At 37.5% G+C, this 63,889-nt stretch overlaps 4 protein-coding genes across 5 annotated transcripts in view; 1 reads left to right on the top strand and 3 right to left on the bottom strand.

Annotated features, from left to right (window-relative positions):
* Positions 1–4,840: 4,840 nt before the first annotated feature.
* Positions 4,841–20,866, bottom strand: LOC139724717 (BTB/POZ domain-containing protein KCTD5-like). The gene is made up of 6 exons (XM_071635839.1): positions 20,627–20,866; positions 10,173–10,281; positions 9,628–9,719; positions 8,810–8,905; positions 5,897–6,022; positions 4,841–4,897 (listed from the first exon to the last, which is right to left on the bottom strand). The coding sequence occupies exons 1-6, from the start codon at positions 20,864–20,866 to the stop codon at positions 4,853–4,855; spliced, it is 708 nt and encodes a 235-aa protein (XP_071491940.1). The 3' UTR covers positions 4,841–4,852.
* Positions 20,867–24,284: 3,418 nt separating this feature from the next.
* LOC139724716 (N-acetylglucosamine-1-phosphotransferase subunit gamma-like) lies at positions 24,285–38,612 on the top strand. 2 transcript variants are annotated; one of them, XM_071635837.1, is made up of 11 exons: positions 24,285–24,369; positions 26,946–27,003; positions 27,744–27,814; positions 28,143–28,197; positions 28,720–28,803; positions 29,570–29,663; positions 30,358–30,472; positions 31,203–31,285; positions 32,101–32,235; positions 32,983–33,052; positions 38,481–38,612. In XM_071635837.1, the coding sequence occupies exons 1-11, from the start codon at positions 24,306–24,308 to the stop codon at positions 38,534–38,536; spliced, it is 885 nt and encodes a 294-aa protein (XP_071491938.1). In that variant the 5' UTR covers positions 24,285–24,305; the 3' UTR covers positions 38,537–38,612. The 2 variants fall into 2 exon arrangements, with proteins under 2 accessions (XP_071491938.1, XP_071491939.1); XM_071635838.1 differs by lacking the exon at positions 38,481–38,612 and adding an exon at positions 35,423–35,633.
* A 5,859-nt stretch (positions 38,613–44,471) lies between these two features.
* On the bottom strand, positions 44,472–52,089 carry LOC139724715 (uncharacterized). Its single transcript, XM_071635836.1, has 6 exons — positions 51,979–52,089; positions 50,805–50,909; positions 48,552–48,587; positions 47,693–47,833; positions 45,622–45,764; positions 44,472–44,770 (listed from the first exon to the last, which is right to left on the bottom strand). Exons 1-6 carry the CDS (start codon positions 52,028–52,030, stop codon positions 44,522–44,524), a joined length of 726 nt encoding a protein of 241 aa, XP_071491937.1. The 5' UTR covers positions 52,031–52,089; the 3' UTR covers positions 44,472–44,521.
* Positions 52,090–56,542: 4,453 nt separating this feature from the next.
* LOC139724746 (ER lumen protein-retaining receptor 2) overlaps positions 56,543–63,889 on the bottom strand; it is a 9,969-nt gene continuing 2,622 nt past the window's right edge. The window contains exons 2-4 of the mRNA XM_071635869.1: positions 62,178–62,437; positions 61,101–61,353; positions 56,543–60,019 (exon numbers count right to left, since the gene is read on the bottom strand). Coding sequence (XP_071491970.1) covers positions 59,985–60,019; positions 61,101–61,353; positions 62,178–62,437 — 548 coding nt within the window. The 3' untranslated portion in view covers positions 56,543–59,984. The remainder of the gene's footprint in view (positions 60,020–61,100; positions 61,354–62,177; positions 62,438–63,889) is intronic.

Genomic DNA, 63,889 nt, shown 5'->3' with positions numbered 1-63,889 from the left:
CAAAAACTTGGGGTCAGAGCCTGCTAATTGTCTATATTTTCCCCACACAAAGCATCTTTACTTAATCATTGTGATTTTAAAGTCGTCCGAAAGTATCTCTCTCTATAATCTACTGAATCAAAGCATGTACTTTATGGACTATTAATAAAATACAGCAACAGCCTGCAATTCCATCCATTGAAAAGTAACCCCCCCCCCCCCAAAAAAAAAAAAAAAAAAGATAGAAAAGAAAAGAAAAAAAAAGAATTTAAGAAATCCAAAAAAAAAATCACAAAAGAACATAATAAAAGGCAATAAAAATGTGAAATATTTTTTATGCAAATCTAACAAAATATCCATTTGTGTGCTTTCATCAAAGTAGGGCCTACCAGTGATCATTATGTGATTAGTTTGTATTCTCAGTATAATAGGTCTTGGCTCATATAGTGAGAGATTATGTGATATCATAGAATAAGGGGAGGTAGCTTTCAGCATTTGACAGGAGCTAGCAAATTTTGACACATTGTGCTGTGTATTACTACATGAGCTCAACTTTATGTTAGACACTAAATGACAAGGTTTACATGCACCTTGCTAATATCTGCTTTCACTGTGCCAGTACAACATGAAGGTAGCTTAAAAACACATGTTAGCTGCAACAAGATTCAAGTACAAATTAATGGCACTTCTTTATGACACTGAAGTTGATGAGACAGATATACTTACTTATTGAAGTATTTAAAAAATGTACAAAAATCCGATCAAACATGAAAGTTTACATGTACACAATTCACACAGAAAAGAAAAGGATCGATTTCCCTCGAAATTGGATGCATAATAAGATGAGACAGTGTGAATAATGAAAGTAGTAAAAGCTACACATTGGAATTACTGTTTGCTTGTGAGAAGATAATGATGTCCAGGACGCGTTGACAAGCTATCACCTAGCACTGTCTCTGTTACAGTGTATATTTTCAAGTTTACAGGTGGATTATTCATGATTGATTCCTATGTAAGATAAGAGGTGTGGTGCTACTATCCACCATTTGTTCAATGATTTTCTAAAATGCTGTGAGATATATCCAAAATTCAAACAGGGGTGGGGCCACCTGCTTCAGACTTGCAAATGACACATAGCTTGTAAGAGAAACTACGGGGTGGGGTGGGGTGGGGGAGAAGACTCTGACTCATAATGAACTCATAATAAAGCCATGCAGTCTCATAAGCAAATCTCCGATTCCACACCTTCATGTGACACCATGATAATTCTCCCTTTCTCATATCAATCTTCTTCTTCTTCTTTTTTTTTTTTTGGGGGGGGGGGGATTTTCCAGGCAAAGCAGCGATTGTGTTAATGCAAAATATCCCCACTATCCGCAGCTTATAGGGTGAATCACAATGTTTCAAAACTTTTTAAAAATGGCTAGATGATCAAATCATACACTTAAGCTTGTTCCCCTACAAAATCTGTTTCTGTGGTGACTGTGCAGTGCAATCCTGTTTCAAAAACCTTACTTTACAATACATAATACACCTTATTGCTTTTTTGACCACAAAAGAGAGAAATATCTATAACGAGAATCAAAATATAACTGCCCATTCAAAGCACATCATATTTTTTTTTTAATGCTGCAATCGGTAAAACTGGGAAATGCTGAGACCTGTAAATATGAGTTACTAGAAAGTCTTTCGAGGTTCTTAAAGAGAAGCCTTTCTCGATCAAATCAAGCTTAATTCACGCATCAAATTGGTCAAATTTGAATAAAACGGGTGGTGCAGGTGGGCAAGTCACATGCAAAAATTCTGACACCTACAGAGGGCAGTAGACTTGGTTTGAAATGAGCCCAGAGACCACTCACAAATCAGCCAGATGTCCCTTATTTCCTCTGGGCCTTAACGTACCAATCTCTGGGTAGAAGTCATTTTCAAAGTTGGTGAGAATCTTTACAATCTGTTTTATCTTACTATGCAGCTGACGTCCGCAACTGGGTTTGCCAAATCCTTTCCTGAGTTAGTGTCATTAGACACAAATATCATTATTGTGTCGATAAATGGAGTATAAGCGCTATCCTAGCACTGAGGTCACATGAAGTGTAGCAATAAGGACTGGTGATTTTGCACACCACTACATGCTGACCTTGTAAACTCAAGACTTTCGCTGCAAGGGAATGATAGTTCAAAAATTTGTATATATTATTTCTTTTTCTTTATCCTCAATCCTACTACTGCTGTTGCTGCTCTCTTTCTTGACTTATTCACAAGCAGTTCGGCAAAATGACTGTCAGAGTACAGAAGGCAGGAGAAACAGGTGATAAAGAGTCGGTATTAGGCATCATACAATGTACGCACTCAATATGGAGGGGGGGGGGGGGGAAGAAGACACAAAACACTACAGAACAAAACTACTTTACCCCTCCCAAGTACACTGACTATGTACTACTTCTCTAATATTTGTCTTCAAAATCATGCAGAAAAATAGTGTTCACAGAGATGTAGCTTTTGAGTCTAGTTGGCATGATATACAATTAAAGATTGGAAAAAAAAAAACAGGTGCAGGACTAATCAAATTCACCATTCAAAAGTTATAAATACAAAAAGCTCATGCATAGAAAGTTTTTTTCTTGAAAATGCACTAATGAACATTAGTAAATCAATCATGAAATGAGAAATATACAGTGGACTGAAAATGACTTCCCTATGATGGAAGTCTAAAGCTAAAAACAGACCAAAAAAAAAATGTACTATAACTCCACTGACTTTTCTAACTGGTAGTGCACTGCTAACTCATTACAGCAAATAAAAGACCTAGCTATAGCACGCAAGCATATAATCGTATATTCAAAACTACTGATTAAAAGAACATAAGGAACCTGAAAATCATGTAATAAAATTCCAACTAATATACTACTTTGGCAGATAGATTATAGAAAATTGGCAGCATTTTTTTTTTCCATCTGTTTAGTGTGTTTCATTTATGAAGTTACAGGATAATGAAAATGAGTACTAGGTGAAATATTAACGGAAATACAAAGAAGAAATATACAAGTTGATGTAAAGTCTTTAAAACATATCTTCTTTTTCTGTCACAAACGTGATCCATTCGAAACACTACAAGTCAGAGATGGGTACCCAATGATCTTGAACTGTACATGCTACTTGCACGACAGCCCAGCAATTCAAACACTTTTTCACACATTCACGAACAGAGAAGAAGGGGAGCTTGGCATTGCATAACAATGCAAAGTTTACATATACTCTTCTCTGTAGCAGTGGTGTGAAAACAAACGTTACGAAATACTAAATTCACCACTTCGATAGTTCTATAAACTCATCATGTCAACAACGGGGACAAAACATGAAATTAGAAAGTAGATATTGGTCATGTAACATTGGCAAATTGAAAATGGTCCAAATCAAGGCACACTTGCCATTGACACAGTTGTTCCCAATATCGTGAATTAAAACAGTGACCGAGTTCACACACCAAATTGTGCATATGACAAGAGTCATGAATATTTGTCGTGCACACTGAACTAGATAAAATCAACAAAATGATTAATGGCAGGAAGTAGGGGAAAAAACATTTGACATACAGAAAAACCTCTTTCTTTTTTTGTCTTAAATTTACCTGAATTTCAGGTTCTCAAGCATTTGTTTTTAGGCTTGCTATGAGTCCCGCTTGATGTGTGTGTGTAATAGTCTTGTTTTTATGACTCTTCTTTTTAATTCACATCTCTATACTGGAAATGCTGATTTTAACAACTCATGCAAATCAGCGCAGTAGTCCGCAGAAATTATTAACACAAGCTATAAACTTCAAAAAAAAAAAAAAAAAAAAAAAAAGGTTGAACCCATCCGAGGCAAAGTTACGTGCCTTTTGGTCTACCAGGGTACTGTAAAATCAGAAATTTTTGTGAACATTTTAATTTTGCAACTCTCTTGACAGCCAAGATTCGCATAAATCACAATGCATGCGAAAGTTCTTACCTACACTTCATGAATTGAATGCCAGTGGCAATTCACGAAAATTTCATGCCGAAAATTTCTGGTTTTACAGTATTTCAAATCACAGAGCAAACATAATTCGACACCAATGCAACACAATGTTGTGTTGATTAGTTATAGCAAATGATGGCATCTTGTACCATTTAGCGTACACGCATCATTTGTTATTTTGAAGTTTATGAAGTGTTTGATATATCCAACCTGATCCTCGGGAGTACGGGAAAAATGTCATGTTCTTTGGGTATCACCACGCTGATGGATATGGGTAGTAACTGCATGAGCCTCTACTCATCACAGCAACTAAAATGCTGTGTTGGGGATGTCATTACCACTACTGACATTGTCATCACTACAAAGAGTCCCAGCATGGGCAATTCACAAAGTATAAATCGAAGCAGATTAAAAATGAAATCATGTGATGCCACTCATACACATCGTAAAACTCTGCATTCCGAACCAGAGGACGTATCATAAAATCAAAGATTGCACCAAACAGAGGAACGAACGACGGCAACGAAAATCCGAGCATGATGCTCAAGTTCATGCAACATCTCTAGCTACACTAAAAAAAAAAAGCTCTTCAACAATAACACAACTGCCCCCCCCCCCCAAACACACACACACACAAAATAAAAAATAAAAAGTTCATTTAAATAAAAGTCAAGAAATCATAATGAGACATAAGGAGAAACACGTTAGCGATTCCTCTGGCTCTCCTGAGCAGTGGGTTCCGTAGATAGTTGCCGAAGCTGCCTCTAAGCCCGACGGGGTGGGATCACATCCCACCGGTTTAACACCGGCCGAAGCGAGAAGAAATGACACGAGAGATGGGGATGAAGAAGTAGAGATAGAGAATAGACTCTTCCCCCTATGTCCTGTGCTCGCGCAATCTCGATGCTCTCTCCTGAAGAATCTGCAAAGGGGGCAGACACACAAAAAAGAGAATAAATCATGATATGAGATAGGTACTACCAAACTGTCAGGCCAGTATTCATAAGGAAGGGGGTTTAACCCTAACTAGGCCAGGGGGGGGGCCTCCGAGGCCCCCCCCCCCCATGACGTTCCGCGCTATGTATCGCAATCGCAAAAAGCTATCGCCGCGACGTTTCATGACTTTTTTCTTTCAAGTCTCCCGCATCTTTTGACACCAAATTTGCGACGCCCGGGTGCACGGTTCCGAAGTTACGCATAAATATGTACATGCCTAGTTAGGTTAAATCTAGTCTGTGATTTATGCAAATTTCTTGTGTGTGCAAACGCATGTGACAGATTGCATATGGCAACGGCGTTTCAGGGCAATTACCCCCCACCGATTAGGGTAAGGGTTAGGTTTAGGATTAGTTCCAGGACTAGGATTAGGGTGAGGGGCGGGGGAAGGATCTGGGGGTAATTGCCCTAGACCCAGAAACAGACAAAAGGAAGGATCCTTGTCCCAACAAAACTGTTATATCTCAGGTATACATGTGTGTAAAGAACAGGTGATGTTCGTTATTCCAAAGGTATATGTTTTTCCCAAAACACACAAATTCCACATACCTACATGTTTGTTAATCAGAACATGACAAAGGGTTCATTATGCGAAAACTTGTAGCATTATTCGGAAGATTCGTTACTGCATAGCTTCGTGATCCAAAAATGAAAAAGGTCCGTTATTCCAAAGATTTGTTAATCCAGACATGATAAGGTTCCCTATTCCAAAAATTTATCAGAAAATGTGAAAATGTTCATCAATCCAAAAATGAAAAGAAAGTGCATACTAATGAACTTCATTTCAGTTTTGGATGAATGAACCTTCAGAATAATGAATTTTTTTCCTTTCTTTTTTTCTGCACAGATTGGCCAAACCCTGCCCTCATCTTTAGTTTGATTATCTTTTAAAACCGACATGAACTACAGGGGGCGCTTTACTCACCTTGGCCCTATCTGAATTCTCCGCTGCCGATGCACCATTGGTGTTACTCAGCTCCTTGGAGACCACACATAGAAACTCGGACTGGTCCTCGTTGCCATAGTTATAGGATGAACCAATGTTTACCAGCTGGTGGGGGAAAATAAGACGAAAAGCTTGCTAAGATTCCATTGTACATATGAGATTTGGATGGATCCCTACCTCTTCATACGATTTGTAAAAGCATGCTTCATGTTTATGTTTTTTGTTTTTTACTTGAAATGTGTTTAAACAGCTCAAACTCTATTATTCACTCAATCCAACATTTTCATTTGTTCCAAACTCTTTCTTCGTTATAAATATCTGATCAACGATGTTCCAAATCAAGGAGATGCATTCCAGAGCTCCAAACATGATTTCACTTCAGACAAATAGAACTGAAAATTTTGTCAATGATCAGTGCCTAAAGGAGAGAGATGTTAAGGGGTTAGTCTGCACTGTATTATTCAGATACTTTACTTTCTCCCAGAACTCTATTTCTGCAACAAATGTGCAGCTTTACCGATGAGTGACCTCAGGGTGACCTTTAGCTCAAAACCAAGGCAGTTAGCACTCCACTAGAGAACTTCAAATGGGGTGGGGGGGGGGGGGGTATGGGGAGAGATAAACTGTAAAGCACACATTAGCAATAATAGCTGGCAAAATGACTAAACCACCTGGCTACCAGCCAGGGATTGTGATTGTTCTAGCAGATTCTTGGCTGGGTTCTGTCTTCCTGCATTGGGCCACAGATGAAACAATGCATGGGGTGTCCTGACTGACATGACATGCTATTGATTTTGATTGTTTAGTTTCAGGGTTTTTATAAATCAATTCTGGGCTGTTGTTGTTGTTTTTTCAGTAAACTCCCTCTTCTACTTTTTCCAGGTATAATAAAAAAAAAAAAACCCAAACATCATAACCTTGCTCAATTCAAGTCTGAAAAAACATTACAGCTTTAAGTACTGTGTTCATAGTACATGTTGCCCTTCCCGGGGAAAAATGTGTGTGTGTGTGTGGGTGGTGGGTGGGGCGGGGGATGCATGGTTTTAAGAAATGGTTCGATGTTTCATATAACCTGTGAATTCTTCATTTTCCATGATCTTTTGCTCTCTTTCAAGTTCCTATTTTCACATGAAGATATATGTAGAATACCCTGAATGATATTGAAGTTTCGGACAGCTCTCAAAAAAAGAAAAAGAAAAAAGAAGACACATGGATTTAGATTTCTAGCTTTAGTAATTGCATGCATCATTGAAACGACAAATTTGATTCAGCACTACTGAGGTACTTTTGTTGGGGGGGGGGTGGGGTTGGTGAATGTATGCATTCTGATAGTAAATTGTAGAACAATCAGCTGTGGCTAAGATATCTATTGAATCAAACTGAGCGGAACTGAACTGATCTGAATTTCCAACAAACAAACACGAATGACATTTCATGTTATTCCAAACCCACATCGCTACTGGTTGTAGATAGAATGAAAGGTGTTTGGCACATTTTCCACACTATCTACATTACTTTTTGCTAATCTGCATACATTGAAGGCCAAAGGAAGTTTTAACAGGTAATTTGCAATGTCCATCATTCAGGGTGGCTTTAAAGCAATACATCACAAACTTCTCTTTCATGACCAGAACTTCTTGCAAGAATACGCCTCATCAAAGACAGAGCATGAGGAAATAACATCATTTGAAAAAGGAAATCAATCAGTTGATTGTTCTGATTATAATTCTCCTACAAAAACAGGAGGTTGGTATCTTGGGAGGTAATATCTTTCACCAGTGTTTCTTCATGTCTGAGTTCCTCGGCACAGAACTCCTCATATAGCAGACAGAGTGTCTGCTACAAAGTTTCCCAGTAAATAGAAAAGTGTGGGTTTCAGTGCCGGCGCTATTCCCACAGATGCACTCCCAAACATATGGAAATCCTTTTCTATTGTGCTGCAGACATCTAAGTTACAAAATCCCTGCACACAAGCATCAACTTTCACCACATGGAAGTGGACTACGATACTCAGGTTGCAACGAGAATCCAGTTCAGTTCAATGAAATTCTGTGTAATACTTCCCGATAGGAGATAAAGAAGTATTAAATAACCAAATGTAGTTCATATAGAAACTAAAACTCTACAGTCGATTTAGGATAGTTTGTGCATAGGACCAATCTGCAAAAAGCAGTCTGCGGAATTTAAAGGGGTGGTTCAATTTTGGTTGAGATATGGGGCCTCAGGTTTCCAACTTGTTTTTGAGATGATGAGAAACCTCTTCTGAAATAAGAAAGAGCATACAAAAGATGATTTCAAAATTTAATTGCTGAAAATCGGTTTTGAAATGGCCGAGATATCCAAAACAAAGAGGTTCTAAAAAGGTGGGACCCACCTTTTATTAGGACCACTTTGTTTTAATACTTTCTTTTTTAATATACATTGTAAAGTCATTTCACAATGGCTGAGATGAGTGCCATACAGAAAGAGAGTCTGGCCAACTGCTAAATTGGACACCATGTCGTTACTCAGCATATTACGTGTTACTAGAGGGTTTCATAGCGTGTACGTTCAGACGTCATAAGCAAAGCAAGCTATGTATAGTGAATTTAACAATGGGCGCTGCGTACTGTATGTGCTCTGTTCTGTAACAACATGGCTCCATGTAGGTCGCTAGACCAGCCATTGACCAATCGTAGGCTTCAAAGCTCATTAAAAGCCAAACTCTCTTTATATACGGCACTGGCTCAGACTACTTCAGATCCAAGCACAGTCAAATGTCCCCAAGAGTTAAGTTTGATCTGGGTATTTTGTGTGTTTTGTGTTTTTTGTTTTAATGCTCTGCACAAGCAACAAGTGCGCACTATTGCCACAAGGAAGTGCAGAGGATTTAGATGGGGGAAACCAAGTTACCTGCTCAAACCGCCAACCGTCTGACATTGTTGACACCACATGCGTTATCTCTTCCTCCTGGCACTGTAATACCCGATACACGTGTTTCCTTGAACCCTGTCAACACAAGAGGATACAGACAGAGATAGAGACAGGTACAAACATACTAACAGATACACAGAGGGAAAGAGATTGATCAATTATCAACTTTCTACGTAAGGAACTGTATCTCAGGAAGTTGTTCCAGAACATGATATTTCAATGTAAGCTTAATACATGTATCAGTTCAAGGTACATGTATATCTTTTAAAAGATGTATTACATTTTGTAGGTCATCATGAAATATTCCATGAGGGGGGGGGGGGGGGGGGGGGGAATACACAAAGCCTGCAAAAACATTTTAAAAATTCATGGATATATCAACTGATGTCTGAAAAATTCACCAAAAGCAAAATCCAAAATGTCTGTTCGCACCATGGAGGAATATTCCTTGAGTTGGGCAGCTTCTTCTACACTCAAAATAAGCAATGATAAACACAAGTGTGAAGGCAGAGAAACAGTTGCCTTGGCAACAAAATGTTTTGAAAACAATGCACATAGCAGTTCATCTTGTAAGTGCCAATTTCTTTCTTCCTCAACATGTAAACTGCGCTTTGAGCATCCTAGTATGATTTCTCCTTGGAATCAGTATCAGGCCTGTTTTCTTTCTACCCATTTCAAGAACAAGCATTGATGCGACAAAGAAATTCCAGACTGCCACTTCTGCAAGTCCTTTTGTTTCGTTTTCTTTCAGTCCCCCCTACACTTTTCCGCATGCTACGCGCGTCAGCACGCCATACCTGAGAATTTCTTGTGTCCCGTTCCTTCATTCGTTCCTTGACAAGTTTTATGAGAGATGTGATGTTGTAGAATTCAGCTTCCTCTAGTATACCTGCAAAAGAGGAGATAATGAACATGATCAAATAATTGACAACACACACTTCATTGAATTTTCTCTTCTTTTCATCTTTTTTTTTTCTATTCTCTCATTTCAAGTATTTAGAGACCTTGCCAAAGGTGTATTGCCCTCAAAAAAGTGGTTTTATTATGACCAGCATCATTAGTATTTTGTCTGCTTTTTGTCAGCACACTTTGTAAGCAAGCAAGCAATGATGACAAGCTCATGGCCATTCCTTACATGAGCACCTACATTGTACATGTTTGAAGTAATATTGTAATTTGCCTTCTGAGAACAAGAAGGACATTCATTCTATGCAATACATACAAAGGAATGTGCATATAAGCATCCTTCTAGTTCTAAACTGACACTAATCTCACCAAAGCCAACATCCTCTCATTCTGTACGGAACGTGTCTGGTTCTTTTCCTTTTAGGTTCTTACTCACCTTCCTCTGCTAAATCTTTATTGATAACTAGCTTTCCGTGCCTCAGGTAATTTAAGACTGGTCCAAAGTACATGGGATCACGATCAATCAGGTAGGCACCAGTGTCATCCTGAAATGAAAATGGGCATAAAAGAAAAGAGTAAATGTCGAGTTTGAATTTTTCAAAATGTGGTCTGTTGAATTCAGGGCCAATGACATGACTGACGATGACTGAGTGAAATTCTCAACGAAATTCTAACATCACCATTACATGCAACATTTTGTACAAACTGACTCACCATCAAATCATTCACATTGGCGTTGCATGACGAAGTTTCGTGGCAGACATTGTTCTTCCCTGTGAGCTGCTCGATATCTTTTTATGATAAAATTAATAATGGTTTTTCAATCAATTATTACAATTCATGTAAAAACACAAATTTATGTGTGCATGTAAAAAATATGGTTAATTCTTGCATTATGCATCTTGATGCAAAATTGGTCAAGTATGATTTTTTGTTTTCTTTTTGGAGAAGTCTGGCAATAATTTGCCTGCACGACATATTTGAACAGCACGTGAAGAAACCATTTATAGATGAATTTTATCCCACAATGCAACTCCCCACAGTGGCCCACACTAGGTTCGAACACTCAGCGGCTTGGGGTCACACGTTCCTATCATTTGTTTTTCTTTTCTTTTCTTTTAGGCATGCACAGTCTGGAGATTTTAAGTGCTTCATTTTGCAGCCAAGTGATTTTTCATCTTTTCCTCTCTTTTTTTTTTTGGGCAGACAAAATTGATTTTTGCATTGCGAGGGAAAAACTGATAACTCTTTAAATGTATTTATGTGAATATGGCTACAGAAACTTATTCTCGAGTCCACTTTACGTGCATCCATTGTTTCTCTGTCAGCCAAGTCTTTGTTATAACAGGGCTCATTAAACTTTAGCGCTTCTGAAACCCAGTCTTTATTGACATGGCTTCTACAAATGAGGGTTGTTAGTGAGTGCCTTTAACAGCCTTATGCGACTGACTCCCCAGGGGCCATGTCACACCAATATCTCTGGTCTGACTCAAGGCCGGATACAGTACCTGGTGCCTGCTGCCAGAACCTCTCCAGGGGTTTAACATCCAACTCAGACAGCACATCATTGGTACACTCCCTAATGTGCACATTGTTTGCAGATGCACTACAAATGGCATTTGTAGTGACAAGACAAAAGTCATGTACAGTAAAGAGTTTACCATTATACAAATCACAGGGATACTATCCTCTGACACAGCAATGTAGTATTCTGAGGGTTAAAAAGGCATATTTTTGGTGGGAAAGCAGCATTTTTACCTTTCCTGCAATACGAATGTGCAGCACTGGTAATATAATTTGGAAAAAACAGTATTTTCCATAAAACAGTATTTTTGGTAAATAACTGTATAAAATAATGCAAAAAAGTAAGTTTTATTAATAGTATCTTTGCATACTGTACATGAGGTAACTGTAAAAACTCTGCAATAACATTTTTTTTCTTATTACTATCTACATGTACAATGCCAAAGATACTTTGACATGCATATTTCTTTACAACAACAACAACAACAAAAGAATTTAAAAAAAAATCTGGCAGTAGAAGGTGTGGATGTCAGAACTCGAAATGGAAAATGGCTGACAGTTTCCATGGCCTACAATACAAACTGTCATCTACAGTGTATGTATTATTAAATTCATTCCTTTTTTCCATCTGGTAATAGATATTTCCTATTTCAATGTACTTCACTCAACATTCTTCTTTCCAAAAATATAATGATAGTTGATATTTTAGAGCGCTTTTTCCACTGGATACAATGTATTGCATTGTACATTATATACAATGTACATGTATGCACTGATAAATTAAAAAGCACTTTTCCTACTTTTATACCACAAACACACAAAGGTATCAACTACATTGTAGTACCCGGTATGTGTGTTAAATGAGCATGCATGCAGGCACATCATGGCTAAACCCTTCTCCCCAGCTCTAGCAAATTGAAAGTTGGCTTGGAATCAAATAGTCATTAACTTTGAAGGTCCAGCATCATCTTTCAAAAGGCCAGTTTCATAATGTATTCAGCCCATACGAACATTCTTGTACCTTGCCTGTTCTAACATCACCTAATTGGATGGATAGTAACAGAGTATAGAAGAGAAATAGGCAGTGAACATTATGATTTTTTTTTTTTTTAAAGAGGATATAAAGAAACATTTGCAACTTTAAATCTCATCCTTTAAAAACAGCAATATGGTGAATACTGGGTAGCCCACTCAGTGTGCAGCTTTTAGTGTCAACTTTGCCGATAATCATATCCTTACAGTTTTACATGTAACATTAGATGTACGTGTACACGTACAGTTTGTAGTAATTTCAGGATCATGTAATTTCTTCTTCTTCTTCTTCTTCTTTTTTCTTTTTTTGATAAAGGACCATGTATATGAAATGTTTCAGTGGAAATATGTTTGTATATTGTCATTTATACCTAGTGTAGTAACATTTCACAAAGTTGCACAACGCTGGTCTCACAGCAATGAATGCACAACATATACTGTATCTGTGGAAGTGACAACATATCTAATGAAATAAATGATGGCCTGACTTTTAATATTATAAAACTCTGTTGATCGGGGCACACTCAAGAAAATCTTTTTGGTATAATATGGCATCCCAAAGAAGATCGTTGACCTGATATCCCTGCTCTAAATCAACACCAGAACCAAGATCATCACTTCCGATGGCAAAACAGAGTTTTTTGAGATCTTGGCTGGAGCACTTCAAGGCGATACACTAGCTCCCAGCAAATTCATTCTCATAGTTGTAGCAGATCATTTTAAATGTATCAAGTTTGATTAAATGATACTCATTTTAATCCTTGATCACAATGTTGTTTGTTTGTTTGTTTGTTTGTTTATTTGTAACTGCTCACTTGCACCATGTGAACTTATCTCATCTTTTTTGCATTGCTTACTAGTTTGTCTTCTAGTGACATATTGTACAGACAGTATGTAAAAATACACAATTACCACATTACAAGCCCGAATAAAGGAATCATGACTGTGAATGCAGTTTTTAAACTGACTATTCATGCAATTTGAAGTGTTGAAATCTGCAACCAAGTGACAACGTAGACAGCATACGTCATAACACTGACGTACATGGGTATGCAAAGTGGCTCTATTTACATGCATACTGTACGTGTAATCACTGGCCGCCACAATCTTGCAAGGGGTAAAAAATAGAACAGAAATCAATCTTGCTCTTCATTAATCCCACTCTTACGTAATAACTGCCAAGTTATTGATTCCAGAGCTGCCAGCATCACGGCAAACCAGTCTACTCGTAGGGTGGTCATTAATATACCCAAAATCAATTATACCAGGACACTGCACCATGGTGTGTTCACACACTCACTCACACAGTACCTCTGCACCCACTATTAAAAGGGCAAATAAGGAATCAGATGGTCGACATGCAACGACAATGGAGCCTTGGGAGGGCAGGCAAGCAAATACTCTGATGACAGATATTGGCATTATATGGAGGAATCAGAACATAGATCATATGTGTTCATGAAGTGCCTTAAAGCAGTTCTCCTTAAAGAGGAAATCCACCCAGCAAAAATAAATAAACTTCAAAAGAAAGAGAAAAATATTCCCTACAGGACGATACAAAAATGACAAAAATCGGATAAGAAATAAGGAGGATATGACATTTTGAAATGTCACATTTTTTCAGAAAACATTATTTGACCAGTCCTTGTGAATATTCAAATCAGTGAAAGTTGACGATGTCATGCTCTCACAATTTCTTATTCATTTCATACAGAAATGACAAAAATCTCATATTTCAGCTGTATAAATATAAATCTTGTCTTAAAGATAATATAAAGTTTTGGTACCTCAAAAGTTTCCCTGAGTTTCCTTGTCTTAGTTTGTGTTTCAGGTTAAAGTACCTTTCATATAACTAACACTGTGAGACTTACTCGCCCCAAAGTGCTCTCATGTCTTAGTAATCATGCAATAATGGTCTTGTACAATACGTGTATTCTCGTGGTACCGCGTCGAGTCAAACTAACGGCTCGTTCGAATTTTTCAGAGCCTGCTCTGCTCTGGTACGAAACCATTATTGCATGATTACTAAGACATGAGAGCACTTTGGGGCGAGTATCTAAGTCTCACAGTGTTAGTTATATGAAAGGTACTTTAACCTGAAACACAAACTAAGACAAGGAAACTCAGGGAAACTTTTGAGGTACCAAAACTTGAAATATTCTTTAAAACCACACAAAATAAAAAAGAACAAATGTTATTATACTCTGATATACAGTACATGTTGGTATAGGAACACGCTTTTACTTGTATTAGCTAAAAATAATTTGTTTTTCAAATTTCATATAACACACATGAAAAATTGTGAGGGTACAAACTACAATGTATGACATCATCAACTCGGTCATTTGAATATAGATAATAATATTCATAAGGACTGGTCAAGAAATGTTTTCCGAAAAAATGTAAAATTTCAAAATGTCCTATCTTCCTTTTTTTCTTATCCGATTTTTGTCATTTTTAAAATCATTTTGTAGGGAATATTTTTCTATTTCTTTTGGGGTTGAGAGTGCTCACATACTGTAGCAGACTGAAAACACACAAAGGAACCAGAATGCATTGGTGTGTTCAGACAGAAGCTCTGCTCCAGTTCTTGACAAGCAAATGTTCAGATCAAACCAGATGGCAAACTAGAAATGTCGCTATGGCGACCGGTACGCCTCCGCCATAATGTATGATTCTCCTAATAGGTCTGTAGTACGTGTGGACAATGTGTGATTACATTTTCACAAAGTTGGCAAAATAATAAAATGACATGTTTGTCACAAATGTGTTGAATGTTCACCTTTCTTGACCTAGGTTTAATTGGATGAATCGGAGAGCATGTATTTGGGGATTTTAGGACTTTTACTTGACTTTGACCCTTTCATAAGTTTATGCATTGAGTAATTTTCAAGGTACGGAGAAAAAGTGCAATTTCTGTATTGAATAGTAAATTGTTACCATTTTCATCTGGCCTTTGACCCTTGACCTTTGACCCTAAAATTCATAAGAGAATCACTGTCAGGCAGAACATGCATAAATATGTACTAAGTTTCAAGATAACTTGAGCCACTTCCAAGATATGGAAAAAGAAGTAAAGTTCAGCACTTTCACTTGATCTTCGACCTTTTGACCTTTGACCTTTTTGGCAAAAAAAAAAAAAAAAAAAAATTCCCAGAGAATGTCTGTTGGGTTATCTAAATACATGCATACACCAAGTTAAAAAAAAAAATAATAATCCTGCAGGCAGTGCATAAATATGAGGGAAATAGTAAAACTTTAATGAGTCGACCCTGACCTTTGACCCTTGACCTCTGACCCCATGAACCCCAAATTCCCTAAATAATCACTGCCAGTCAGTACATGCATATGTACTATGTTCCAAGAAGATACCTTGAACCATTTCCAAGATATGGAGAAAAAAGTGAAATTTGAACATTTTTACTTGACCTTTTGACTCTATGACCCCAAACTTTCACTAGAGAATCTTAATTGGGTAATGTATACACTAAGTTTCAAGAAAATTTCTTCAGGCATTGCATAGATATGGGGAAATAGTGAAATTTTGAGCATTTGACCTTGACCTTTTGACCTTTGACCTTGAGCATGTGAACCCAAAAGTTGATAAGCACAACTTCACCCCCGATGCACATACATGCCTAGTTCCATTAGGATACCTCAAAAGGTTTTTTAGTTACACTGTCCACAAAATTCATTATGGACTGACGGAAGGACGGATGGAAGGAAGGACGGACGGACGGAAGGACGGACAACCCAAAAACATAATACCTCCGGCACCACTTCGTGGCGGAGGCATAAAAAACAAACAAACAAACAAACAAACAAACATTCAACTGTACAAATGAATCTGGAGAATACACTGTGTATGCTTTCAACAATTGTCTATTCCATAGATGACAAATTGACAAATCACTACTTCAAAGTCGTGTATTTGAATTGAGAAAACAAGTGCTTTTACTCGCCGTGAAGCCTACGGGTATTCATTTTGGTTGTTAAACTTTTATGAACAAGGCTCATCTCATGATTAAAGAAATGGTGAATGATTCTACATCAGCACCTCTTTCTTGTTTGAATGATGAGTAGAAAACAGACAATAAGACAGCATTTTATGTGGTATGGTGTGAGGTTTTGTGTTGTTATTGTTTTGCTTCTTTTTCTCTGGGGAAAAAAATTAAAAAATCCTGAGTAACAGGGCAGGAAAAGCAGGATATAGGTTCCACTCTATCTGTTAAGTTCACACAGCCTGTGCCACAGGTATCACAAACAAGGCGTTGGCACAAACAATATTGCTCATAACCTTTAAGGGATAATTCACCTGAAAGTAGAGAGATGAACACACCAAAAGAGTGGAAACTACATTGCACATGCATACGTAGATTTAGAGAGTGAAAATTATATACATGTAACATGAGCACAATTACCTAGGGTGTAAATGACAATGCATGATGAATTACATTTAATGTCATGAGAAATGTCGTGAGCAGTATGTTTGTGCCAAAACCTCATTATTAAAACTTCGATGGTACACTACAGTTGTACACGCAAGTTCCACAAAGTCCCAGAAATCACATTATTGTGGTTTGGAACTGTACTTTTTATGAAGATATCGCTTACTTTCAATGTCAGTGCATCATATGGCAGAGTAAAAGGTATACATGTTTTCAATCAATTGAGCCTTGCTGAGTTACTGTTAAGAATGTATAAGATCAGTTTGTTTCAGTTGAATACCATTTTTTTTTTCACCTTTGCGTTTACTTACATCTGTATTATATTCACTTTCTTCTGCAAATAATTTCTAATGCCTATCATATCCCTGTGGATGTGTGTTTGTAAGTATGTAAATGTAATAAAATGCACATCACTGTAAGTGGGGGGGGGGGGGGGGGGGTGAGTGGACACCTAACTGAAAGTTGCACTAACTCCAGGATTTTGATATTGATAATTCAGTTTGCTTGTTTTTGATATGACAAACCACCTCCATGAGTTGATTATTGGTGCAGAATTTTAGGCTGCAGTTTAAAGGGATGGTTTAGTATTGGTGGAGATCAGGATTGGGCTTATAACATTTTTGTGAAATACCAAGAAACCACTTATGAAATAGTACAGAGTTTACCATTCTAAGAAGGATTCAAAGTTTATTTGATGAAAATTGGTGTTGGAATGGCTGAAACATCAAAAAATAAAGTAAAACAAAGCGATAGTAATAAAAGGTAGGTCCCATCTTATATTATGATCGCTCTGTTTTGGATATCTCAGCCATCAAATGAATGTTATACTCTTCTTGGAATTACATGCTCTTTCATATTTCATTTGAAAAAGTTTTCCATTATCTTATGAAAAATGATAGAAAAGAAAAGTTATGTCTCAACCAAAACTACAATGTATAGCAATCAAAGGTAGAATTGCTACTCAAAAATGAAGCTGTAAACACAATGTGTTACCATCAATGCTTACAATATAATTTCAGTGCCCAGCGACGTTGTCAAATAGCCACTGTTTGGGATATTTTTGTGTGTGTTATCATTTATGCATCTAGACTTCTTCAAATCAGAGAAGTTTCAATCATCTATCTCATTTGAATTCAAGGCCCTAACCCTATTTCTAATACATTTTGTAGGGCGGAGCTTCTTCACTTTTTTCTTTAAAGTCTAAGGCAACTTTTGCAACCAAACTTGCAATGTCCACGCATACTGTTATGAAGCCAAGCCCATTTTTAGAACAACATGTCACCCCAGAATGGGCACAATTTTGTGATTTTGTATACATTTCCTATATTGTTTTTGGAATTTATGTAATTCCTTAATTTTTTACTTTTTTTCTTTGTTTTTTTCAATGGAAATTGTCATGGACCACTTTTCAACCATAATTTAGCATAAGAAATACTCAATCAAAGTGATGAATAGTAAAAATAGTCAGGCTTTTATGAGCTTCATGACACAGCACTGTTTTCCATGAAAAACAGTGCTGTTTCCTCTTTTTGAGTAAATCGTGATGAAATCAGTGTGGGGAAAATTGGTTTATTAATCAAATTATTAAATGCAATTATCTTTTAACACGCATTCTCCCATAGATGAGCATCGCACAAGAAGTCTTGGCAACCAAGAAAATTCCAGGGACACTTGAGCATGACATCATAATTTTACTTACGGTAGTTTAAGCCAGTTATTGGCTGAATAAAGTAAAGATCTATAGTAGCGTTCGTCATTCAGCACTAGATGGCACTCTCGCGCATGTACATTGTTTTCTACACACGCAGTGTGCTCAATTTCTGAGCCCATTCGCGACGATCGCTAGCTGTAGCAGTTATGACAGGGGTGCATTGATATCATTCTTTTCAAAAGTAATACGGCCGTACTGCAAACATGTTCGAATCACAAACCTGAACTACTTTTGCCATCCTGTACGTGGGTTTGCGTCTGCTACCTACGGCTAGTAGCCCGAGGAGGACGATCTTATTTGTCGTGACCTTTGGTGTATTTTGTACTTAATCCACACTGCGCAAAATATGGCAGTATCGAAACTTCACTTTTTTCAAAATTGAAATGTTTTCTGATTTCTTGAAAGGAAAATTTATCGAGTGTATGTTAGCGCATGTGGCAAGAACTGTACATGTACATGAAATGGACCTTGCAATGCCTGTTTCAGTGAAATTGGCTGCCCGATCGGAGCCCGTGAAGAGCTTCACGGTTGCTGCCGCGGGAGTAATGGGTGTTGTGTGATTTACAACTGCCCGCGGACACCACGCGCTGGCTCAGCTCTCTACTTACGATGATCGGCGAATCGAAGCCGCTAGGGCGCTCGCTAATACAATGGGAAAATTGCAAACGCGGAAAGTTATTAAAATGCAAGATTTTTACAAGAAAAAGAAAAAAATCGGCTGATTTCAACACTTTTCATGTCTATATTAGGTATCAATCTACGGATAATTGATCTCATTTCATGGCTTGGTGTACATCTAATTTTTATATGAAAAATGCTAATCTTAGTATTGTGATTTGAATGCGAGATTAAGTACCGTATACAATTCTTACTAAGCGGGTAAGCCAACTTAAACTTGCATTAGCTGAGTATCGATATTTTCTAAAAATACATGGTATTTAATCAAAAAGTAGTCGATGAGTAGGTCCAACCATACTGCACTGATGATAAAATGAACAATGATTCATGAATAAAATGAATGTGGGCATTCGCGTACAAACATAGCACAGGAATGAATGATCTAAAAGTTAAAATCTTATTTTTTAATTAGTTTTATACATTCTTATATACATCGCCAAGCTCGAAATAAGCAGCTCGCAGAGCACAAGAGGGCCGAGGCTCACTCACGTAATGGAAAAAGACAACTAGATTCTAGACTCTCTGTGTAAGGTTTAGTTCTGAACTTCTACGTCAGTTCGGGAAACCCACTCACAAGGGGGGCCCCTCCTTATAAGTAACCCGTCCCCCTTATAAGTAACCCCGTCCCCCTTATAAGTAACCCCCGGGGCACCCCTTATAAGGAGTCTCCACGCTTTTTTGCAATGCAACGCGAAAATGAAAGGACTGCGGCAATTCGCTTGGTTATGTCCATAAAGCTTCACAAGTTTCCTAGTTACTCACGAAATTTGAGCAAAATCGGTTTGAGGCATCATATCTAAAATCATGGATTTAAATGCGATGTCCAACGACCCATGCGAATGCTGAAATGCGAGCGATTACTGGCGTGAGTGTCGCCAGGCGCGGCGCCGCGCCGCGGCAATGCTTGAGTGCAGACGTGGCGACTGAGTACGGAGACTCTCTCGTACTCAGTCGCCACGTCTGCACTCAAGCATTGCCGCGCCGCCGCGCCTGGCGACACTCGCGCCAGTAATCGCTCGCATTTCAGCATTCGCAAGGGTCGTTTGATTGACATCGCATTTAAATCCATGATTTTAGATATGATGCCTCAAACCGATTTTGCTCAAATTTCGTGAGTAACTAGGAAACTTGTGAAGCTTTATGGACATAATCAAGCGAATTGCCGCAGTCCTTTCATTTTCGCGTTGCATTGCAAAAAAGCGTGGAGACTCCTTATAAGGGGTGCCCCGGGGGTTACTTATAAGGGGGACGGGGTTACTTATAAGGGGGACGGGTTACTTATAAGGAGGGGCCCCCCTTGTGAGTGGGTTTCCCGAACTGACGTGAGGCAACGCATCACTCAACTACTGCAACCGGCTCTCTGAGCTGTCCTTACAGATTTAGCGCCTTGCCCTGCCCTGAGCTGCGCGTCGTACGGTACGAGGCAAGGCAGTCAGCTCAGTGCCCAACCTGCCCTGTCAGCCCGCACGATATCCGACGGACGGGTATTGGACTCACCTTGTCTGAACTCAAATCGGGATCGTCTTGGCACAATCTGCATAAAAACGACTTCGGATCCCGACATAGCGTTGTCCTGGTCGTCAGAAAATATGTTCCGCCGACATTCAGCCGGACCCACTTCGATTTTCTTGCACATTGTTCACTTTCAAAGCTATTTTCAATTCCGTTTACACTGCAATTTTCGTCCGTATCCATTGTGTGTGCAGAACCATTCACTTCCTTTCCGTTCGTCGCCATGTTTTTCGTGAAATAATCAAAGTTAGTGGAAAACGCCCCCAACAGCTAGCTCCTGTGCAACGAGATCGATTAGTGATGTTTCCGCTGCGACTCCGTGCGAGAGAGGGAGACAGTATAAAATGCTGTATGGGATATTGGCGGATGAAACACTACATTTGCTCTGTCCCTGCCAGAGTTTCATGTCAAACACTGACTTCGAAAAGCATCTCTAGATAGTAAATATGATATGGCTGCTGAAATTAATTGCCAGCCGTTGTCTATAAGCGGAGATAGGGTGGTGGAAAGGCGCTTAGCTAAGGATCCAACCAATGATTGCCCACCGGTTATTATTGCGTTGTTGTTGATGTGTGTGTTGTTTTTCTTTTCATCAGAATTAACGAATCTGTATTCTATTGTTTATACCATACCCCCATATCATTTATAGGTTGTGAGTTATTTATCACACTCTACTGACTGCAATAGTTTGCATATTGATTATTATAGATGCATGACACCTTAACTTATACGGTGTTATGATTATGTAGCCCACTGCCGAACAATAACACCTTTTGATGTTCTCTCTTGAAAGCATGATCCTTATCTTCACACCTACATGGTATACGAACATCGCATCGGTTGCGTTATCAAATCTTACTTATCATCATCGGGGGAAGAAAACGCACATTTTGGGGTGCGTGCTTCTTTTCTGAAGAAACAAACCGGACATAACGGGCTTATACATTCAATTCAATTCAATTCAGTTCAAATGATTTTATTTCCATATAGAGTAATACTAAGCAATACTCATAACGCTTGTAAACATGAGTACATGATATTTCAAGGAACTTTGAATCACATAAGTTTCAACAAAACATGTGTACAATATCAAGATAATATCAACTTTGGTTTTTAGATAAATAAATAAGTAAGCATCTTATTTTGTAACTCTCTATGGAAAAGAGAAATTCACAAGAAAAGCATAGCTTGTAAAATTTTTGAATTACTCTAGAAAGAGATGAGGGCATCTCAAAATCTGTCAAGGACTCCACGTAAGAAAATTTTGATATCATGACGTCAGGCGAGACACTGAACAGAAAGAAAGGACTATGACAAAGACAAGAACGAAAGCAGGGACGGAACAGGCAGGAAAACAAACTATATATAAAGATAGGCATAACAAAGAAAGGGAGAGAAACAAAAACAAATGTCTACAATTCAGTTTTCTGAAAAGGTCACCAAGGCATGAGTAAGAATTTGAAATTCTATACAAATTTGGCTTATAATAATAAAACACAAACTCTTAATATTTTAAAGGGACTATTATACAGTTCTGGTTGAGGTGAGGATTTATAGCTTTTAATGTTTTGCGAGATATTCAGAAACCACTCTATAATATGAGAATAGGATGTCAAAAAGCATGCAATTCTAAGGGGAATCAAAATTTTATTTGATGAAAAATCGGTTTTGAAATGGCTGAGATATCCAAAAACAAGGTGAAACAAAGAGATCCTAATAAAAGTCGTGGCCTGTCGCCTTTTATTATTATCACTTTTTTGGATATCTCAGCCATTTGAAAACCAATTTTCATCAACTAAACGTTGAATCCTTCTTAAAATTACATGCTCTTCCATATTTCACAAGAAGTTTTTCATTATCACACTTATAGGAATGTTATAAACCTGGGCCCCGTCTTATAAAGCCTTCAAATCAATCACAAGTCCCCAAATCAATCGCAACTTGCATTGCAGCACACACAAAACTTATGATTGATTTCTATCGCAAGTCTTTATAAGACAGGCCCCAGCAGAATCCTCACCTCAACCAGTATATGCTGTACAGTCCCTTAAAAAATACTTATCATTTATTTATTTGTTTATTTTTATGAAAATGACCCCAAAAAAACATTTTTAAAAATTTATTTGTTTGTTTTTGTGAGGATGACAAAAGAATTTTTCAAGTTTTGATTTAAAAGAAGGAAAAGTCAGAGCATCTTTTAGAGTGTTGTCAAAGCTGTTCCAGAACCTCGGGCCAGTGAAGACGAATGTATACTTTGGGCGAGAATTGTTCGTAGTAATGGTAAATATTAAATTGATTATTATTCTCTGGAACGTCGAGTAGGATAATATTGTGTACCGCGTCATTGCGACGAAAGATTTGATCAAATATTTGTGGTAAATATCTATTATTGTATTTAAAAGATAAATTGACCCAACTGAAATATTAATTTATTATCACAAAACAAATTATCAGTATGAGCATGCGGAGTAAAGATTACTCTCAATGACTTTTTTTTTTTTTTTTTTTTTTTTTTGCAACGATTATAAGTACATCGACACTGACTGGCACCAGAAAATTGACAAAGGTGAACGAAAAGCTATATCACTTCCTCGTATGTAGTTGCATCGGATGACTAAAGTGGAAAAAAAACAACAAATTTTTTGTTTTCTTAATCAAAATGAGCAAGTAGGCACTCGGCACTTTATAATGGTTTGATTTTGTACATATGACCCAGAGAGAAAAAAAAAAAAATATTTGTATGAACGTCAGGGGCAACGGAACGTGCGTTCAGAATGTGTGTGAGGCCGGGAAGGGGGAGGGGAGTTGGCCAAGGGTCAATAGTACCTCCCTCTCCGGGCCCCAGCCCCAAACCTATTTAGGGCTTAACGAAAGAGCACTTGACTTTCCTCTTTAGAATACAGGGGAATGATCCTTTATATTAGGGATGGTACAGTTTTTGGTTGGGATGGGGCTTGAGGTTTCCAGTTTTTTTAAAGATTATTATTATTATTATTATTATTATTATTATTATTATTATTATTATTATTATTATTATTATTATTGTTATTATAATCATCTAGATAAGGAGAAACCTCTTATGAAATATGAAAAAATAATTCGAAGAAGAACGCAAAATTTAGGTGCATATTTGATGAAAATCGGTTTTAAACTGGTTGAGATATCCAAAACAAAGCAATGCTAATACATGTGAAAGGTGTAATGCGGGGACCCACCATGTTTTACTTTGTTTGTCATTGGATATCTCAGCCATTTCAAAACAGATTTTCATCAAATAAACTTAGAATGTTATTCCTCTTAAAATTGTATGCTTTTTTAATATTTCATACACAGTGGTTTCTAAGTATCTCGCAAAAAGTTGAAAGCTGAATTCTTACCTCAACCAATACTACGACCAGAAACTAATATTATTGAAAAATCGAGCAAAAGAAAAAAACAGGATTAATTTTTAGCACTGAACGGCTCAAAAATATTCGAAGGTTGTTGAATTCGTACTGCACAATTGTCAGCCCATTACGGCACGGTACGGTACTTACGGCTGGCTGTACGGCGCGGCGCGGCCGGCCGCCGGATGCGCATGTTAGTTAGAATGCGGAGTACATACAGTATACTAGTAGTACGGATCGGACGCGACCACCGGACGCGACACGACATCAACTCCAACATGGCTGCGTCCTGGCATCTAATTACTGCTGTCTTCCTACAAATTATATTCCTGTTTGATGATGGTATGTGGAATAGAGAGGTCATTATGTTGCTAAAAGCCTGTATTTTACCTTCTGAACATAGTTTTATCGTGTGATACTGCGATGCAAAAGACATTTCTGTAAGACTGGTGGAAGAGTATATCCACGCGCGTTGACGTGTACTGTCGTGTTATGATAATGGTCCCATACCTAAGAAAGTATGCTGGGTCAGAACAGCTCAGTTTCATGATCCGTACCACTGCAGGCACTGGCACTACTAACTGCGACCAGCAGCCCCAACGTACAACGTACAGTGTTGGGGCTGCGCCGTTTTGGCATCGATATTTTAATGTTGTACCAAACGGGTGCCGTTCCGGCGCTGTATTTCCTTAATTTTTCAACAAAAACTACTGGGAATACTTACATGGGTCGACTAGACGTAAACCTAAATGATTCACATCGGCGACTGTTTGATGCATTTCATTGCTTATGATGCAGAAAATGCTGTCTTATAAGGCAAATATCTTCAGCTCACCGATGCTCACTAAAACTCACAATCACTTGCACATGCGCACACAATGCATTCAGTGCAGTGCATTGACAGCTGTATTACTCGCTACATGATGCATATTCACCGTGCGATGATGCATTATTCATATCCTTTTGCGTCTGTAACGTTGACGTCATTGTTTACGCATGCGTAGATGCGTACTGATGGATATACACGTTCAAAATAGCAGCAAAGCTCTCCACTAGGGCAGACCGCCTACTCCTAAAAAATATGGAAAATTATGCAGTTTCCAGATAAATTGGTGAGAAGGACCAGGCAATGGGGTAGTGTATATTTCATTTCATATTGTCACTGTGTTTATGATGGACATTTAGCCATGGTTTATATGTGAAGTTGCCGTATATGTGGCAATAGGGAGTTGATCGTGATTCTCACTTGAACGAAACTGCGGGGTAGCCGCCAGGACCCCGCCGCAGAGCGGCGGGTCTCCGGGGCTATGGCACTACCAGTCACACAGTGCAGTGGCAGTGCCTGTGCTGTGTAGGCTACTGTGTTATGACTGTTAATGTTGTTGTACTGTACGTGTGTGGACGTGTATCTGCTTTGTATCTGTAAATGAAAAAAAAAAAAAAATGTATTCGAGTTTACTGTAAGTGTAACTGGTATGCTAACATATGTGCAATGATGATCATGATGATGGCATCTCATCATTGGGAAAGAGTTCCTTATCATGTCCCCCCACCAATATAGGCACCAACCTGCACAAAACAAACAAACTAACGTTACTATTCCTTTCTACCAATAATAAACTAAATAAAGGTTATGCCATTTATGGGAAGACTTCCCATAACCTTTATTTAGTCCACCATCAGCAAAAAAAAAAAACAAAACAGCAACCTATCTATTTTGTGCAAACTAGTGGGGGGGGGGGGGCATAAAGGAACTCTTTCCCATCATTGCACATTATGTAAATAGCTGCCAAGCAGTGCAGTGCAACACTGCAAGGACAGAAATTTGGATGTGCATGTGCAAATTGTAATTTTTATGATAACGCTAGCCTCCCATGATTCGACCACAACGCTGTCCAAATTTTGACCACCCGCTACATACATGTAAGTAGAAATCTATGCTTTTGCGCGCACGGTCAAACCTTGACACAGGAGGTGGTACCTCGATGTGTGGGTGCTGATAATTTAAATAAAATATAGCCTGTGTGCGTGTGTGGTGATGTGAGCCGAGTCCTGGCCTTGGCTGAGACCAGACCATTCGACGAGGTGCCGAGGAAGATGTGATCATGTACACTTGTAGACTAGAGTCTACACCATGGCAGTAACACCTGACTGAGCTGAGCTAGCTAACTAGCAAGCTCCAGATTAGATAGTTTCACCACTATTTACTCCTCAAACTCTTAGTTAATCACTTCTCTTGTTGTTACCATTAAAAAGGGCCAAGAAGGGTCTAGAACACCAATTTCTAGTCGTCCACTGAATATTTACCCGTATTACAAAGCAGCATGGCCAGGATTACGTTCTTTAATGAATTAATTTACACATCCTTATAGAAGAACCAATACCAAGGCCACTGTTTTCATGATATTGTATTATATGGCAGAATTTTGATTCGATGTTATCTCATATCAATTTGCAGATACAGATCTGTGATTTGTGGTGACCATTATTACTACAATATTTTTAAAACCTGTGAAACCTTCATAATCTTCCATTCTAACTTTCTTTGCTAGGTCTGATGTGAATGGAATTTCTACCATTCTGTTTGTGCAAATTTATTCCGTTTATTTAAAGCTAATCTCAAGCATGATGTTGAATACAACACCAGACACAGCTGTTGTAATCTCTCACTCAGTCGTCACTTCTTCTTGGTCCATTACCGTACTAGATATTTTCCTGTCCTTTGCGCATGCCTCATGCCATTGCTTTCATTCTAAAATAGCATGTTTGTTGAGCTGAATTCTCTTTTACAGTATATAGTTCAGGACATGGAAATTTGTGTGCAAACTTTTATTGCTCAAGATCCCGTGTAGTAGACATTTTGTTTGTACATATATGTAATTTTAATGCATAAAATATGACTCTTTTACTCTGTGCAGGTGCAGTTTTCAGTGAAGAGATTCGCATGAGACTTGTTGAGGAGCCAATTAATCTTGGGTGAGATGAGTAGATTTGCTCTTTGTGAAGTTTTTACCTCCAAAGTGTTTGTCAAATTCTCATGTTTGCACTTTCTGAATGCATTGATGTACAAGTAGAATGTTAAAGGCATTGCATAGTGTTGGTTGAGACCTAACGATCCTAATAAAATTGACAGGCCATGACCTTTATTAGGATCTCTTTGTTTTACCTTGTTTTTGGATATCTCAGTCATTTCAAACCGATTTTCATCAAATAAATTATTGATTTCCCGTAGAATTGTATGCTCTTGTACATTTCTTAGAGTATTTTCTAAATAACTTGCAAAACATTACAAGCTGAATCCTCACCTCAGCCAGTACTGTACAGTCCCTTGAAGATCCTTTTTGCTTCTTTTCAGTGTAGGAGAAAAATATTACAATAGTAAGGAGAATTAATGTACAGTATTGTTTGATACAAACCATGGAATATATTCATTATTGAATGCCAATGTAAATACCAACAACGGGGAAGTGTATGAAGTATGCCATTGGGACAGATTAAGATTTGAATATGTAGGTAATGAATAGGGATGACAGATAAATTTGTTTTTATGCTGAAAGTTCTCCTTTGATGTTTGCTGTTGTTTGCTAATACTGTACATTTGTTGCTAACTTACTTGTATGTTTAGCCATCTTTAACATTATTGCACTTCACATTCTAAGCATTTACATTGCATACTCTGGATTAAACCATTTTATTTGATTTTATTGTACGTGCAGAAATCAGCAGTGGAATGCTCCATCACAGCCAAAAGTTCTTGTCCCAAAAGTCCAAGCATCCAATTTTTCAGGTAAGATGAATAAATTTCCACCACATACTGTATGTATTCACCATCAGTGGTGGTTTGCAACATGGTTAGCAAGTGTAACATTTCAGCACGTATTATTCTTTTGTGGAAATAAAATGATGCCATGGAGTAAGAAGGTTTATTTTCATTGATAATGTCGCTAATCATTAACCTGTGATGTTGCAAAATGACTGTTGAAATGTTGATATCCTGTGCATACTAACATGCACTATTACAGATTTTCTTGTGAGCTCAATATAACATGACCTCAACTGTCAGTGTTATGTGACCTTTGAACTAACATACTTATGTTTTATACATTCCACTGCAGGTCCTCCTCATTTACGGCGCCTACTTGGAAGGTGTTTTTCAAAGGTAGAAGCAAAGTGAGTAAAATCGCCCCTTTTCTTTTCTTCACATACATCCAAACACCAATATGATGAACAATGAGATTGAAAAGACCTTGTCCATTTTAGCAGAGCCAACTAATTACAGTGTGCTGTAGAAAGAACATTTGCAAGAATCTTGAAATATCTTAAGACAAAGCAAATGCACATTTAAGTCTGTCATAGTTATTTGCAACCTTTGGAGTATTTGATATTGTGTTATTTGTGTTAATATTATTCTTTGAGCTACACTGCAGTGTCTTCATCTGCACTTAACACAACTCTTGGTGTGTTTTATCTTGGATGTAGACAAATTCCCAGAAGTTTTTGGTCGTCAACATAATTGTAAATTGTATTTGACTTATGCCAGTTTTATGAGTAAGAAATTTATTCATATGACCAGTTTTTGCTGTATTAGTCTGTGATTTTTAAAAAAAAAGTCTTGTAGCTGGTATTGACACTTTTACACAGTTTTTCCTTACTAATGTCAGATTGGTGTGATTCTCTTTGCTTACACGACAGTTACAAGTATGAGCTTTGTCCATTTCAAAATGTCACACAACATGAGCAGAGCTTAAGATGGAACCCATACAGTGGAATTCTAGGGTAAGAAAGTGCCTTGACATCATTGTTATTTAAATGTGTAAATACTCTTATTCTCTCGTGGTGTAATATCTCTGTACAGCAAAATAATACCTATGACACATAAGAGGTTTTGCTTTTATCTTTATTGTGTCATCAGACACTATAAAAAACTTTCACATTGAAGAGCCAATTCCTATGATTCTTTAATCATAAATTTCCCTGAAGTGATTCTAGGATGTACAAAGCTGCCATTCGTTGCATTCAAATGTAATGCAACACAAAAGACATATGGAGCATTGCAGTCACATTACATTGTTCCAAGCAAACTAAATGTTATATGTCATCAATGACAAAATTCTCAGAACTAGGCTTTTTCCCTATGACTTCTCACCCCCTCCTAAAAAGAAAGAAAGAAAAAATATGATTAAATAAGTAAACAAACCAGTTCCTGTCAGTAAAGTAAAGCCTAAAAGATGTAAATTATATGTTGGACAGGGTAAATAGTCAAGTGATGTGATTGGTGTTTTTGGGACAAATAATGCTGCAATTATAGTACTTTTATTTTTTTCTGTCTGATTAGGGATCATGTTGCCCTCACATTTGATTTTTGACATCGTTTCCAAGACTATTTTAAAATGGGACAGGATAGAGAGGGCAGATTAAAACATTTTGGAGATTGCCCAGATTAAAAAGTATAAAGAGTCTATAGTGACCAGTAAGACTAGAAATGCAAATTTGCAAATGTGTCTAATGCCATGGTGTTCGTCATCTCTTGTTGCACTCACAGAATATATGAAGAGTGGGGTGTTGCCAACAACACATTCCAATCGATGATCTTCAGAAATGGAGACGAGTGTGGGCAAAAAAATAGACAAGTAACTGTGAGTATGAATCTCTGTTCTTATATTGCCCATAAAAGGGTGCAGCTTTTCAGTTTCTCTGCTGCATGCTAATCAAATCATTTCTGTCATTCACTTTCAGTTCTTATGAGAAAGTAAATATAAAAATAGATATGATAATCAAATATCTGTCTGAATTAAAACCTTAAAGAGAAAGGGATTTTTTTTTTGTTGTATATTCATCTTCAGAGTATTTTCTGTAGTCATGCTTGCAAATATTGATGACCAATTTCAAATTTCGTGGAAAGTTCATGACTTGTGTATACATCATGTTTGGTTTATTTTTTTTTCAGGTAAATGTCAGTGTTCAGTCTTCAGAATAGCATTCGCTTGCAGCAATAGCTTGCTACTCTGTATTTGCCAGACGTACATCGTTCAATTCATCATGATATCCATATGAAACATGTAATATGCATCAGTGAAAACTGTCTACCCAGCTTGATTATTTATTAAAAAAACCACAAGAATGGGGCATCTGCGCTCATCATAATTGTTTTTGCAATCACAGAATGGATGTAATATCGTAACCTTCCAGTGAATGAAATTCTTTTGTGATTACAAGCCTCTCTCAGTCTTATCCCACCTTTAAAATCTTCAAACATAAATGTATCATTTATATCCTTTCTCTCTCCACCCTCCTGACCTCTATCCTTTCTTGAACTTTGACCCCCCATAGGTACAGCTAAAGTGTGGTACTAAGCATGAAATAGCCAGTGTTGGAGAGCCTCATACGTGTGAATATCTGATGATCTTCAAATCGCCGCTTGTTTGCCATAATCACTCATTATTAGGTAACCATGGCAACCATTGCTCCATTACATGAAACTGAAAAAATTACCAATATGAGTGTATTGTAGCTCTGACATGGCAATTATGCATGATTATTTTGTCCACATCACCGTAAATTAAGATGCTATATAGTCCCTGTTGTGAAGACACTTTGTATCTAAAAAATCATGTATTTTCAGGAGAGCCAAAAGACTTTTTCATTTTTGCAACATTTTTGCAAAGTAACGTTAATGTCGATGTGAAATAGGGTATAGACATTGTTTTGGATTACATTAATGATTTGTAATGTTTCAAAGCTCAAATCAAAATTGAGTTTGGAGGTTTTTTGAAATATATATGCCAATTGAGATAAGAAATCTTTTCATTTCAGGGACGATTTGTTGTGACACTATAGCTTCTTCAGATTTTTGAAAACATATGGTCAGTTCAAATCTCCTCATCAGCTACAGACAACTGCGGTTATGATATAATTGTCATTTCTAGATTGAAGGGATAGATATTATGAATAGCAGTTGTACCAAAGTGACACCATAAAGAAAATTAAATGTATTAGAATGAATAGGAAAAAAAAAATTAAAAAAGATTTACTGATTTTCTTCAGTAATGAAAGTAAACAATGACATTTTAGTTAGCTCCTTTAATGTACCAATGTTTTTTCATTCATTTTGTTCATTGTTTTCTCTCTGCCCTCGTATCAATCTTCTCTTTTATGACTTGTTATATCCATCGCAGTGTATCCAATACTGAGTGTAGAGTTACAGGAAGAGTGGAATGTTCTAGAATCAAGATTATACAGAGAGGAGATCACAAAGAAGGTAATGCTAACTATTGTTCATGGTCGACCCGTGTGTCACGGCAGGGTCTTAATTCCAATGCTAAACTTTCTGGGTTTTTTTAGAATGATGTCATTTACTGGCCAGCCAGAAGAAACTACAATTAAAAATGCCGTTGTGACTTTTCATCGAAATTAGTTGAGTTGATTGAACTGGTGTCATGATAGCAGGCCTGCAAACTCCTCCAATCAGTGCGAGACTCACGTAATTTACCCAATTAGAACTGTCTTCCTCTGATTACCAATTTCTCGCGCTAAGCCCCTAAAGTTAGAAGTAAAAAAAAAAAAGTCTCCAAAATCTCTGATATTCGACGTGCCCAAGCTCAAAGTTTGTTGATTTTCCTGCAGGCGCACCCACTCCATGTATGTCGTGAAATCATGACTAAAGTATGCGCCAAATTTCACCATTTAAAATGTAAAATAGATTGTCAAAGTTCCCTACTGCAGAGCTGCCAAATCTCCCTGATTCTGCAGGAAGTCTCCCTGAAAATGTCAAAATCTGTTCATGTCTGAACAAGAGAATAATAAAATCTCCCTGATTTGGGAATTATTTTCTCCCACTGAAATGCATGTACCACACAGATATCCCCCTGATTGCTGTGTGGAATCTCCCTGATTTGGATGTGGGAATGTTTGTAGTAGGGGAGACACCCCCTTCCACACCACCACCACCCCCCCCCCTTCTTGGTTGTATAACTCCACTCCCTTGCAGTGTCTCACTCAAGAATCTCACTCTAATTTGACATGCTTGATTGATTACCTCTTCTCTAACACCCCATACCTCTAACGCTCGTGAAGGGCTATGACAAGATGCTGCACAAGATCCTGGAATCAGCCGGCCTGGTGAGAGACCCGAAGGTCAAGCCGATTCCAATCAAGCAGGAGACTGACCGCAGTGTCGATGACTTCACCTCGCTGGACATGTGCAAAGAGGTGACCCTTACTCATTTTACAGTAGTGGGGAAAAAAAACCCAAAAAACAGGGAGTCCACAAAACATTGTGTTTAAAGGCAAGGAAACAACATTCAGCCAGCAAGCTTAGGAGTTGTGAAAATGACGAGGTGAAATGGATGACCCCAAAATATGATTTTTGAAAAAATGCTACAGCACTGCTTGTCTGGGGATTAGTGGTGAGGTTCCTTTTATGCAACTGCCTTGTATTGTAAAGGTTTAGAGGTTCTTGGTATATACCATCATCAACCCTAATATCTCATATATTAAAGGCTTTCAGAAATCATCCTCTGTTACGATTCTGTGCTTGAATAGAGGCTGGTGGATTCAACCTCAAATTTGTTTATTCATGCATCTATTGCGGCAATTCATGAAAGTGCCATCAATGAGAAACAGATTGCACAGAAGGTAAGGATTGAAGTGACATTAGATCAATGAGTGAAAAATAAACGACAGGAATTTTGGTGCCAATCAAAACGTACAATACTGTGAAACATTACATAAGTGAATGTGGAGATATCAAGAGACGTTTGAAGAAGAGGTTGGTATGTTTATGATCCCCAATAACAAATGACGCATTGATGTCAAACTCAGTTGATATCCATGGAGAAATTTTGCAAATAGCCAAACTTTATGGAAACTTACTCATTCTTCTTACACTGTGAGGGAGTACCAACATGCCAATAGCTGATTAAATTCACACTATTTGATTTTGTCATCATTTGTTAGGAGTACACTAAACTGAAATCAGAAGTGGAGAGATTAAAATCCGAGCTGGATTCCAGGCGCAATGAACCAGGTAAGTCCTGATGGAAGAATACCCTAACTCTCTCACCCTCTCTTTTGCTTTCCTCTCTCCATCTCTCACTCACACAATTTTAGAATGGTGTCTTAGATAACTCCTTAGCCCACTGAACCCTACTGTATTGAACGGGCGTATATGCGCAGGACAACCTACTAGTGGCTGATAGGCTATTATGAGCTCAGCCCGCATCACTGTTAAATGGCACGCATTTATGAAGCCACCGCAGCCATTTTGAGACCAATTCCCACCACAGTGATTTCCGTTTCAAAAGTTCGCTGCGTCTGCTTCTATAATACTCTGGTCTACACCATAAACAGAAGTGAGCGGGGCCAGCGCATGCTCGCTTCTTGGTGTGGGAGTCTCAAAATGGCAGACGCCATCTTTCTGTGCACTGCGCACGTACGCCCAATCCACTAGTAGAGTTCAGTGCATTAGCCCCACCCTTATAGCTGCCAACTAGTTGTCTTTGTGATAGTTTTTTGTGTGTGTGCGTGTTTCTCAATAGAAATAAGAACATTATGGTGTGTGTGTGCTTTTTAATTAATTTTCTAATCATTAGAAATAAGCCAATAGGGGCTGTTAAATGATTTTGCCTCTCATTAGAAAAAAGAGAAGTAAATGTAAAGTGTGTTTTAAGGTTTTTTTTTTTTAAACTATTATTCTGTATGCAGTGTGTGTAATATTTCCATTTTAATAAAATCAAAATGATATAATTTTTCCCACAGTTGTTGTTGTTTTTTTTTCTGTGCAGAAGTACACAATTTTTTTGATAGAGGTTGGCAGCCCTTTTAGCAGTATGCATTTTGAACAGGATTTTTGTCCAGTGAGACATCATTCATGTGAATAGATTATTCATACATGATATATGAATATATAATATAGAAAAGCTATTTCAAATTGCATTCATAATTTGGAAATACATGTATACTGACAACCATTGCATTCGGGAGCTTGAAAGGTGCTACGTTTGAGGCGGACATTGTTTTGGTGAAACACCAATTAGTAGCACACTTTGAAAGGTGTTCTCATCACTTTTCCAAAATTTATGGTTTAAACATATTTTTGGATATTGCTTTCTCAAAATATTTTGATTGCATGTGTATTTACTGACAGTTTCCTCTTGCTACTTGGTGTATCTCAGTGTAGGATACTTTTGAGACTGTCTGAAGGAATCTTAGTCCCAAACACTGTAAGAGACAAGACAAGTAGCTGCGGTCACACTGGCAAAAAATCGCAAAGTTTGAGAGTGCGAAGTCTTGGCAAAGTTTGCTCATTTGCCAACACTGGCAGCCAGATTCCCCGATCTTTAAGTTCTCAATAACTGTTTAGCAGACATGTAGTGCAAATACGTTTTAATGATGTGTTTGCACTATACCAGTATGAATGGAGAATTAAGTGCTTTTATAAACCTTGTTTAATTGGTGTTCATTTAATGACATGCCCTTCGAATTTAGCACCAATCACAAGCCTTATGTCGGCTCTGAACTGTTGTCTTTGTACAATCATTTAGTACCAATATCTCCTAATTGTAGCTTGGGATTATGCATCATGATGCTCATCTAATTAAAAAAAAAAAGAAGTAGCAAAGTTTAAACAATTGAAAATTGAAAGTGAATTGATAGTCCTTTACTGGTACAGATCTTTCTACTAATCATAAACATATCTCTAGATTACTAGTTACCGTATATATGATAACACTGTGATAGCCAGCAGTTCTTGTTGCTCTTGAATGTTTGATTACTGCATGCTTGACTCTAATGTCACATTTTGCATTGTCCAGTTGTGTTTCCTATGATTCTAAGCTTTGATCTTAACTCTCTGACATACTAGCTCTGTGTATTTCCTTGGAAATTGAGCATATGAATCTGCAAAAGGGCACAAAACAAACATATTGAAGCCTTGATTGTTTAAATCTGATTACCCTTTCAAATGAATTTGGGCCATGTGAATCATTAAAGAAGACAACGTAAGGGCTAGGTAGAACAGATTCTCTGTATATCATATAACATGTCATCTTTACACTAGCATAATACGTCTGTTATCTAAGGTCGTATCCCATATTCATGTTCGCATATCATTTAAGTTTCTCTAAAATTTCACTGTTGAACTGTCATAACATCAAATGACTGGTTGTATATGTTGTGTCAACACTTTGTCTAGTTGAACAGATTCATTCAGAAAGTTGCGTCTCTCACGGTCACTTGAACTCTCGAACTCTCTCTCTCTCTCTCTTTCTATGTTCATATATCCGTCCTCTGATCTTACTCTATCCCTGTCTCTTAGATTTTTAGTCATAAAATTCACTGTTGAGCAGTCTTTTTCTGTGCCGTCACACAAGGTATACCATTTCTCTCTCGTATATAGATCTCTGAAAAGTCGCTGTGTGTGTCATCCCCCCTGCAAAATAAAAAAGCGTAAGGCGCTGTGAATGACTGCACTGTTGCATCGTGGGTAGCATGGCTGTGTCTTAGTTTCAAGACTGAATGATTTCTTTCCCTGAAGCAGCTGTCATAAATTTCTGCTGTATACCTTCAAAAATTTGAGCTTGATTAATCAAGACGATATAAATCAAGACTTTGACGACGTGGTGTTGTTTGATGTTCAGTCTCTAGACAAAGTCTTATTTCAGGATTTTCTTCAGAATTGCCCTTTAGATATCAGGGAAGAAAATCGTTCAGTTTTAAAGCGAGGTCGACCTTCTGCCCATGATCCTACCCCATCTCATCAAACCAAAACTTTTGCACACTCACTGACATTTGCCATCGCTACTTCCTCAGACATAATTTGATATAGAATTCAGTTAAGAGCAGTCATGCATGAAAAATGCATGTGGTTGAGTTTTCGTAATTTTGGAACCATTTTCTTTTGAAAGCGATGTAAGTATGTCACCTCTGTAAAGTCATTCCCCATCTACTCTTCTTTCTCCTCCTCCTCCCTCAAGGAAACAAAAGCAAAAGAAAGAAAATATCATATGGAAATTAAATTTCTAGTGTCCTTTTACACATGAGTGTAATGAATGCCAAAATGCATTGCATAACAAACACTAAGAACTAGTGAATTCAAACAGTTACAATTCATTCCTTGAAGAAAGAAAGAAAAAAAAAAGCACCAGTGAAAAACAGTCCTTTCTCTTGGATAAGAAATGGCCTAGATTCTTGAAATGATTTACTTCTGTAGAAGGGAGACATGGAACTAGACATGATTTTCTACTTGGCATGTTGTCATGTGGTACACAGCTAATGTTGAATCAAAAGAGCATCATTAATTCTCCAGTATCATTATTTTAACCACATAACAGACTGACTCTTATAACAGCAGCAGTGTGCTATGTATAACACTGCTCAAAATTCCTTATCCTCCATCCGCACAGGCAGTATCTCTGTTCTCTCAGTGCATGCTGATCTGTAAAATTTCCCTTTGCTTTTCCTTCCAGTAATTTCTTTTGTCATAATTTGACGATGCCTCTTTTCTTTCTGTTCTTTTAATGCAATGTGAATGTTACTACAACAATACTGTTGTGTATATAAATGAAAAGACTAGATTTAAATGCTCATATTCCATTGCATTCAATAGTGCTTATACATGTATGTGAAGTATTATAGAATCTTGTGCCTTTATGTCTGTTTTCGTTCGTATGTCATGCGAGGTTTTTTGTAACAATCACCATTATACCCACTTCAGATATTTGAAGATGTGGCAACCATTGTGCTGGTTGAGATGTGACCAGCATGATGTAAAGTAGCATGCAGGTGAAAAATAAAAGCAAACTTATGGATCAAGCATATGCAAGATGTGCAAAGGTCCGAGAATGTGCTCAAAATGTTCAGATCAAATATGGGGAAAACTGGTCTCAATTTGACAACAAACTGCACTTTTCTCCGCATAGCATAGGATAGGAGATTATCAGCGAGCAATGTATTTAGGGTTATAATGTGACATTTGCGTAATATATATTTGCATTTTAGGAAGATATACAATTTTAACTTATCAAAGAAACCCGAATAGATTCTTAAAGTATTTTGATTTTTCAACACAGAGCATTGTTATAGTACCTGGTACTTAAAATGGTGACTGCTTCCCAGGCCTATCTACTTTACTGTCAATCTACGTGTGAATCTCAATTGATTTGAAATCAGTGATGAAGAAATTTGACAAAGCATGGTTAAATTGGGGGGGGGGGGGCCTGGCCTAATAGGCATTGTGCAGCTATTGCATGTTCTGGTTTCTTTTTGCTGTATACATATGAAATATCGCATAGATTGGCAGGGATTACTAAAGCAAACAGAACAGTGATTTTGTAACATGCAGGGATCTGACTGCTATACCGTTTACTGGAATTGATCCCCTACTCGAGTGTCTTGTAAAAATTCTGTTTTGCCTACCTGAGTTGCCAAAGTTTTGGAGCAAATCTATGATCAGGCAGCATTTGATTTCAGCAGCAAGACGGGACGTGTGACATCTGCCATGTTTTGAAGCTGATCCTTCACCAGAGACGAAGATTGAGATAGTTTCTGGTGTCTGTACATGCATGCTAGCATGTTTGCATGCCATGCCCATGGGGACTACATTGTACTTGCATGCCTCGCTTCTCAAAACCTTTTTCATGTCTCAGTCGTGTTTGTGATACATGTACAATGTATTTTATTTGTTTTTGTCCTTGTCTTCTTCTTATGCTAATAGAAAGGATAGTCCACACTTTTTAACTACCCTTATTTCACAAAGTGCCCCTGCATGCATACTCACCTACATGTACATTTACTACTTAAAGGCATGGTTGCATGAGGAGGAAAATATGTGTTTTTATAATGCAATATACATATACATTGTTATAGACTTTTACACATGAAAGGGCAGCATGAGCATATTAATCACTATTCACATGGCATGTTGGATCATCTTATTCAACCAAGGGAAACATATCTGTATATATCCTTCCGTTGTTCTCATGTATACTAAGTATTATATATTTTATTTTTGTGTATTGGTATGATAATGTAATTCTGTATTATTTGTTGTGCTGTGGATTCTTTGGAATGCCTACATTGTACTTTGTAGTGCATTACCAGGTTATGACTCCCTTATCTATAATTATGTTGCAGTGAGATAGACAGTGATAGTTCATTTCAAGAATAGATGAAATACTCTGTTAGAATGAATCGTAAATAATGAGTCTGACATTAGCACTTTGTAATTTAAAGGAATTCATGCGGATTGATAATGAGATATCAGTGCATGTCATTTATCACTCAGTATCACTCTCTGTTTTAATGATAATGTAAAGTGGTTCTTTAATCAGACTTACAACAATTATCATTCCAAACATATTCCCTGTAAATTATGGTGTGAATCATTTGTATAGCGTGCATGCCAAACTCCTCCAGTAAATGCATCTTATATCCTTGCTTCATTCTTGTTCCTACAGTCAACGGCATGTCCATGAACTTCCACCACGATTATGACGCTTATGATGACATGTAGCACCAACTGATGGTCATGTGATCACCTGTGATGTACATGTAACTTCTGCGATTGCAACTTCTGACTGTCTCCTGCACAACTGTAGCCAAGAAAAGAAAAATTGTTACTATGTTGCATTCTTCACCTTAGGAAAAAAAAAAGAAAAGACAAAGCTCTTTGTGGTGTTAAAGTTTTTAAGCAAATTAATGATGAGGCAACATCAGACACAGTGTAGGACATCTGCCATGTTTTGAAGCTGATACACCAGAAATGGAGACTGGGATAGCTTTGGTGTCTGTACCATGTTTGAACCGTTTGGATGCCAGGACGATAACCCTTACCATACGGTGCACTGGAGACAGTGAGTTCTTCTTTGCCAAGCAGTAAGTGGGGCCTGCCCAGGAGCTTGGTCTAACAATAGCAAGGGCACATTTAAAGCGTTATGGCAATCTGAGATTTTTGGTGCACCTGTGAGAGGGCCTGTGATGCTACAATCATGGAGATATCATGTAGATGTTTGTTTCAAAGCTGGGCCAATGCAAACTGCTGTCTCCATGACAACGAGGTCAGTGGCAGCTTGGCAGGATTGGTTGACTTCATGTGGCAAGTCCAGCGATTTGCTTGACTCTGAGCACAAACATTCCAAATTGTTCAATATTTCTGATTATGTACACATTTGTATCATCTACAGCAAGGTTCGGTAGTGGTGTTGTTGTTTGTAGAGTCATACTCGAGGCTTATTTATTCATTGCTAGTCAGTTGGATTTGTGAACCATTGTTTCAAACTAGACAGATTTTTCTTCTTCTTTTTGTAGGTGGAGTATTATCAATTCTGTGTAGCCATTGAAAAAACAGAATACTACTTTTATTGAGATATTTTCTTGATGATAAAATTTTTAGATCATTTTGCAAATGCCTGAACATTTTGAAATAATTTCTGCAATCAGCAAAAAATAAAGACTCCGTGCCATTCAATATTTTGTTATATTTCTCATCATTTATTTTGAACTTCAGCTACATTTCAGCAAAATATTTTTAGTGAATTGTATCACTGAGATTTTTTAAAGCGTATTCAGGGAGTATTGTGGGATATGATTCATTTCCATTACTCTGCTAGAATGTTGGAGAAGTTAAGTGTTATAAAGCATATATTCTTGTGTTCTTCGAAGCATAATATGAAATGTGTTACTGCTCGTCACCATTCTGCTTGCAATAGTATAGCTGCTAGATCTGTGTCCCCTCCCCCCATATTTTTTAAACTTTTTAATTTTAGTTGTTGAAGCCCAACAACTAAAAACGTGCTGTTGAGGAACTACTAAGTAACTGGAATCCCTACAATTCTTGATATGCGTTTCTAGTTCTTTGAAGACTGAATTAGAACTGAAAGCCTGTGGCTGACAAATTAACTCGGATCAAAGCAGACACAGTTCTAAATTCACACTCGTATGATTTTGATCAAACTTGCTCAGATGAAATCCATGAGGACTTCTGGAAGGAAGTGTTATTGCCCCATGTACATGAGCAACCTTTACCCTATGAAATGCCAAGCTCACAACTGGCTTTGGAATTCTCATAATGTTTCCAATGAGTTCAAGGCAATAAGATAGCATTCTGCAGCTGAAAGAGGTGCTTAGAAAGAAAATCATAGAGATACAGATTGAATTATTCAAATACAACAACTTTACTGTGCAGTCCAGACAACAATAAACGTGATGTTAGTACAAAGTGGTTTAGTTTTGGTTATATCTATGTTGATACTGTTCTTTTTTAAGGAATCAAATTTCCATGTTTTTTAGATATTCATGATCATATGTAGGCAGAGCTTAATTGTGTTCTGGTAGGTATCTTCACATGGAGTGGACACTTGCAAAGTAAGCTACTGTTGCTGGTTAGAAGTATTCTTGTTCATCCTAACTTTCATCATGTGCGATGTTTGAATGAGAAGACAATTCAGCTACATGCATTTTAGGCTGACATTGAAAGCATTTTCTTACTTTTGTAATATGAGACTAAGAATTGAAATGAAATGAAATTGCCAAAACCATGCCATGAAGGTGAAAATTCAAACAAAATAGCACCAGCTTGTGATAAAGTTTTCAATTTATGGCATTTATTGTATCGAATAGATTATTACGAGTCGTAATGTTGTAACCCTCGTGAGATAGAGGCATGCATTACAACCTACACTGTATAGTTATGTACAGTAACATGTTTGTCACTTGGAGTGCTCGGTACATGTATGTCTATTTCTCAGTATGTCTGTGCCTGGAGAGTATGTACTCTTGATTTGTTAAGAGAGATTAATTGCTGCACACCACCTGTGCATTTACCTGTACTCTAGCATGCCATATGGAGATAGATGCACATATACCAGTAATTATGACAGTAATGAGCTCCGGGAAGTCATAGTTGTGTAGCATCTTTCCACCGCCTCGGGTGCTCAAAGCACCTTGCAGTAATTATATCATCACCCTGCCAGGTTTCAGGAATGGCACTCACAACTGTAGCACTCCCCCTTTGCTCCACTCCATGTGGACACATCTCCTGGCGTGCTGCTGCTTGATGATGCGTGCTATCAAATCCAAACCCTATAGCAGTCAGCTTTCTACGGCATACCTGTTTTAATGTACCAGGGCCCTGTTACTTATGATGTGAGATTAAAAAAAAAATCAAACATGAGTTAGAAAATCAAACATAAATCTCTGAATACTCAACTCTCATTGGCTGATGACTTTGCACCTGACTTATGTTTGATTATCTGGCTTACGTTTGATTGCATCTTTTTACGCATTAGGGTTCGGTATGAATTACTGTACATGTAGTTGCAAACTTAAAAGAAAGAGTACACAGCTTTGCACTAGTTAGTATAGATGTTTCTGCTCCATAATGTTCTTCACATAAAAGAGCATGGAAAGAGGGGTACCGTTTTTCTTTCATTACTTGCATGATTTCTTTTTTAATTCTTAAATGTGCATTTATGGATTGGTTCATCACATAAATCAGTTTTCTTCTCACAGTTGATCACATATCTTTTGAAATCAAGTTTTATCTACTCAAGTAGTTGGTGTCTTTAATTTCAAGAACATTGTCCAACTGGCTTTGCGCATGTAACTTAATCAGAAATGAGTCATTAAAATTTCCTGATATGATCAGTTCTTCAGCTCATATTATGTGTATGTAAATTGTATGTGCATTCCTCTTTCTGCACACTTTGTTTTCTGGGTGTATATAAACTAGTAGTAGCTGTTTCAACTTATATCAATCTCTTTCACACTGTTTGTAAGTGTGTGTGTGTGTGTGTGTGCGTGCGCGCGCAAAGGTTCGTGAGTCTTTGCTTGTGAAGTATTTCCGTTACAAGAATAGTTTAGCTGCCTGTAGACGTTCTTGGTCGCAAAATAGGACCGCAGTCAAATCGACTGCGTTGCTTCTGGAAACCTTAAGTGTTTCTTTAGGAAATCAAGAAAATTTATTTCAAATATATCTGTGGATTCAGTGAATGTAAAGATATTAGCATTACACTTTAGTGAGGCATGAGGAGAATCAAGTCTACAATATATTTGACCAAATGCTATGAATTTGTAAAGTTTTCGTTAGATCATAGTGCTGTCATCGCTACATAATGAAGACAAAGAAAAGACAATTTGATATATCACAGGATAAGGCAAGGATATTATGAAAATAAACAAAGACAATTTCACAAAATGTCATCTCAAAAGAAGTCCACATTCATTCAACTTGCTACTGACATGACTGTGTTAAGGCAGAGTATTCTTCCCGCAGCTTTCTGAAATGGGTAAAGTCAAGTGCTATTTCATCATTCTAGAAAAATGAAAATATAATATTGAATTACATGTATCAATTTCCTTCATATTCTTATGTTCTTGGCCAATTAATAGGCCTACATCGATTGGAATCCATCAAAACCACCAAACTTCATGACTTATGAACAGATTGACCGATTTTCCTCAAACTTCACTGATGTGTATTACTAGTATTTCTACATTCGCCAAATCCACCCAATATTTCGGGTATATCCCTCTGTAATCACAGCGAGGATATACAATTCAAATCCGTGGTGTAAGTTTACCAATCCAGGTAGGCCTATTTAGTGTAAGTTTACCAATCCAGGTATGTGGTGTAAGTTTACCAATCCAGGCTTTTGGTTAAAAAAAAAAAAAAAAAAATGTGGTGGTACTGTACCTAGCCAATAGGAATGCTGGCCTATGAGATGCGCCCATGTTGGAGGGGCGAACAAGTCTTTCCTTCGAACATGCCCGAGTTAGGGCCAATTTACTGAGGCGTGTTTTTATGTGTGCCAGTGTGTATGTGCGTGTGTGATGATTGCGCATGTTGTGTCTCACTATATACGTGTTTATGGAAAAAAAAATGTCTGCGTCAACTGTTTCTGTATTTTCTATTCGTCAGACACGTGGCTCAGAGGAGAAAGTACATTTGTATTTTGAATTTGCGATAGAACGCACGAGTTAGATGATTACTGCAAAACTCGTATACTCGATCTTTATTGAACCATAAATCAGATGGTCATACAGTAGTTATTCTTTAATGATCCTTACGTTTACTTTAGTTTGTTAATCAAATGCATTGTGTAGTAAAAAACAGTTATCGCATGATACTCCGGCCTTTGAGTGGTACATGAAGGAAAGCCTATTCACACGAGAATGTATCAGATTTGCAGCTAAACCCTCGCCCCATGCCTGTTTGCAGAAAAGATGTCTTGAATATTCCTATCAGTTTTGGCGGATAGGTGGTGGCTCTCGTTTGAATTCGCCTTGACGCTATACAAACGTAACGTTATATAGGTTTTCTGCTATTGAGGCTGTTTAACCGGTCTAATGCTTGTCATTCACATATCGTCGACTCACTTGATGTCATGAAGATTTAGGCTTTCCTGCCCATTTTCGTCATCTCTTCATTCAATTTCATTAGCTTTCAATTCAAGTTCGTCAACTTTCGATTCAATTTCATCAACTTTCAATTAAATTTCGTCCGAAGGAGCTTACTAAGTTCAATAGGTTTAATTTCGTCAAATTTTCCTTCATATTCATATTTTGTCAATCAAGTTGAAAGGCTAAGCATTCATATTCGTCAAAGCTGTCACTGTAATTCGTCGTTGCCGCTTAGTAAATATAGGAGTGCAGGATCAAATGCGTCATTTTCCAAACATAATTAATCATTTGGTCATTCAAATTCCAAGTATTATGGGCCCTTATATAGAGGGTAAGCCAGCTAGATTTTAAACCATTTCCGTCGACTGGATAGCTACGAGAAAGTGAGTGCTGTGAACAAAAAAAAAGTGTTAGGTATGATTATATGAGCGACGAAAATGTGTTTTTATGTATGGTTAAAGTGACGTAAATGTACTGAGTATTATGGCAATAATTTGCAGAGCATAATGTACTGTGTATGAAAACGATTTAGAGTAAAACTCAGATGAAAATAAATGCCAATAGACAAAATTAATTTTGTTGCCTCGTGCTCGGCTGCTGTGATCGACGCACTTGTATATTGCAGCTGACGAAAATGGGCGACAGAGCACGGAATCTAATGACAACTTTTCAAAATTGATCGACAAAAGACGAAAATTCCTTAAAACTAGCATTGGCACATTCCATCAGTGTCCGAGGCGAAATTGAAAACACATTTTACATAACTGAATTACAAATGATGGCGAAAATGGGCGGGAAAACCTATAGAGTACATTTCAGATAAAATAAGGACACAAAATGATATGAATACAATTTAAATGCGTACATGGACACTTTCTGATTAGTATATATCCGTAAAACGAGTGTTTCATTTCTTGGCGACTTAGCACACACACTAAGCACGAAAACGAAATTATTCAGAAGTAAAGCATTTCAGTACGCGTCAGATAGTACATTCATCGGTATTCGAAATAATGTCACCTCATTAGTGAGTATCAATTTGTGTTTTCATTTATGAAATTTGTCTCGATAAGATAAGTAAAAGGTGTTTCGATGATCATCAAAGTTCATCCTTAGAGTCTTTTGATTTCTTTCCTTTCTTCGAGCCTTTCTTTTTCTTCTGTTTCTCTTCTTTCTTCCCCTCCTTCTTTGGTTCGTCTTCCTTTTCTTCCTGTTCGGTCCGTGTCGGCGTTGGTTCCGTGGTTGTGACGTCGTCGCCAGCTTTCTCCTCATCATCTTCCCCGTCCTGAACGCTGGAGTCCGTTTCACCCTTCGCCGCCTTTAGTGCAGCTTGGATTTTCCTCTTGCTCTGAATAAGAAGCAAAACAATATAGAGATATCAAAGATAAACTAACAAAATTAAAAATTATTAAGCAATAAGCTCATAATTGCAAATGCAGGATTGTAAAGACTTTAAAAAGAAGATTTTTCGTTCGTTCTGCTTACCAAAAATCCCACTTATCCCCATCATACGCACCATAAGATTGTAGAACTTGATGGAATATCGTATTGAAATTATTGTAAAACATAACTTCTCTCGTCACGAGGTGCATCCCTTACAAAGTTTACAATAGTCACAATTACGCCTTTAGCAAAGTGACTGGAAGTCCCCCCGTATATATTATAGGACCTATAGCATTCAACAAAAACAAAAGCTGAACTGTAACTTTCATTTCTGACAGGTAGATCTAGGGATAGATTGAACTCTTATTTGACATCGCATGCAATATCTGTATAAGTGTCATCTTCAGTCGACATTAAATGGATATAACTGCTTGAAAGAATGGATGGCGTTACATGTACATTTGCACCTTGAGATGGGACATGGTGTTAATGGTTGTGTTTAGACAAATTTAAAGTAAACAGACGACTTCTTGATAAATGACAATATCTTTGATGAGTTGATATAAGGGAGTAAATGTTATATTGCTCTGGGTCTGAAAATAATATTAAAAAAAAACAGTCGACATAGCTTTATAGGATAGAAGTCGAAAATATTTTTTTTAAATTATTTTCAGTAACACACTGAATGCTGGATTCTAATAAGAAAAAAGATAATCATTCAAAAGTGAGTATTGAGAGGAAAAATAAAACCTATCTCCATTTTTTTTTAAATTCATACTGTATTCATTTTCATCCTATAAACGATTCTGAACTCACTGGTCCTTGATACTTGTTGATCCTAAACTTTGATCGATCGACTCCTTTACAGATATCGGTGGTCACGAAGCAGAGTTCAATCTCCTGCTCCTCCTCGGGTAGACCGTTGGTCAGGGCTGCCGTGATCTCCGACATGTAGTTTGCTGGACAGAAGAAGCAAAGGGATGCCACATAAGAAACATGTTTGACAGTGGGTGTCACGAGGCTTTATCTCATTGTGAAGACGGAGATTTTCAGTATAATTTTGAGGTGTATGTAGTAGATATTAGACGCGAACAATGTGAAAGATACATTATTTACATTATCTCACTTAGGCCCCTACATAGGAATAAATACACACACACATTTATATCATAATGTACACACATGTGTGTGTTTGTGTGGATGTGTGTGTGTGTGTGTGTGTGTGTGTGTAGACGGATAAATAGTCGAAGTAGCGTCCAATTTCACCAATAAAAATACAAGATAACTTCGGAATAGAAGCAGAGGGAGAAAGGACATAAAATATCATTCAATATTAGTTCGAAAGCAGAGGATCCATGCAAAGAGAGGCGAATGGGTTTTAAGCTTTGTTACCGGCACGCCATGTATTATTTAACACATTATTATTTTGGAATATAGCACTGAGAGAGAGAATGTGTGTGTGTGTGTGTGTGTTTATATTATATGTATATGTGTATGTATATATATATATATATATATATATATATATATATATACATATATATATATTTATATATATATATGCATATATATATATATATATATATTTATATATATATATGTATATATATATATATATATATATATATATATATTAATGCGCGAGAGAGAGAGAGAGAGAGAGAGAGAGACATATGGAGGATGGGGGGGGGGGTATTAGAATTAATGACTCAGCTATTTATAGACCGCCACCAGTATAGAATTGTGATAAATGAACAAGGTAAATCATTAATAGGAATCATTGAGTTATTACCACATGGACTATACAATATAATTTTGTCGCTCGCGAATGTTTGTAGTTATCAATCTATTGTGAACCTGTGCTATGTGGTTTTGTCGACATTTGATAACGTTAATATTATTTTACATGATCTGTCGTCATGTACGTGTGCGCTCACAAGACATTATGCTATGAAAATAATACTCATTCTACGAATATCATAATCATTGAATTTGTGGGGTTTTGTTTTTGCTTTGCTTTGTTGTACACTCTCTTCTTCTTCTTCTTCTTCTTCTTCTTCTTCCTCTTTTCTCTCTCTCTCTTACTCTCTCTCTCTCTCTCCCTCTCTCTCTCGATTTCTGTTTTCCGGAGTTGGAAGAAGGGATTGTTTGAACAATAACAGGAATATACACAGCCACATTATATGCGATTGTATCATGGCTACTATTTACATAAACTGAATGTTCGCGGTGCATATCTATTTATCTTTATACGTCGATGTATATGGCAATCTGTCGATCAGTTGCAGCGAAAACAAGAATTATTCATTCGAACAGCAATTATAGGTGACAGTGATGAACAAAATCACAACAGGATACATAAAAACAATAATCGCAAAAGATACGAGAATATTGATACGATTGTAATAATGTTCATAAAACATAATGTTCGTACATGTATAAGCAAGCATGATGAGAAAATCACTGCTCTGTTGGTTTGTTTCTTTAATCACTAGTTCATGAATTGTATACTTGTATGGGGAAATTATAAATTGCTTTTACTGTTATCGTTATTGACCACTTGCGGATCCAGAGGGGGCGCACCGGGCGCCCCCTCCCCTTTAGTTTTTGTTAAAACAAAAGAAATAAAAAGAAAAAATGGATGGGCACGTGCGCCCCTTTTTAATTCTGTAAAAGCGCCTCCCCCCCCCCCCCTCATGGATCCGCCCTTGTGATGACTGACGATCCATTGTATCATTGTCACTGCCATTAGTAACTGTTATGATTCACATTATGATTCATCATTTACATTACTACAAATATGTTTGATACCGCCGCTATAGAATATATGTTACTACCAGTATAAGTATCCATCCATTAATCATCAAAATCACACGGTAATACTCACTTGTCCAATAGTCGCAGACCTTATTCATGTTGGGCGGACTGAACTCATACGAATTCAGCCTCTGGACATTACACACGGCCTTCATCGTGTTCTTGACCACTTTGTCGGTCCTTTTCCCCTTCCCCAAGATCTTATTCGCCTCTAGAAACAAATACAAAATCAAAATGTTCACTGGCAATAACTCCATTAAAGTGTGAAGTGTATAAGCAGTTGTAATCATCAACTCCGACGTATAAAGAGGAGTTATAAAGACTTGACAAGAATTGACTCTCTGCACATGCAGTCAATCGAGATTACACGCAAACATAAACACACATACACACACACACACACACACACACACACACACACACACATACATGCACAAATACACTATCACTCTTTTACCTCTTGTCTGAATTCTTTTATATCAAGGGCATAATAATAGATGGTTATGATCAATCACTATTACATATATCGACTTATCTGTCAATCTAACATCATGCCGTATGATCGACTTCGATTTTGTAGTTACGATTCTTCTTCGGAGTTCTCAAAACCAGATACTCTGCAGATAACCCTGAGTGTATTTTAGGCCTATCTCGGATCGAAGCCACATTGAATTGTCCGATTGTCCGAATAAAATCTTGCAAAAGCGCATTATCTCATAATTACGACACTAAAGATTAAAGGACACCAGCATAAACATAGAAATTAGCATAGAGTCAAGGAAGAACTTTTTTTGGTTGTTGAAAAAAAAAAAAACCTTTGCGTAGTTCATGGACGTTAACAACTGCTTACGAAGCATTATTGATGATGTGATGACAAGGAGAGAAAAAAAAAATAAAACTAAGTACAAAGCAGAGCTCCATGTTCATACCTGCTATTACTGCGTGGCATCCTTCGCAAACCACCTCTGAAAGAGCAACCAGATGAATCCATTTTTATTTCAGCTCGATAATATTCATCAAAGAATCATTCAATTTTGCTTTATATTTTCGACACTCCATAAGCAATATCAGTACAACTGATTATATTCATAATAGATACATGTACAAAGATTGCCCAGATTGTCTGTTTTTATTAATGACAACCAGGTGTTATCAATCACTCACACGTTCAATATTGCACAGTTTTATGACTTATTTTGAACAAGTCAGTGTCATTTAAATCAGTGTAATGATCCGGTAATTTAGGAAGAGGACGCAGAAATTTCGAAACTATGCACTTTCTTGCGATCACTCGATACGAAAGTATATGATAGCATTACTTTCTCAACATAATCGACATTTGTCATGGTGTATTATGATCTAGATAATAATAATGACGGAAGCGCTTAATTAGTTTGACTTCATGAACACAACCTTTGATTCAAATGGACAAAGTAACAAATTTATTCTACAACTCACATGGGGGTTAATTTCCTGCTGGAATATGATATCAAGAAGACTAGAACTAACTTTTGCATTTAAGAATTCGAAACAAGTGTTTATGGACGTGGGCTTATAGACTAGGGGTATGGGATAGGATTAAGGATTAATTTAGGGCTGGGAAAATTAACATTGACGTCACCGCATCAAGTATCGGTCAATGGAGAAGACAGTAAGGCTGGGACCAACAACTGTGGGATTAGATTATGCTGAAATTACCCCCTTACTTTTATGAAAACTCTTTCGGAAAAAAGAGAGGAACGAACATGTTCTATAGAGTTTGCCCGAGTACGCTGGAAGCTAAATACAACTTCTTTAAAAATGATATGCGACTGACTGTTTCACTTACATCACTGTATATTCAAACGTTTCGAGTATTCTGCATTTTCTCTCCATAATGATGGTTTAACACTTCCGTATAGGTTGTGGCTGAAGCTTGCCCGACTTATCAATATACCAGTGGCGGATCCATGCGGTGATGCACCAGGTGCGCCCCCCCCCCTTTTATTTTTATTGAAACAAAAGAAATAAAATGAAAAAATGGGGGGGTGCACCCTTTTGATATGGTAAAGGCGCCCCTTTTTTTACGGAATTCCTGGATCCGCCCCAGACATCCAATCCTTAAAATGAAACAGATGACTCAAAACTATGAACAATTGATAATTGGATGACCACTTGATAGCACATCGCCCAGTTATCATATTTTAGACTAATTTGATAACCTGAATAATGAATGTCAATCGGGTGATTGATAATAAGAACGGTAATTTAAGGGAAGATATATTTTTGGTTGATATGGGGCTTCAGATTTTTCACTTGTTTTGTGAGATAATGAGAAAGAGCATTCAGTTCTAAGAGGAATCCAAAGTTCATTAAATGAAAATCGTTTTTGAAATGTCTGAGAGATTCAAAAACAACTAGGTCCTATACTGAACAATTTGGGCTCAAACTTTTACTACTTTATAAATATATACAGGGTGGCCCAGAAAGAACGGAACACCTAAGATCTTTAATTTCAGCAATATTGTTAAAAATGTGTCATTATTTTGCACACTTTTGGAAAGACGACTCTTTTTCCAATAGAATGACACCAAGCTCTTTAATTTTGGTTAATGCAATGTGTTAGGATTTTTAGAACCATTTTTGTCGACCCTTGCAATTTTCAAAATGTGATCATTTTGTACTCTGAGAGATACTGAAACCAACGAGAATTCGGCTTGCCATAGAACCAGTAGCATTCACAATGATATTCACAATGACATTCACATTATTCACAATGATAACGGACAATGACAATTACACCCTCCGCCCCACATTCCACACATTGTGAACGCTACTAGTTCTATGGCAAGCCGAATTCTCGCTGGTTTCGGTATCTCTGAGAGTGCAAAATGATCACATTTTGAAAATGGCAAGGGTTGACAGAAATGGTCCTAAAATCATAACGCATCAACCAAACAACTTTGTGTCATTCTATTGGAAGAGAAATGGCTTTTCCAATAGTATGCAAAATAATGATATATTTGCAACTATATTACTGAAATTAAAGATCTTATGTGTTCCGTTCTTTCTGGGCAACCCTGTACACGTACGTATATATATATATATATATATATATATATATATATATATATATATATACATATATATATATTCATGCATTCATAATGTCAAGATAATCATTATAATGTGATAGCACAAACCTTTGGCAAATTTAGTCGGCTTCATTTCGCCTTGTGCGTGATGAAGTAGATTCACAACAAGCAGGAGATGAGACACCAAAACTGAAGAGAGCTGCATTTTCAGATCTGCGTGAGAAAGCGTGCACATTATGATGATCGCGAATATGTAAGAAGATTCATATTTTTATATGCAGGACAATTATCTGCATTTTTGACACCTATTTCTTTTTTCTTTCCAGCCTTTAACATTTAATAGGCCTAATATATATATAATTATATATATATATATCATAGGGGCATATATTAGTGTGTGTGTGTGTGTGTGTGTGTGTGTGTGTGTGTGTGAATGAGTGTGTATTGCATCTATGGGTAAACATCTACATAAGTTTAGTGACGACCGTGATGCCCGTACAAAATATTCACTGGATGAAAGCTAGGGGGCGATTGGTTCCTTCTTGGCAAAGTATATTACAAGCATTTCTCGTTCATATATTTATTCCCCGATCTTGGGCTTATACCACCTGTTTGTATCACTGCTAACACCGCCCTCCTATACTTTCTTGTTCTTGGCAAGGTTAAACATCAATGCCGTCTTACACGTATTTTTTGAACACCCGCTACAGAGATCAGAGCCACGCAGCGCAGATCGAACACAACCATATAGAATTATGCCCGTCTATTACTAGTATTACTCCCAGTATAGAGGTGGTTGTAACCAGGGAGGTGACCTCCCTGTTGTAACCCAGCACACAATGACATGTACACTGTTATGTGCAACAGAATTTGCTCTGCACCATTTCCATAAACCATTGGTACTGGTAGGGCACAGCGAGGGCTAGCACTGCCGACTCTGACCGACCTCCAAAAGACTATACACGTATACGATAGATTACTAGTACTTGTACCCCATGACAAGGTTCGGGGAGGATGTGCCCTGCTATTAGGTTGCAGTAGACTTGCTCAGCTTTGAACACCGTAGGGCACAATCACATCCAACAATGGAGCTATCTCCATGAATCGTCAAAGGTACCTTTCTACTCGCTGAGGCAATGTTATGAACTCGCTTATCAGATAATACACTCAACCACGTACAGTTAAACGTCGGCATAGAACAGCTAGAACTTGAGTAACTTTATAGGTGAGAGAAATGTGCTTGCAGACAACAATTATCATAGTCTGAATTGTTTTAACTCACCCTGTTTATATCCTGAGAGACGCACGTGTATTGCAGAAGAAGTGAGGATCATAAAGCTGACTAAGCCGTGAGGGAGTTAGGAGGAGATTTTCCTGAGCCGGCTACCACACAGGGAAAAGAGGCGTGTACGTTTTCATCGTTAACTTCTTCAAGTTGGGGTCATTTCAGGGTAAATGTAATAAAAGACCACGAACTTCGATCCGACATTGATTTGCTTGTTATCCATCTACCAGACGTTAACCCAAAAGCTAACAAGGCAAAGTTAACTGATAACAAATGCGTATACGTATTGGACCTCATACCCAATCCCATATACATGGTATAGTATATACTCCACGAGAAATCGTGCAATAACCGCGCGTATTGCATTTCCGGTGCAATGTTGAAGCTGGTTTCCTGATAAAATCAGGCCTAATTATTGTCCTGACTACTAGTATATCATGTTTCAAATATATTACTGTAGTAGTCAGGACAATTAGGCCTGATTTTATCAGGAAACCAGCGTAAACTAAACAGAAGAATGACCATATTGGATGTAAACTTAGCAGTCGTGAAATTTGAATGCCACGCAAGCGCGTTTCCGTTTTAGTGGCAAAAAAAAAACAAACAAACAACAAATCAGAATGAAATTGCAGAAAAGCTGGATGGTCATCGCGGCTAAATTTTAAAGTCAATCACAAAAGCACCCCTTTGTACAAGAAAATCTTAAAAGCCTTGGCCAAAGACTATTATATCCCTTCTGCTATTCAAGCCATAGATCTTCATTGTTTGATGAGCACACAATCAAAACGAACCGACGCGATATCGGCCAATAACGTGATGCCAAGTTTCTCCCAAGGAGCGCCAAATATTAGCTCTATAGAAACAAAACACGAAGTGGTGTTTATTATGATTATATACGATATACATAGGGTATAAAAAGAAAGATGAATTGTTCTGCATTTCGATCTCCACACAGTGAATTGTATCCGTTATATGCGAGAGGGCTCGATTGCACTTCAATGAGAGCAGAAGGAACGAGACAATCAAAATTAATGATTAAAACAAAAAGTACGAGCAGAAGGGGAAGAAGGCATATAAAAAATTATTATGATAGCACAAAGTAGTCTATGTATTCATAGTTATACTACATTACTGTGTAGAATAAGGACAAAGGATGAGGCGAAGAATCCATTTTTGTTTTTGTTTTTTGTTTGTTTTTGTTTTTTAATAAGCGCATATACTTGCGGGGAGGGGGTTCTTGAAAAATTAGCTCCATAGTACAGGGAAAGAATGCAGGGCCGGAGAAGTACCAGTTGCATATAGCTAGTAACTCAATTATCCCAAATCGCCTAGCTGGTTTTATCCGCTCAAACCAAACCAATATGATGATTGCATTAAAAAACAAACAAACAAACAAACAAACAAACAAACAAAAAACACTTTTGGAACTGACACGTAGGCCTATACATTTTTTGAATGACCACACCATTGCTCTATAACATGGCTAAAAGATCAAGGAAACATTGAAGGGAAGGGACTGCATGGCGTAGGCAGTTCTGCGATAGGTTGATTTAAAGGCATGGGTATAGGGGAGAGGGATATGGGCAATCCAAGCAATGACGATCAAACACAAAACTTTGCTATATTACATTGGTTGGGGCAGTTTAGCACAGTTGGGTTATAATTGCAAGTTGCAACCAATCACTATCAATTACATGGTGACAGGCAGTTAAGAACCAATCGGGGCCCTGTTCTATCAAAAGATATAATCGATTTTTAATTCCCTTCACACACAGGCTGCCATAGCCTCATCATAGAAATCAACTCTATAATCAATTCTAACTCTTTATGAAACAGAGCCCAGGTGTGAGCATGAAGTTGCTGCAATTAAATGGTCTTTTTTTTAATCAAAAGATATAATCGAGTTGAACAGGCTGCCATAGACTCATGATAGAAATCAACTTTATAATCTTCATAAAACAGCCCCTTGGACTCTTTATAAGTAGCGAATATGGCTTACGTAATCATATTCCAAAATATTGTATGAAATATAGGACCCGACGGGAGTGAACCATGAAACTCTTTCAAACGAATCAATAAGAACCAATTGATTTGAAATTGAGACCGACATCTTACACTTGGCAAATTAGTGGGAACCAATATTACAATCAAGAGTCCACTTTTAGGTGGCCTGCTGTAATATCATACTCTGAAAAGATGGTGGAAGTAATAATCTACCATCATACATATTGCATTGTAAAGTCACATCGTATAATATAGTGTCATAATGCATTTTCTGTATAGGCCTGCTATATTATATGCACTTCAAAGGTCCTCCCACACAACTACACACACCCACCTGAGATTCTTAGAATCTCTTTGATATGTGCTGCCCACACATTCATTCACACCTTACGTCGAGTCAGCACGTAAGTCTGCCACGCATCCTGCATATAAACGCTTCCTGTCGGCTATAGCTCGCATCTTGTACTCATTCGTTCTCACCCTCTCATTCATCACATCAATTAATGTATCCTATTATCTATCCGTCCGTAACTTCCTCCCCATATATTGCCCACTATAACCATCTCTTCCACAAGCCCATTACAGTGATAGAAAGATAGGAGAATGGATGTGTCGAACCCGGTGTCGAAGTGTTTTTTTTTTCTTTCATTCTTTCTCTCGACCATATAGGGGCTGGTCAAAGACAGTAAAAATATTCTCAGAGGTTTAGATCAAGAACATGTGTCATTTTTGTGTTGTTTTATTTGTTTATTTTGTTTTTAATTACTAATGCAGAAAATGAAAAGCAAAATAGACTGGGCATAAGTCAGAAAGACTGGGCGGTTTTCAAGTGCTTTAAAGAAGAAATCCACTCCAACATTTTAATCAGTGTCATAAGAAAGAGAAAAAACTCCCTGCAGAATAGTGCAAAAATGATCAAAATCGGTTAAGAAATAAGAAGTTATGACATTTTGAAATTTCTTTTTTTTTTCGGAAAACACTTCTTGACCAATTGTTATGAATATTCAAATCAGCAAGCTAATGATGTCATGCTCTCACAATTTCTTATTTATTTCATATAGCCTATACAGAAATGACAACAATCTCATATTTTAGCTGTACACATTTAAACTTTCTTTAAAATCACCCACAATAAAAGAGAACAAATGTTAACTCCGATATATTTTGGTAAGGGAATAATGCTTTTACCTGCATTAGCTACAAATGTCATTTCCCCCCAGAATTTCAAATAAAACTCACAGGAATCATCAACATGCTCATTTGAATATTCACAAGGACTGGTCAAGAAATGTTTTCCGAAGAAATGTGAAATTTCAAAATGTCATAACTTCCTTATTTCTTATCCATTTTTTTTTTTTTTTTGGGGGGGGGACGTTCTGTGAGGATTTTTTTTCCTTCTCGATTTTTTTTTTCGTGGATTTCCTCTTTAATTCTGAATAGCAAATGTACCAACATTTAATGAAATGAAACGAGTTTCTCCATATTCAAAAACAGCGCTAACATCCTAACAACCTAGCTTAGTTATTAAAACCTGCAAACACACACGAGTGTGAAACCAGGCCTGGATCTTTGCGGCGGATATTCAGAGAATAGGTATTATCTAATGTGAGTGTCCCTCTTTTCATGAGAGATGATAAGGTACATACAGTGGAAACTTGATATAAAGAGATCTGATAGAACAAAATACCTGATACATGTATAACAAACCAAGTTCTCCAGTCCCAATAAATTAATGTCCTTTGTTTTTGTATTGTTTATGGACTACTGATATAACAAAATATGTGTATCTTACATAAAAAACAAATGTTGTCTTGGTCTCAAGGATCTCGTTATACTGAGTTTCCACTGCATTATCTTGTATGCTTTCAACTACACCATCCATGCATCATTGCGGTACGCATCCGCTACTCAATAACTCGACAAGACATACAGCATTACAAATGTCACGAGTTTGACGCACATACATTTTCATTACTAATTCGCCACCCTGTGAGCTATCTGCACGAAACATACGTGTAAGATGTTCACATGAACTACAGTACATGTAAGTACGAATGTGTTGGTGATTTGAAATCACATGACAGATGCTCACATTTTCTGGGAATTTCCAGAACTATAATATTGCATATCCATATTCTGATACAGTAACATGTATTCACTTCTCGCGCTCTGCTTTCACACACAAGTAAATACTGTATTGTGCATTTTCGAAGTGCACAGATGACGTATAAATTTCACAGTTTAATTTGTGAACAATAAGGAAACGTTATTGTCAATGTGAGGAAGAAATATTGAATTTATGCATAATGCGTGTTCTGCTGTACTTGTGACACATGCATCATAAGTTTTGAAGTACTTGTACGAATAACTTTCTTCTTGAAGAGAATGCATAAGCCAGCTTTGTTGTTGATAAATCTTAGAATAGATGCAAAAGATGTCACTAGCGTTCCAAAGGCAAATATCCAATAAAACATCAGTCATTTCCACCTTGTTCAAATAAAAGGGGAAATATTTTATGTTGAACAATAACTGCTTCTCTTTTTAACATAATCTTTTGTGATTGTTGTATATTGTAATAGGACGGCAGATGAAGGTGTCCACAGTTACCGACTAGTACTGTCAATTAATTTCTACATGATACAAAATGTAAGTGTTGACAAGGAAAGTCCATTTACCGCACGATAAAGGTATCAAATTCTCGGCTTTCATTTCAAGGCATGCATTCAACATGCTGAACCTTTCTTTACGAATAGACACAGACAAGTGAACAAATGAAACTCCATCGTCAGAACTAGGTCACGTCTCCCCATCACATGATTTTAATACGTCTTGAAAACAGCCATGTCATCATGTGGACATGAAAAGGGTGATTTTGGCTGGAAAACTTTGGATGCAACGCCACTTGGCACTACCTAGCTAGCCGAAAACATGCACATAAGGAACTTTGTGTCATATTTACACTTGTCCTTGTGCAACATTCATACAGGAACAAGATTCTACCTATATTCTCAACTTCTCCAGAATGGTAAAAATTTATATAAAAATTGATGGTTAACAGGAAAAAAAAATCAGTAGGAATTATAAAGATATACGTACAGTATATGAATATCAACAATCAATTTACCTGACATGGATCATTTGTTAAACTTCTTGCAGAAAAATTACTAACACATTTTTGCGGAGTTCAAAATAAAATTCTGATCATGGTCCATGAATTCATACAGGCTATCAAAGCAGTCTACACTTCACCATCACTTTACCTATAAATATGAGATGACTTCTTCGTAAATGCATACACAATATGAGTGTGAGCACAACATCAGTCAAATGTTCGACGCGAGCGGCAGCCGCGTGGTTCAAATGACAAAAGACAATATACATTTATAGGTCACTATCTCATGCTACAAATCATTCTTGTATATTCAAATGACAGTCTCTCTATAAGATTATCAAAAACTTTTTATCTTTATGCTGGAATTCATTTCCTTTTATTCTTTCTCATCTACACTTGCAGTTTCACAGTAGCGACTGCTCTAATCACCTTATGAAAATTACTCAATTTTAAGTTTTTCCAATAGCCAAACTTCCCAAGAGGTTTACACTTCAATTTTATTATACATGTACGTGTATGCAATTCACTATCCTTGTTTGTGCTTACAGTAGCTTTGAGTTTCTTTGAAGTACAAAAAGACCAGTATATTATGTACTTTCAGTAAGAGGAAAACTGACATGAGAAAATTAATTGAAGTGCTATACCTCAATAAATTCAGAGTGTGAAAGGCACTCAAGATGAATAGCAAACATTTAACCTTCTTGTGTGATTACAACAACAAAAAAGAGATAACTTGAAATTTGTCATCTCAGGCAATAATATACTTGTAGTACACGCATACAAAATAAATGCATATTTAAAGAAGGTACAGACGACATATTGATTTGTTTGGCGAGGTTAAAAGAGACATTTTGCACATTTTATGTGTATACTGGTTCTGATACTTTAATAGCTACAACTATATACACTCTTATCAATAATATTCTGAGGATGTTTTGCTTCAGAAAAATGACTGTAGAAAGTTGGCCAGGGCTGTGATGAAACATGATGACCTGAATGAGGCTATTGCTTGAACTCAAACGAGCTTTGAATGTAGACAAAGTCAGATTACAAAATAACAAAAACCTGACCAAGTTGAGGGTTCACAAGAGAGCACAATTCAATTGGAATCAATACTCAACATAAGGGACAATTACAGCAAAGGCCATTTTTCAGTCCAGAGGAGTCAAAATTATGCAGGATTCACTGTCACTGATTGTCATAATTATGCTGTAATGCAAGAAATATTTGTGTTATGAAATTTTTCGGGAATTATGCTGGCGGACTTACTCGCAGCATGAAATTTTCACCAATTGCCACTGGCATCCAATGCATTATAGAGTAGACAAGAACTTACACATGCATTTTAATTTTGCGAATCTTGGCTTTCGCAAAATTCGCGAAGCCAAAATGCATGTGAAAATTTCTGGTTTTACAGTAGCTGTGTGCGTGGGTATGTGTACCATCACAAATGTTTCCTAGTACAACCAATGTCAGCCAAAATATATTTGACAAGATTCCTCCTTTGCATCACGCTACTACATATATATAAACTGAACCACAGCGTAACTTCCTCTCCTTTCTCTGATGTCTTGTATTGTGTAACAGCTCTCTACTGTTGTAAATACAGTGCTATACCATGTATGTAATAAGTGTTTGGATTACCTTTGATAGCTGGAAATACGCTTCTCTTCCTGATTCTACATTTTGCAACAGTGCCACTGATCTCAGTTTCAATGGTTGTGTAGCAATGGACTTAACTGGACTTGATGCTCTGGAGTTAACAATTGCACAACTTGAACTCGCATCACAGCCTTGACTGACCTACATCGCAAGTAACCCGCCATTTTCAAGTTGCTTAAAAAATAATCTCAAAGTAAGCATTCACTGTTTATCTTTTTATTGAGAATATAACATTCCATCTTACTACTTTGTCATCACAGGATCGAGAGGATACCCTGATGTTTGTTCAAGCTTTACACTGTCCAAAATTGAAGAAACAAGAAACAAGAAAGACCATTATCTACAAAAATCACTATGAAGGTGAAAAAAAACCCCAAGTCAATTACCTGTTGAAGAGTTTAAAAGTAATCACGAAAATATGAGACATGGTTTGCGATATACTGAAGAAACAGCTTACAAAATGTTTCCTTCAATATTGGGGCATCAGCACTGACTAAAACCTAGCTACAAACTGACTTGTAGCTATTTATCACTGACAGTCTACTTGACAAGCCTCTAGAGACATACGAATGACATGGGTAACTCTACAATGCATATATGTATGCACATCATGCTACCAGAACAATCCTTGCTCCTGGAAAAAACGAACTTTTCTTCACAGCACATGTCTTCGTTAGATGAAAAATAGATGGATCTAAATGTTTCACATCAAGTATTTGTTGCCAGTATGTACATTTGTACAACATCCTCACTCCACTGACTAAGGAAATGGAACGGACACATGAACATTTACAGTATGATGAAAAGCAGACTTTTAAATAACAAGCTTTTTTCCTACACCTACCTAGGATAACCAAAACTTCTGTCTCCTCATTCTCAAACTCACAATTTTTTCTTCCTCACAACAAACATCTTTGTGCATTCAACAGTTAACACATATTGATGCAAGCTGAGGAAGAAGTACACAAAACAAATGCTATACAACAGAAAGTACAGAACAACATTCTTTTATGTACGGAAACCAAAAAAGGGGGAACATTATTTCAAATGTGGAAAACAAAACAAAAAATATAGCAAGCAAGCAAAAAAATGTGTAATCTATACATGCTGGCTCTGCAGACCCTCCATACATCAGGAGTGATGTGGCAAGTGCAACCCAGGAAGGTGTGGCTGTCTGCTCCGCCAGATTTTCTTTTTAATCTACAGCTCGGGGACAGTGGCACCCTTACGCTGGTAACGACAGCTTCTGACCATACATAACTGTGGGAGAAAAGACAGGGAGAGTTTGAGAGTGAGAGAAAGTGAGGGAGAGATGTATACAAGAGGAAATATAGAGAAAATAGGACATTAAAGGGAATACATAGTTCTCATTTGCTCATATGCCTGCAGAACTGTTGATTTCTGCTTTAAAATGTAGCCCTAGGCATAAGAAATGTATCAAAGAAACCATAACAAGATTTAAATTATGTAACAATGAAAATGTAAAATATCAACCAAAACCTAAAGGTTCACTGGAACAACTACATTGTACATGTACGATTTCAGAACATACCCTATCGTACTTGGTACGCAATTTTCTGTAATCGATAAAGTTTCCATAATAGACAATTTGGGCCACAGGAGTATCCGATGATCTTCCACGCTAGAGTGATTCACATGCAGCTTGTTGGAAAATACAAAAGCTAAGGGCACGATTGATCATCACACTGTGTTCCACCTACCCACTACTGAATGGGGACGGCTCTTCATGAATAAAAAGCATATGCATACGATCAAAATTCTTTTTCTCTTTTGATCTTAAACAACTCATCCTGGCAAATCAATATATTGCAAGTAAATTCCAAATAGTGGAAGACGAATATTGAGCCCTTCTGAAAAATATGCTTTCCGTTGGCTTTAACGAGAATCTCAAATGTCATGGCTGCCAGCATTCAAACATCAAAATCAAGGCAGTTTCAAGAAGCTAACCTTGCCGAGGTCGACCACACACAAGATGAAAAATTGGCATAGTTGAAGAACACACAATCTTGATATTTTGTGGAAAGAGTCTTCAGATCATTTTAATGTCATGTCAGTGAAAGAGGAAAAACTCCCCACTGAAAACCTTCTGGTAGATGCTGCTTCCTTGGTATTCTCACATCATTCTGCACATAATCCTGGTCATATCCAATTTTAAAAATTTCAATGCATTTTGAGTGCAGATGTTATGGACATTACCTAAGTGCTGGAAGCTGATTGACAATTGCTATAGCAATAGGGATGGGTGGCAGTTTCAATCACCCCCCTTTCATTCACCGAAAAGCAGCCCCAGACTTGCACATGTGACAGCGTCAACACTCACCTTTAGTGATGTAAAGGTAGAAGAAGTCGCAGTAAAGTATTGTCTGAACGCAGCCCGCCACGATGGCGATGAGATCGAAAAAGCCCTCAGCATAGAAGCGGTAGACCCAGTTCACGATGTACAGGGCCCGGTAGGCTCCTAGGCAGAAGAGGTAATGGCTGGTGATGGTCTCTGCCTCGCCCGTCTTGCTGATCATGAAGAGCTGCGGTAGGATGGCCACCGATTCAAGGTAGATGGAGAAGGTCCATAGGATCTGACAGGAAAGAGAAAAGGTTATATCATGACATACAACAAACTGTAAGCTCATATGACATTTGATATATTTTTGACAAATGTATTCCAAAAATGGCATTATTCAATCACTTACAATCACTTGTCCTCTTCTCTTTTCTTCTTCCCCCCCCCCCCCCCCCCCCAATTCAGGAAAACATGTATACAGGTACATAGCAAATTTGCACAAAACAATATACCAACATAATTTTCCTGGGAAATACTTGTTATAAAATTTACATCCAATAATGCAAATGCAAAAAAGGAAGACAGACTTGTAACGTGGAGAGAATTGGTGGTTTGATCATAAATATTGCCAAATGGGTTGATGTCATTTTATCATCTATTCTGATTTTAATTCAGATTTTCACTCACTGTAAGAAAAAAAAAAATTTTTTCTTAAAGTTACAGGTACTGTTTACGGCATGCAATTGTTCATGCCTTTCATCTTTCTGGAAAAAAAAAGAAAAAGAAGAAGAAGATATTTGATGAGTCTGGAAGGAGGAACTTCATTTTTTTTTTACCGTGTTTGTAAACTCAAGTTTCCTGGTTCTTATTTTGCTGTTGGTTTTGCTACCTCCTCACAAATCAATACCTGGACAGTTTGCACACACGTTTCCTACTGCAGGCATACACTGAAATTAAGTGCAACAGATTGGACACAGCTCTGCTTTGGATCATGAATTCCACTTCAGCCTACATGTACACGCGCACACATAGCTGCCGAATTCTTAATCAGAATGACATCTATGTCACTATATCATTCTCTCAGTGCAGGCAACCAAAGGGGAGTTTCAGCAAAGTTACCTCCAGCGGGGAGAAGTCGTGGTTGACAAGGAATGCCAGTCCACCGACAGGCACCACCAGGAATTCCATCCTGAACGTGTCGTGGTTGCTGTCGTACGTCGCCTTGAACTTGACGTAAATCATGTAGACGGTGGCATAGGCACACATCAGGTAGATGATCTTCATGGACGTGTTATAGATGGAGATGAAGCTGGTGAGGAGGTCCAGATAGCGGGTGGTGAAGACGAGGGCAAACAGGACCTGTGACTTGCCCGAGATGCCTGCAGTGACAGAATAAAAAAAAAAAAAACATGAGGGGAGGAATGTTCATTCTGCAGAGACCCATCACAACAATCCCATGATCAAACTTAGAAAAGCCCCTCGTCACATGATTCCTATGACCCAAGTCCTCATTCACTGATATAAACCATGAAACAACACAGACACAAAATGTTTGAAAAGCAAGCAAAAAATCAGGAAACATAAGAAATGCACAACCCCATTCTCCCTTTAAAAAAAAAAAAAAAAATGGTTTCTTACATGGCATTAATTTCCATTTCAAAGTTAAAATCTTTCCAAAGTCTAACATCTAGCATTTGCTCTTTGCTTAAAATGGAAAATGCCTTCACTGCAGGAAGCACAAGTAACATCAAAATGGTAAACAAAAATACAAGTGTACACTGTAAATCAAGAAGCATCTTACTATTAGTAAGACACCACAGTAGGAGGGGCTCTACCAGTCAGGTATGCCAGATTTGACAAATTACACTTTGATACAAATGGTAATTACTGTTTGCTCAGCAAGGAAAGTCATCTCTGTAGCATGGTACGTATGAACATGGACCCCGGTATGACCAAAGGTCTCACAGGCACACTTCAAGCTCTACAAATAAAGATTTGTGGCAAGCAACTAGACTACGCATTTCTGTAAGTCAAAAGGGCATTCCTTTTCTGAATTCATCCTTGCTTGCTTCTGTGTGATTGAAGACAAGAAATTGATGACAATTCATTGGCTATGGACAGAGTTGATTGCATTGTAGAATGCCACTGCTTTAGAAGGAAAAAACACAGCCAGCACAAATTTTTCCAGTTGGAGAGAAACTTTCACATACAACATGTAGGCCTACACATCACTGTAATTGGGGGGGGGGGGGGGGGGGATCACACACACACACACACACACACGCACACACACACACACACACACACACACACAAAAGACAAATCAAACATGATACAGGCAGAACCTACCCATAAAACAGTCTCTCCCTCATTTCACAGCAGTATAGTAAGGGACAGGTTAATGTAGATGCTGAACTTACCAAAACAACCCTATTGATTTCTAGTTAGTGATTGGTTAGGCTGGGTATTTAGCATGATGTTTCTCCTATTCTATTCTTATTTGTTACATTAAGACCTTCTGGCAGTCAACAGAAACTTCACAGTAACAGTCTACTTATATAGACCTACTATTTACTGAGTATGACTTTATGCATATAAATGGTACTGCCTCTACTAAATTAAAGTGCTGATGAAAGGTGACTGGGAGCATTAGCCTGCATGAGAAATAGACAAACTGGAGAGAAGCACAGGTAGTTGTATGTACAACAAGTTTATGCCAATAACAAGGGAGCTGATAGAGTGGAATATCTTCACAATTTGTGCATATTTATGGGTAGGTTCTATAGTATGATTCAATGCATAGCATTCCACTGGCTTTGACGTTCCATGTG

Source organism: Diadema antillarum, unplaced genomic scaffold, assembly GCF_040938485.1.
Source record: "Diadema antillarum isolate AM-2024a unplaced genomic scaffold, OU_Dant_1.0 scf00000226, whole genome shotgun sequence".
Taxonomy (NCBI): domain Eukaryota; kingdom Metazoa; phylum Echinodermata; class Echinoidea; order Diadematoida; family Diadematidae; genus Diadema; species Diadema antillarum.
Note: the sequence above shows the minus strand (reverse complement) of the source record. Positions and strands in the feature narration are given on the sequence as shown.

What these genes read in the sequence shown, in the direction of transcription:
- LOC139724717 (XM_071635839.1), bottom strand. Translation starts at nt 20,866, where the DNA reads ATGGCGACGAACGGAAAGGAAGTGAATGGTTCTGCACACACAATGGAT. An exon ending in CCGATTTGAGTTCAGACAAG is followed by an intron (nt 10,282 to 20,626) that starts GTGAGTCCAATA and finishes TTTTCATTTCAG; the next exon opens with GATGACACTGGTGCCTACCT. An exon ending in TAAAGATTTAGCAGAGGAAG is followed by an intron (nt 9,720 to 10,172) that starts GTGAGTAAGAAC and finishes CCTCTTTTGCAG; the next exon opens with GTATACTAGAGGAAGCTGAA.
- LOC139724716 (XM_071635837.1), top strand. Translation starts at nt 24,306, where the DNA reads ATGGCTGCGTCCTGGCATCTAATTACTGCTGTCTTCCTACAAATTATA. An exon ending in CCATAATCACTCATTATTAG is followed by an intron (nt 30,473 to 31,202) that starts GTAACCATGGCA and finishes TATCCATCGCAG; the next exon opens with TGTATCCAATACTGAGTGTA. An exon ending in TTCCAGGCGCAATGAACCAG is followed by an intron (nt 33,053 to 38,480) that starts GTAAGTCCTGAT and finishes TTGTTCCTACAG; the next exon opens with TCAACGGCATGTCCATGAAC.
- LOC139724715 (XM_071635836.1), bottom strand. Translation starts at nt 52,030, where the DNA reads ATGATCCTCACTTCTTCTGCAATACACGTGCGTCTCTCAGGATATAAA. An exon ending in ATGCCACGCAGTAATAGCAG is followed by an intron (nt 47,834 to 48,551) that starts GTATGAACATGG and finishes ATTTGTTTCTAG; the next exon opens with AGGCGAATAAGATCTTGGGG. An exon ending in TCAACAAGTATCAAGGACCA is followed by an intron (nt 44,771 to 45,621) that starts GTGAGTTCAGAA and finishes CTTCTTATTCAG; the next exon opens with AGCAAGAGGAAAATCCAAGC.